Raw genomic sequence first — 71,406 nt, forward strand, 5'->3', positions numbered from 1 at the left:
GGGACCAGAGACCCACGGAAGGACAAAGGACAGAGACCCAAGCTGGGTCCAGGGATGAAGATGAGGGAGGGAGAGGAGCAGAGGCAGAGCTGCAATTGCCCCTCGGGGCTGGGGGCTGAGCCTGGGCACTCAGCAAAGGGTGGGGAGGAGAGGGCAGAGGGATGGGCTGTGGTAAAGCTTTTTTGCCCATGACCCGATCTCAGCACCTCCCACCCCCATTCTCCACAGGAGAACAGATGTCTTTCGAGGGTGCCAGGCTCAGCATGAGGAGCAGAAGGAACGGCACGCTGGACAGCACGCGGACCCTGTACTCCAGCATGTCCCGGAGCACGGACGTGTCCTACAGCGAGAGTGTGAGTCTGGGGGCGCCCAGCTGCCCTCCTGTCAGAAAGCATCACTTTGGCACTCAGGATTCTTTGGGGACCGATGCCTCTTCTTTAGAAAATGACATCTCAACATGTAGTATTTTGTCCTGTGGGTTATTTTTGCTGAATGGAGAAGCATTTTCTGTGTTGTTTCTCATGCACTCCTTTGTAACCTTAGTAAGCTGTTGAATAATGCGCTTCTTAACTGACTTTGATGAAAATGTACATGCTAACCTTGTAATAATCAGCTTAATATTCAGTGCTTGGTGTTCTTGCTTGCAGCCCTGTTGGTTCACCTCAGAAACGATTCTTGATTCTAAGTCCTTTTCTTTTACTCTAAGGCTGGGCCTCAGTTAGTTCTTGCCAAAGCTTCTCACCTGCTCCAGCCAGCGCCCACGCGGCCCTCGGGTTGCAGAGACACGCCTGTCATTGCTATTGGATGAGCCGGTGCGGGTCGGGGTGCCGGAAGAGGCTCTCTCCCACGTGCAGGGCGCGTGGCTGTGGTTCCGTGGACTGACCTTGGGTCACATCAGTGAGCTGTAGGGAAACAGAGGAGCAAGCGGGCGCTCCCTGCCCCTCCCCACACCAGGTGCCCTCTTAGATGTTGCTCCTGGTCTCACCTGGCCTGTGAGGAACACACAGGGGACAGGGACTTGGTGGCCTCCGCTGTGCTGTCCTCTCCACCTTTCTGGGTGGAAGCTGACTCAGGTGCGGGTGCACCGTGGACTTTGTTTCAGGAGAGGGACTGTCCCTGTCTCTCCCCCCGTCTCCCCCCCCACCCCCCCGCCCGCTTTTGTGGTGCACGTCTGGTGATGGCCTCCCTGGGGGTGAGGAGTCAGGGCTGGCGTTGGTGCCAGCAGCCTGACTTGGGAGGACTACCTTGTGTGACTGTCTGAGAACTCCAGCTGCCAGTGCCCGGCACCTAAGGGCAGTGGGTTTGGGTTGCCAGCCCCTCCTTCCCAGGGCAGGACAGCCCCTGAACCCCACAACCCACTGCCAGGCATTCTGAGCTTGCAGGTCATTCACGGGACAAGCCTCCCTCTCTCCCCACAAGGGACTCTTTCTAGGGATGCGGCCTTGTTGGCAGCACTGGACAGTGTTCCAGAGTGGTCCTACCACTTTGCTCACCCACCCGCAGAGGGCACGAGCCCTTCACCCACTTTCCGTGTGCCTCGTCTGTTCATGCTTCTGACCTGGTGGGTGTGCAATGGGATGTCACTGTGGTCTCCCTTCAGACTTGCCTCATTGCTGTGGGGTTGAGTTTCTTTTCACACATTTATGGGGTATTTGTGTGTCTTCTTTTGCTAGCTGCCTGCTCAAGTCTTTGCCCCTTTCCCATTCGGTTGTCTCTCTCACTCTCAGTAATCTATAGTTCTTCATATATGCTGTTTGCCAATCCCGTGATTAATACATGTTGCAAGTATCTCCTCCCGCTTTGAGGAGTGTAGGTATTTTTTGAAGTATTTTTCATCTGTTTCCAAAGTTTGCTTCTGACAATTAAAGGGAAGCTTGTGGCTTACAAAGTCTTTTGGTTGGTTGTCAGAATTAGGTCACAGATATCATACCACCTTGTTGCTGGGGGGATGGACAGAGGTTTTGGAATATATCTCCTTTTGTAAAGCAAGCATAAGAGGACTAGAATCTGCAATGCTGTATTATTTATGCTGAACTATCAACAAATGCTTAAATTCCCCTGGTAGCCTTAGAGATGGAAAAACATAATTTGTATGTATGTGTGTGTGTGTGTGTGTGTGTGTGTGTGTGTAATGACTTTCTTACAAGATAACTCCAAGTAATTTTTAGAAAAATTTGCATTTAGTTATAAAAGTTTAAACAAATGCCTCTTTTTACAAACACTGTGCACTCTAAAAGCATGAATGGATGAGGATGCTATGAATATGTAGTAAAAAGTCTTAGAACCTTTGAAGTAGGTGCAGGTCATTTCAGTATTCGTTAGTCACAGCAGGGGGAGGATAAATTGGTAATGTGCTGTCCAATGTTCTTTCTCCAAAGGAATTGGTGAATTTTATTGAAGCAAATTTTAAGAAAAGGGAGTGTGTCTTCTTTACCAAAGACTCTAAGGCCACGTAAGCAACTGTTTTCCCTCCGTTTTTGCTTCCATGTTCGAACGTAAATTATTAACTACCGTTTCAACAAACAAACTAATGATCACTAGTCCATTATTGAAGCTGTTTCCATCTTGCAGTTCTCAGAAATGGTGCATGAGCAGGAAGAATTTGGCAAGTAGCTTGAAGTTGGTCCCTGGAGCGAAATCATTTTGTTTTATATTTTTAGCTTTGGCAGTCATTGGTAAAGGCCCCAAGAGAGGCTGTGGCCCCGTTCAGCACCCCCACAAGCCCGGGACCCCCTCTCCCCATCAGAGGCCCGTGGCCATGCAGGTGCCATTTTGTAGTGGTTGGCAGGAGACATTGCGTATGTGCACGCGTGCAATCGGACTGGCTCTCTGTCAGGCCTTCCCTTCTAATCGGGTTTTCATCTACTGCGAGTCTCCCGTGTGCTGGAGCATCGAGGCTGGGTTACCAAAGCCTTGGGAGCAGCCCTCAGCAGCTCTGCCCGAGGGAGGTCCTCCATGGATGCTAGCCAATGAGCGAGTGAGCGAATGGATTGCCTGCTGATGTGTCCCACAGAAGATGCACATGGACCCCAGTGCACAATGTGGTCCCACCTCCCTCTCCTCTAGTTCCCCTCTGCCTTTTCTACCTGCTGAAGAAGAAAAGTCTAGCTGTTAACTGCTGCGAGAGTTGCTGCTGTAGTTTACAATTAAAGCACTGACTCTGCTGAGCGGAGGTAGGAACAGAGGAGGGTGCAAGGACAAGCGAGAGCAGGGGCATTAGAATCAGCCCAAGTCCAACCTTGGCCTGGCTGCCTGCTCCCTGCATGGCCTTGAGCCAATTTTCTGAACTGAAATCTCTTATCCTAAAATGCTAGCAAAGTATTCGTCATGGGTGTGGTAAGGATTCAATGGGGTAACACGTAAACACCTCGTATAGTGCCTCAGAGTACAAAAGGTTCTTAATAAATGAGTGTTCTTACTTTGTGTGAATTAGAAGATGAACATCAGAAAAACTAAGGGTCTCTCTTTGGTCATTGGTATGAGCTTACTCATCAATGTCATTCTGCTCAGGGAAAATGTGTGCAAGTGTGGCTATGCCCAGAGCCAGCACATCGAAGGCACTCAGATCAACCAGAATGAGAAATGGAATTACAAGAAACACACCAAGGAGTTTCCGACTGATGCCTTTGGGGATATTCAGTTTGAGACTCTGGGGAAGAAAGGGAAGGTAAGCAATGATTTTCTACCCTCACTAACAAATATAGCAATTATATAGGAACAAAACTCGGGCTACTTTGAGTTACCTTGAACTGTCCAATAGTATGGAGGTGGGAGATGGGTGGTCAGTCCAAAAACTATCACAGAAAAAGAGAAAACTTATCTATAATAATAAAAGCATAATATGCTCATTAGACCGGACATCCTTCCGGACGTCCTTCCGGACCAAGCCGGGGCTGCAAGGGAAGCCCCGGTCCCAAGTGCCTGCTGGTGGCCACAGGGAAGCACGGGTCCTGGGTGCCAGAGAGAAGCCAGTGCTGGAAGCCAGCGGAAGGAAGGCCTACTTTTGCACGAATTTCGTGCATCAGGCCTCTAGTAAAAGTATAAAAGCTATGGTTAGATTATGTGCAACTGGAAAGTTGGCCTTGCAAGAAAGGACTTTGGAACCTCAGATGATGACCGGCTCCGCACCCAGCGGCCTGTCTGCACACTGCAGGCACTCCTGTGACACCCATGCTGACTCTCACTGCTGCAAGAGGACTGATGAAAACTTTCATGAATTTCCTGTTTCGTTTGGCATATGTCATTCTTGAGTATTCATATGGCCCTGAATAAGGTCTACACACACCCACTACACACCCACTTTGCAGGCTCTTATATGGGGTTTTACAACAATGTTAAATGATCGTTAACAGTGTCTCCTCAAATCCTCCCATTTTCTCTATCTGAATGACAGAACCATTCACAGGTGGCTGAAAGCCTGGGCCTTGACTCCCTCCATCCCCCCTCTCCCGCTAAGCCCTGTCCTTGCAACCCTGGAAGGTGACCCAGCTCCCTGCACTGCCATCTCTTCCCTGGATCTCTGCCCTGGATGGGCCAGCACTGTGTCTAGCCTCCCACAGCTCCCCCTTCCTCAGCCTTGTTCCTCAATCTGTAGTCATCTCTACCCCTGGAGGAAGCCCTAAAACATAACTGAACCCCACCCGTGTCTGCTCTGCTGAAAACGCTGCCCAGGTGCCCTGCTGCCTTTAGGTTACAGTCCCAAGTCCTCCAGCTGGCTTGGAGGGCCCTTTGGTGGCACCCACATGCCCCCAGTCTGCTGCTCTCCTTCCACTTCCCCATGGGGACCCTCAGCTGGGTTCTGTAGGAGCAGGTAAGCCTGCTGATCCCTGGTGGTCAGGAGGACACGTGCCCACCGTGACGCTTTCCCTCTTCCCACAGTATATCCGATTGTCCTGCGACACTGACGCGGAAATCTTGTACGAGCTGCTGACCCAGCACTGGCACCTGAAAACGCCCAACCTTGTGATTTCTGTGACCGGAGGTGCCAAAAACTTTGCCCTGAAGCCACGCATGCGCAAGATCTTCAGCCGCCTGATCTACATCGCTCAGTCCAAAGGTGCGCTCCTCTTCGGGATGGAATTCTCATATGCAGTTCGTGCGCAGAATCCAGATGCTCTAGAATTAGATAATTTTTTTTTCCTTTTTTTTTTTTTTAAATCTTTATTGTTCAGATTATTACATTTGTTCCTCTTTTTTCCCCCCATAACTCCCCTCCTTCCAGCTCCCACCCCACCCTCCACCCTCACTCCCCACCCACTGAGTTCATCCATAGGTGCATGATTTTTGTCCAGTCACTTCCTGCATCTCCCACACCCCTTTTCCCCCAAGAATAGTCAGTCCATTCCCTTTCTATGTCCCTGATTCATTATAGTCACCAGTTCATTCTGTACATCAGGTTATTTATTCACTTGATTCTTAGATTCATTTGTTGATAGATGCATATTTGTTGTTCATAATTTGTATCTTTACCTTTTTCTTCTTCTTCCTCTTCTTAAAGGATACCTTTCAGCATTTCATATAATACTGGTTTGGCGGTGATGAACTCCTTTAGTTTTTCCTTATCTGTGAAGCTCTTTATCTGACCTTCAATTCTGAATGATAGCTTTGCTGGATAAAGTAATCTTGGTTGTAGGTTCTTGGTATTCAGCACTTTGAATATTTCTTGCCATTCCCTTCTGGCCTGCAAAGTTTCTGTTGAGAAATCAGCTGACAGTCGTATGGGTATTCCCTTGTAGGTAATTGAGCCTCTTTCTCTTGCTGCTTTTAAGATTTTCTCTTTGTCTTTTGCTCTTGGCATTTTAATGATGATGTGCCTTGGTGTGGTCCTCTTTGGATTCCTTTTGTTTGGGGTTCTCTGTGCTTCTTGGACCTGTAAGTCCATTTCTTTCTCCAGGTGGGGGAAGTTTTCTGCCATTATTTCTTGAAATAGGTTTTCAATATCTTGCTGTCTCCCATCTTCTGGCACTCCAATGACTCTGATATTAGTCCGCTTAAAGCTGTCCCAGAGGCTCCTTACACTATCTTCACACTTTCGGATTCTTTTTTCATTTTGCTTTTCCAATTGGGTGTTTTTTGTCGAATCTTTGTTTTGATTCTTGTGCTCCTCTGGTCTGCTATTGGGTATAATATTCTTTATTTCAGTCCGTGTATGCTTACTTTCTAATTTCTTTATCGTAGCATCGAGGGTCTCATTAGTTTTCGTGAGGCTCTGCACAAATTTATGGCAAGCCCTCAAAATTGCGATTCTTAGCTCCATATCCTCCATTTCTGTCATGTTTTTTTGTCTCCGCATCTTTTATGCTTTCTTGGTGCACCCCCTTGTGGTCTCTGTGCGCAGTCTTGTTCTAGCCAAGCCTTAATTGTTGTAGTTAACACTAGAGGGATTTGACCACCAGGCCGACTGGCTGTGGAAATCAGCTGTGGGAAAACTTCAGTCCTCAGGGGAGGCGCTAGTCCAGCCCTTGCCTGAGGCGATCGGCAAATGGCTGTGCGCAGGGCCTGGGCGGGGCGGGCTCAACAGGGCGGGGGGACGGAGCAGCTATGGCCGCTCTCAGTCCGTCCCCAGGGGCTCTGCCTCTCTGTCCCAGCAATCGCTGCAAACCTCGGAGGGGCCGTAGCCAGACAGTCCCGCTTCTCCCGTTTGAGTCTGGGTCCCTAGAGACTCGCCCGGATCTGTAGCCCAGAGTCTGAGACTCGCTCCTGATTGAAAACGACAATCGCGCCCTCAGCCGCCAGCCCGCTTTGCGCGCGCACCCTCACCACCGCACCGCGTACCTTTGAATTTTCCACACTGCGCCTCCGCTGAGCGTCGGAATGCTGTTGTTTTTGCTTCTAGTTGAAGAGACTCTCCTCATCCAGCCTTCCCGTGGTTCTGGTTGATGTCCGCTCCGACTTTTAGTTGTATTTTTGAAGTGGTTGTCCTCGGCGGCAGTCTCCGGTGTTTACCTATGCCGCCATCTTCGATTCGGATCTCCTTATTTTCTAGAATTAGATAATTAATCATTTTCTTGTAAAAAGCGAGGACCTTAAATGAGTGGACAGGGAGCTCTGGAGGTGTGGGGGTGCTGTGGTTCTCAAACTAACTTTACAATCAGTGTTAAGGTGCTTCGTTGTGGGTAATTTAATGTTTCCTTTAAACGTCTAAGCTTTAATTTTCTTATTTCTACATAAAAAATTTATCCAGAATATTCTGAAAAATCAAAATTTATTTATTTGCTCTTTATATCAAGGGTGGGCTGCTGGAAACAGCAGGCCATAACCACCAGTATTGATGGAGATCAAAACAAATAACTGGGGCTTTCTTACTTGAATATTAGCTTAGCACTTTTTATTTTTAAAAAATATTTTTATTGATTTTTAGAGAGAGGAAAGGAGAGGGAGAGAGAAAGAGAAACATCAATGGCCGCCCCTCCCCCCACATGCCTGCTATGGGGGATCGATCCTGCAACCTCAGCATGCACCCTGACCAGGAATCGAACCAGCAACCTTTTGGTGCACGGGATGATGCCCAACCAACTGAGCCACACTGGCCACGGCAGCATTGTTTTCTTTTTAACTTGTTATTATGAAAATTCCTTCAAAAGAATTATAAGAATACAAAGAATTATAAGGATTATAAGAATACAATGAATGTCTATAACTCTTCACTTAGACTCACCAATTGTTAACATTTTCCCATAATTCTCTTTCCATAAATATCTACATATTATGATATTTTTGGAATCGTCTGAGAGTAAGTCGTAGGCATCATGACAAAACCCCTGGCCTGGAACATCTACTGAGATGATGTGAGGGGCCAGAGCTGGGAAGTCGGTCATCTGCCTGCACTCTGCGTGGGCTACGTGGGGTGCTACTTCACTCCTCATGGCCTCATTGGAAAGGGGGGTGTGGCCAACTGTGAGCACAAGACAGGAACCTTACTCAGAGCCAGCTGAGCCTTTGCTTCTCCCTTATTGACAGGCGCTTGGATTCTCACCGGAGGCACCCATTATGGCCTGATGAAGTTCATCGGGGAGGTGGTGAGAGACAACACCATCAGCAGGAATTCAGAGGAGAACATTGTGGCCATTGGCATAGCGGCTTGGGGCATGGTCTCCAACAGGGACACCCTCATCAGGAATTGTGATGTTGAGGTATGGGCGGGATGGGAGGAGGTCTGTGAGGTCACATGGGAGAAAGATCAGGGTGTGGGGCTCTGGCCTGAACGTTTGGGCTCTGTGATGGCGTTAACTCATGGGAAAGTTGGCCTTGCAAGAAAGGCCTTTGGAACCTCAGGAATTAAAAACAAAGATGATATAATCAAAGAATTCCTGGGAAGGTGTTGCCAATGGATGTGTTCAGTTCATTAAAATCTGTTCCCACCAGCCCTGACGGGTGGCTCAGTTGGTTGGAACATTGTCCTGTATATCAAAAACTTGCAGGCTTGATTCCCAATCAGGGCACATATCTACGTTGTGTTTTAGATCCCCAGCCGGGCACATATGACAGGTAACCGATCGATGTTTCTCTCTCCCACCCATTCCTTCCATTCTCTCTCTCTAAAAAAAAAAAAAAAAAAAAAAAAGAAAAATCAATGAAAAAAAAAATCCTCAGGTGAGGATTAACAACAACAATAAATTCATTTTCTAATCCCTAGACCCTGGCACAGGTCTTCTCATATGATAGATCGCAAACAAATATGTATGTGTGTATACTAATGTCCACCTCTACCTGGATCTAGGCACATACATGTGTACGTGTATCTGTGTGTGAGTATATATGTGTGTGTCTGAATATGTGTATATACATATGTGTGTGTATATATATATGTACGTGTATGTGCTATCCTTTTCTGAATGCTATCAATTTCAATGAATTTATTCAAAAAAGCACAGGTGATGGCACAAGAACTGGATTGGGAAGCTGACCTTTGCACTATCACTGGTCACTTATGTGATAATAGGCAAGTGACCCAACCACTTTGAACCTTCATTTCTTTATACTAAAATGAAGGCCTGTTCTATAAGATCTCTAAGATGTTCTGAACTTAAGAATCTGGGAAGAGGTATCAAGGTAGCTGAACCCAAAAAGTTAGCCTTCAGAGGAACCTATAAAAATGTCATCACGCATCTTGGCCAACAAACAGAATCTCAAAGACAAGCTTCTGTGTGCTTTCCAGGGCTACTTTTCAGCTCAGTACATTATGGACGACTTCAAGAGGGACCCTCTGTACATCCTGGACAACAATCACACCCACCTGCTGCTGGTGGACAATGGCTGCCACGGGCATCCCACAGTGGAGGCGAAGCTCCGGAACCAGCTGGAGAAGTACATCTCTGAGCGCACCATTCAAGGTCAGGACTCAGGGAGCGGGACACTGGACAAACATACTAACAAGAGCAGCAGCAGTAGCACCAACAGCAGTAGCGACCAGTTATTGAGTGAAGCATGGCGAACCCACCCGATTAATCTCCTATTCCCAAAGAAGAGCTGTTATTTCTCTGCTTTCCTCAACAAATTAGGATGCTTTGCCAGGGTCACTGCGATAGGTACTCGTCAACAGGCTGGAGCAATGACAAATGCTGCCACTTGCCCCTCTAGTGTGTTAGGATAGAAAGCCGGCTGTCTCTTCTGCTAGACAACAGTTCAGAATAAATAAAATCCCTGATGGCAAATATGAGCTCACAAAACAGTGCAATTAGCTGGCATAGAAATGATAAAAACCAATCTGCTGGTTTAATAGCCGACAGGTTTACTTCTTTGCATCTTGGCTACTTCTATGTGAAAGAACCACCTAATCAGGGGAGAATGCAGAATTTGTTTGCCATGGAAAGTGAACCACTCACTCTTTCTTCCTGTGGTTGACAGGTGTGCTGTTGTGGAACCAGATTCGCTCGTGATGTAGTGATCTATTTCATAACAGGGAACTGCTGGAGATGTTCTCAGCTTTACACGTTCATCAATGGGACGTACAAGAAGGGAAGACATTTCTATATGCAGTGCTCCCCCTTGAGAGAATAAATAGTTACGCAAATTTTCCACCAGCTCAGAAAAGCATAGGGTTTTGCAAACGAGTGAGAGTTTTTATTGTGAGGATAAACTTGAATCTGGCCTAATATATGTTAGCAAAAGTAAATCATTTACAGACTTTAGCATTTTAAATACCAGTAACAAATTGCAGCATGACCTGCATCATGCTGTTAGCAGCTTGAGACACTAAGACACATCCAGCGTGACTAAGGGGTAAATAGTGAAGTCCGTGAAGTTTGTAGCTGTCACCCCACACTCAGGGCTCACAGAGAAGAAGCTCCTAGTCCTACTCTCCCTGGTTGTAGATGTCTTTAAAAAAAAAAAAAAGACTAGGTATTGTTTACTTGGTTAAAAATATTTTATGTGTATCATTATTTTCAAATATGGGATTCTGACCAAAATGTAGATGGTCATTAAGAATTTATCAAATTGATTATTGTACACTGAGTATTTCTAATGAGTCCCAAAATAAGTTTTATGTTCATGTTTTACAGATTCCAACTATGGTGGCAAGGTCCCCATTGTGTGCTTTGCCCAAGGAGGCGGAAGAGAGACTTTAAAAGTGAGTCTTGGTTTGGTTTTCTAGAAGATTGGTTAACAAGCTCACTCATCTAATTTGTATTTTCAGGGTTTGGGGGCTCACCTAATCTAACCTGACTATTTTCACTAGAGCAAGTCAGTAGCATCTTTCCCACCGCACAGTGTTTTCCTACCAGGCTTAGGTTGTCTCCTCAGCTAAGATTTAGGAAGAGAATTTGCAGCGACATGAACAGTCTGAATACTCATTGTTGGCTTTGGCCATCAGCCTGACAAAGAGAAGGGTTGGCATCAACTCATGAGACGTAAGGATCATAGCCAGCATGTATCTGCATGCCACCCCATCTGTGTGGAGATGAGGTGTGATCAGACACACAAAGACTGACACCAAAACCCTGTTCTAAGACCACCTTGAGCTTACCCACCACATGCTTCCTGGGCATGCAAAGTCCGAGCATCCCATGTGAAGGAATCTGAAACCCTAAGTGATCCTGAGATCATGGACAGCTTCTAGAATGATTCCGACCTGCATTGTTGAGCAGTGAGCAAGAATTCTGCTTCCCATTCCATCCTTGTAGACTTGACATTACTGATCTCGTCTTGCCTGCAGCCAGGCATCTGTTCCAACTTCTCAGAGAGCATTAGTGTGGCCACGTGTGGGTGAGTATTTGAAGGCATGAGCATCATTTTCATGATCGCACCTTTCCAGGAATAGGACAGCATAAGGAAGTAATTTTACCTCTCTCTTTTAGTTAATTTCCAGGTTGGCTTGCATATCCCCCCATTTCCCCTAACCTTTCTTAACTCTAAGACAGGGTTAGATTATAGGTATCAGAGGTCCTTGATCCTCTCTCCTCTTATTACCAGAGTACACCCCTACAGTTACAAGCAATTTCTGTCAAAGTTATTTGGAATTTTATAATCTAGCACTTCTCTTTGTTTATTCTTTTATATAACAACTAGAGATCCAGTGCACGGAATCGTGCACCGGTGGCGTTCCTTGGCCTGGCCTGTGCCCTCTCACAATCCGAGACCCCTCGGGGGATATCAGAGAGCTAGTTTCGGCCTGATCCCCGCAGGCCAGGCTGAGGGATCTCACCGGTGCACAAATCTGTGCACAGGGCCTCTAGTATGTATATAAGATCTTTGGTTAATCTCTTCCCACCCTCCCTCCTCCCCGTTTCCCTCTGAGATTCATCAGTCTGTTCATGTTTCCATGCCTGTACGTTGAGCGTCTGCCCCTTGGTGGTCAGTGCGCATCATAGCTACCGGTCAAACAGTTGAACGATCAAACCGTCACCTAGGCTTTTATATATATATATAGATGATCATTCATTCGTTCATTCATTCATTCATTCATCAACAGGTATTTGTTGATCATCTGCTATGAGATCTATTACTGAGACTATTGTTAAATAAAACTCTTCTGGGAAAGACTTTTCAGAGGAAAATTAAAATAGAGATTTTTTTCAATGTAAAATTATCAGTTTGAAGAAATAGCAGTCACATTAAAGAGGAAGAGAAATGGAGAGAAAGTAACTGAAAGATGATTACATTTATTATCTCTCTCTGAAATTTTTAATTTAGAATTCAGCTTTCCAGACAGCTGATGCAGGCCTAGGATGCTGCATTTCTGGAGCCTTTTCCAGGAATGTCTGCTCAGCCAACTCACAGCCCAAGGCACGGAGCACAGAAGAGAGGAGGGGAAGAGGGTGGACACCAGCTCTTTGTCCCCTCCTCTCTCAGCACCCTTTTCATCACCCCTACTCCCACCCAACACAGCCCTGACACCCATAGCTGGTGCAGTGTGAGGTGGAGAAACATCCCGGCTGGGCTGTGGATCAGCCCTCTGCTCACTCTGATGAAGAAACCACACACTGTATGGGCAACATCTGCTCTAAACAAAGGGTTTGGTCTTGGCTAAAGGAAAATGCTTCATAGCTTTCTACCCATATGATCTCACTGTCAAGGGATTAAAATTCTCATACCTGATTCTCTTATGCTGGCCTCCCTGGTCTTTATACAGGATGTGAAAGTGTGATAGGTGTATATCCAGGAAGCAAATTTTTTTCCTCTTTTAATTAAAGGGGCAAGGGAAATTAGTTGAGGAGGGAAATATGAATCAATATAACACAATGTGGCTGCTGCTTTGAAGGTGTTTTCATACTCTAAGAGTATGAATATTGCTAACCTTCATCCGAGAAGCTAGCAACGATAATGTCGAGTGCTGTCACTCAAATCGATGGTGTCAGTATTTGGAATGATCGATTTTGTACACAGGGATATTTTCAAGCATTTGTTGATGGAGAACTTCAATTGGTCACATATATCATTATTATGGATTTTGGCATTAGTACTTTCCTCATTCAATGCCAATAGCAAACATTTCGTTTGCTTCTGATCAAGAGTAAAACCCCAAAGGGAAAGTGCAGGGATGACATGTCAATGTGTTTGGTTAACCACCTTGACTTAGAGCCTTGGTCCTGAGCTAGGTTTCTGGTTGTTGTGTCTCTTCCATTTGACCGGCTCTGTCTCCCCTCTCCCAGGCCATCAACACCTCCATCAAGAGTAAGATTCCCTGTGTGGTGGTAGAGGGCTCGGGGCAGATTGCCGATGTGATTGCAAGCCTGGTGGAGCTGGAGGACACCCTGACCTCTTCCATTGTCAAGGAAAAGTTGGTGCGCTTCTTACCCCGCACCGTGTCCCGGCTGCATGAGGAGGAAACCGAGAGCTGGATCAAATGGGTGAGCTGTGGGGGAGACTTTAGAGGACTCAGAAAAGGGAAGCCAAGTTCATGGGAAGGGAAAACACCTTACATGCTGCCTCCACCAGCAGCTGCGGCTGTTTCACACTTTCTCAGTGACTTTGAAACTGTGCCATGGCCCAAACCAATTTCTTGGTGGAAGTGGAAGCTCACACAAGTTCAGTGATTTGCCGAGCCTCCGTACCTCGTAAGGGGTATCACGTGGGTTTACACTCAAGTCTGTCTGTTTGCAAAGTAGGCTAACCCTCTTTTTTTTAGAAATTTTTTTAACCCTCATCTGAGGATATGTTTTTATTAATTTTAGAGAGAGGAGAGAAGAAGGGAGAGAGAGAGAGAGAGAGAGAGAGAGAGAGAGAGAGAGAGAGAAATGTGAAAGAGAAACATGAATCGGTTGCCTCCCCTACACGCCCAACTTGCTTCCTCCTCTAGAAGTAGCGCTTCCTCCCCAAGCTCTCCAACGCCTGAAACCATGGAATTAGGGGGCTCTGCCTGTTCCCCAGAGCTTTGATTTTATAAAAATGTTTTACAATTAACTATTACAGAAAATTCCCAAAGGATGACATAGCAGATCCCTTCTCTATTCACCCAATCACTGAGTCCTCTTGGCTCTTGTTCACATTGAACCTTCCCTGCCTATAGTTTAAGCCCTTATGACCACATTTGGACAATTTCTGTTATTTTCTGTTGCCCTTTTCTCATTTATTCATTCACTCAACAACAGAACACCATGTGCCAGGCTTGGCCCCCACCCCCCCCCCCCGGCCCCACACACACACCTGTCAATGGGCCCCTAAGCTTTTTGTTACATGTGTCCTTATATAACCTGTATTCTCACTGTGGTCAAGGACTTCTTATTTCCAATTTAGAAATTAGACTCTATGGGCACAGGAACTTTAGGTGAGGGAAGGAGGTCTGCAACTGCCCTGTAGATGGTATTTTTTTTTAAAAAAAAAGTAGAATAAAAGATTTTTTACCAAAAGTGTGAACTTTATACTCCTAATGTCTAAAACCAGTTGGCTGACAACTCTGTTCTTTAAATGTTGCCAGCTCAAAGAAATTCTCGAAAGTTCTCACCTGTTAACAGTTATTAAAATGGAAGAGGCCGGAGATGAAATTGTGAGCAACGCTATTTCCTATGCTTTGTACAAAGGTGAGTAAAAATAGCCACTCTGGAAGTCTCAGCTTTGTGTTGCTTCCTGTGACTTGCATTTATGTTTTAAATGGCTTTATTGAAATAGAATGTTGTACTTAGTTTTGATTATGATAGATTAGAAGCTACAATAACTACTGTTGACCTGTTGAGTTAAATTTCCTTGGTTACATATTTTTAATAGAAGAAAACATTTTATGTCATTAAAATGCTGGTCAAATCCAATCACAGCACTCTTCAAAGACGTATCTCTAATAGTGGCTTGGAATTATTTTTTTGTGCCTCAGCCTCCTTTGAGAGTGTGATAAAGCCATAGGCATTTGTCCTAGGGGTCCACATATATGCACACACACTTCACACACATCAGTGATTCTGCATCAGATTCAGGGTTTACAAATCTCCTGTAGCGGAGGAGTGAAGTTCAGGTTAAAACTTCTCACCTATGATCTTGGCTAGATTTCCATGAAGGTGGATGTTACCTGAAGTAAATAGAACCTTGGCAAAGACCATCTAGAGTTGAGCTTCCTGATTATGGCTGTAAGGTATGCAGAGCAGAGCGAGCCACATAGGAAGTGGGATTTAAACATTTGCTATTTATTGAAATCATTCTTATTGTGCTCGCCAGAAATTTGGTTGTAAGAATATTTATTAAAATAGGATTATATCTGTAGAGAAACATAGATCAGAATATATTAGCTCTGGAAAAGACAAGTAGAACATTGTTGTAATATGGCATTATTTCATAGATTTAGATATAGTGTAAGTCAGATATGGTCCTTGAAATATCACATTTATGGAATCTGAGTCTATGGAAAAATATCAATATACCATTTACGTGGTTAGAATATGAAGTGGAAAGACATTATTGACACTTGAATTGATCCTTTTTTGGGACATTCAGAATATTGATAAGAATGAGTGAAAATAAAGCAAAAGAACAGTTGTGAGTGTCTGCTTCTTGAAGAACATGCTTGGAATCCTCTGGGGAAAATGGCTCTGATAATAGGTCATACGAATGGCTCTGGCCCTTTTATTTCTGGGCCTTTGGTGGTTGACTCTGCTGCCCTCTTGTAGCCTTTAGCACCAACAAGCAGGACAACTGGAACGGGCAGCTGAAGCTGCTGCTGGAGTGGAACCAGCTGGACCTGGCCAACGACGAGATTTTCACCAACGACTGCCGCTGGGAGGTACGTTAGCAGCTCTCCTGGCTATTCCAGCCTCAGGTCTGGTCCATTTCTGACAAAGTCTCTGGTATTGGCTCTTGTAAAGGGTTTTTTTCTGGTCCATCAATTTTGCCAGGCCTCCCTTTCCTCCTCTGTAGTATGGGGTAACAATATTGACTTAGTAGGTTTGTTGTGAAGAGATGATAATAAAAGCACTATGGGAGAACTCTCAATCCATGAATGCCATCCACACTTATAGCCCTCAGCCGTGATGTGAGAGCTGCTTCTCCATCCGCGTGCAGAGGTGCAGCTCCCCTGGCAGTGGGTGGGCGGGAGGATGGGGAAAATATGTCACATGATTGGAATGGGTATCAGCAGTAGCTTTACTAAAAATGAAGACAGCCGTACTCATTTTGCTCCCTGCCCCATCTACCTAGCCAGGTTCTGATAAGAGAATTGCCAGCAGTGAGATGCATCGGAGAAGGTAGCACAATTTGGTTGAAGACACACAGTGAATGTCTTAGAGCTAGAGGATCGGGGCTCCCCGCCAAATAAGCACCTCCAACATGCAAGTTTTATGTCCCCAAAACACTATTTTACCCCAATGTAGTGACTTTTCTCACTTGCAGTTTGATCAGAGTTATAGAACCACACTTTCCAGGGATGTCCTCTTCTGTACAACTGCAGTTAAATCAGCCACGGCAGCTCTGTTTTGTAGGAACAATCACAAGCCGTCACACTTGCACCTGCAAGGCTGTGGGTGAATCTGTTCTCAGCTCCTTCTGAATTAATCTGAGTAACTTGTGAGCAGCTGGGATTTATTTAATTTTATACATGTATGCATAGATTTGAAGGTGCATGCATTTCATAACTGGCATCCTTCGCAGCCAGGTTCAGAAACTACTTTTAGGCCTACTGTTGTATAATCAATGATGAAGATTTGATTTATATTAACAGGTGATAAATTTTAATAACAGAATGCAAATAAAGTAATGACTTATGGATTTTTAAATTATTCATTCCTGCAGCAAACATTATCTTGTGTTTGGTCTTTGCATTTAATGAACTGCATTACACATTGCAAAGCTTTAGTTAGTTGAGGGAAAGTATAAGTAGATGTAGTTAATTGATTCATAAATGGATCCCTGTGTGAGAAATGGTCTCTTTAAGTAAGGTCATATGATATAAATAAACATAAACTCGGGCACATATTGAGCGGTGCATTTAATTTTATTAACTCAGCCTAAGACAGTGAAGGAGGGAGGGCATAACGGCTAAGCGTATGGATGGGCTCTGGAGACAGCCCATCAGCCTGACTTAACCTCTGCAAGGCATTTAACCTCTCTGTGCCTCAGGTCCCTCAGATGTGGTGCGGTGGAGCCTGCTCATGCTGGCTTGCAAGAGCCGACTGCTAAGGCTTTAGAGATTTTATGAGTCAGTAATTAAATACCATCATCAAAATTCAACTATAGCCCAGCCAGGGTGACTCAGTGGATTGAGCATCCCCTCCATGTACCAAGAGGTCATCAGTTTGATTCCTAGTCAGTGCATATGCCCAGGTTTCGGGCCCAACCCCTGGGAGGCAGCTGATTGATGTTTCTTCTCATCAGTGTTTCTATCTCCTTCTCCCTTCCTTTCTCTCAAAAAAAAAAAAAAATCAATAAAACATATTTAAAAAAAATTCAGCCCTAGCCAGTTTGGCTCAGTGGATAGAGCATCGGCCTGTGAATTGGGAGGTCCCAGGTTCAATTCCGATCAAGGGCACATGCCCGGGTTGTGGGCTCGATCCCCAGTGGGGGACTTGCAGGAGGCAGCCGATCCATGATTCTCTTTCATCATGGATGTTTCTATCTCTCTCTCTTCCTTCCTCTGTGAAATCAATAAAAATATATTTTTAAAAAAATTCGACTACATAGACTTAGAACTAAATACATTTTATTAAAAAACAAAGGTAATACATAGTCAAAACTCATTGCTTTCTAATTATTTTACTACATTTATTATTATTTAGGCTCTGGGCATTATTTCTGTCTATTGCGTCTGCATGCTGGAAATAGGGCAAGTGTTGTGCTACTCCAGGTCTGTTTTCAATTCTGCATTCAACGATGGCACGTTGGCAACTGGAAGTTAGCCACAGTGGGAGCATTTACACAATAGGAATTGGCAAGACTACAAAGTGGGGTCTGTTATTTTCTTCCAGAGAGCTGGTTGTTAAACATTTCCCGGCACAGCACTGCTCATCTGAAAATGGAAATGATAATAGCAGTACCTTCCTCATTGGGTTGTTACAATGATTAAATTGGATAATGTTTCTGTAGTGCTTAGGAACATTGGCTCATATTAAATGATATGTAAGTATTTGTATAAAAATACATAAAAATCGTTGGAATAATGGTAATGTTGGTGTAACCTTTTACATCACACAAAGTAGTCTTGTTGTGTTAGTTCACTTGCCCCTCACACCGACCCATGGTGGGGACTTTCTCACTTTCCTGGGTAACAAACCAGGGATCCGTGAGTACCACAGGAGGGGGTTACTGACGTTTTATTTTATTTTTTTAAATATGTTTTTATTTATTTCATAAAGAGAAAGGGATAAGGAGAGAGGGATAGAAACATCACTGATGAAGGAGAATCATTGATGGGCTACCTCCTGCATGCCCCCTACTGGGGATTGAGCCCACAATCTAGGCATGTGCCCTGACCAGAAATTGAACTGTGACCTCCTGGTTTATAGGTCGATGATCAACCATGGAGCCACACTCATTTTTTTTGAGGGCCTGCTCTGACCTTGAATTTCTGAAAGCATCTTCACCTATGTTATCTCATTTCATCTCCACAAGCACTTACATATTTTCTAGAAGAGCAGACTGAGGCTCAGGGAAAATCTTGTCATACTGAGGCTCAGGTCACACATCTGGGTTTGTAAACAAAGATGTGTCAGTGGTTCTCGAAGTGCGGTCCTGCACCTGTGGCAGCTCAGGAACGACCTGGGAACCTGTTAGCAGCACAGATGACCAGACTCTGTCTCAGGCTTGTTAAAGGATGGGTTTGGAGGTTGACAACAGCACCCTGTGTTTAGTAAGCCTTCTGGGTGACTCTGGTTGATGTCTGAGGACCACCGTCCTATGGGTGAGCAGCGGAAAGGCAAACGTACTTAGAAGGAATTGTGAAACTGGGTACAAGGCGCACTTTCCCTGAGGACAGAGGAGAAAGGGCAGCTGCCTTCCTTAGGACAGCCACCTCTCCCCTCCCTGTCTCGCCTGGAGCCACAGTGTGGGCCCCGAGAGATCCTTGACTGTTTCCTCTGTAGGCAACGTGTGATTCCCAGGAATCCAGCACTAGACAGACACAGCAACCGCCAAGGCTGCCCTTAGCAGGAGACATTCATGACACCAGGGCCAGGGGAGTTTCAGGAGTGAAGTGGGCTGGGTGGATGGCAGTGAGCATTGGTGGGGTCCCTGGGGACTCGAGGACCAGGAGCAGCTGCCACTCAGCTCCATGATGGTACTCCATGTTGTCCAGGCTTCTGGATTTCAATGCTGGAAAAGTGGATTTGTATGAACTTTCTAATTTTTAATGTTGGCAACGGAATTGAATTGTAAGAAATACTATGGAAGACAAAGGGAATATGTCTGAGACCTGGTGTGACCCGTAGACCACCGGTTTCTCTCTGAACTAAACGGTGCTTGTCCTTTATTAAAATTCCCAATATGCTTCTCTGGAATAGGTTTTATCAGGAGCCCAGAAAGTAGAGATAAAGATAAATCATAACCAGGTACAATTGTCAAGGATTTCAGTGACGCTGTTATGAAACATAATCAGGTATGTTCTTGGTGGCATGTGGCTTGAAGGGCAGCAGAAGATCCCATGACCCAGAGCAAAGTGTTGGCTGTTGGTGACTCACAATCAGGGTCCACTGGAGACATCATGGAAATGGTGTGAGCTGTACATTCCCCACCCGCTAAGTGCTTCCCTTATGCCAGGCTCTGGGATAAATCCTTGACCAACATCATCCCTGCACGGGTGTAATGATCTCTACCTTATCTCAGCAGGAGGCCAAGTCACATCCAAGCCCACATCTGGCTGATGTAAAAAATCCTACTTCCCCTGTCTAGGTGTGTGAACTATAATCCAATGTCATATTTCAATGGAAAAGATGTATTTTATTCTCAAGATGGGAGCTCAAGAGAAGTTGAAGATTCTATTACTTTGTGGCTGGAAATATGATGTGGCCGAGAAAGGCCTTGTGCTTCCTTTCCTGGGCCCAGGGCGTGAGTACTCTCTCTGCTCTCTCTCCTCAGTCCGCTGACCTTCGGGAGGTCATGTTCATGGCTCTCATAAAGGACAGGCCCAAGTTTGTCCGCCTTTTCCTGGAGAACGGCCTGAACCTGCGGAAGTTTCTCACCAGCGACATCCTCACCGAGCTCTTCTCCAATCACTTCAGCACCCTCGTCTATCGGAACCTGCAGATCGCCAAGAATTCCTACAACGACACCCTCCTCACATTCGTCTGGAAACTGGTGGCCAACTTCCGGAGGAGCTCCAGGAAGGAAGACAGAAGCAGCAGGGACGAGACAGACGTAGAACTTCACGTATGTAATGGGAGACCTGTCTGCTTGAGTTCTCTGGTCTTGTGAGTCTTCCTTCAAAAAAGTTTCCCACTCCCTACCTCATCGCTGTCAGGTAGCAAACGTGTTGGCGTTCTTAATTTTTTCTACTGCCTTTACTGAAGATAACGAGTCTCCCTGGTGAGTTTTCTGATGTCTGCTCTATGCTCTGTGCTTTATTTCAAACTACTTGTTGCAGAGATTCTTAATTGCAAAGCTCAGGGAACAGGGGCACATGCACAGCTGCCTGTTCATGTCTTAGGCTTTTGGACATGACCTGCCTAAAATTGCTCTCCACTGCCCATGTAAAGGACTGAAGAACTGCCACATTTTCTTTTGTAGATAAAAGGGGCAGTGGTTATTTCCAAAGGGACGATCCAGGTACCCCTTGGAGAGGATGCTGTGACTAGCAATATGAACACCTGTATTCTCTAGGCCTTCCTATCTTAGGTACAGGCAGTTCCCAGCCGCCAGCATCTGCAGCTCTCTGCTCTGAGCCTGGTGCCCACAGTGGGTGTATGAAAATCCCAGCCCCTCCCTGTAAGGACAGGTAATTCTGAGGCGTGTATGCTGCACTGGTTCCAAGGGCTGCCTAATGGGACTGATCTCTAGCTAACCACCAAGACAATGAGCCTGTTGACAGTGCGCATCAATGGGTTCTTTCCTTTTGGATCTCATTTTCTCAGATGCCCGTTGGTTTTCCTGGGATTGCCTCTTAAGTAAACTACATGTCTCAGGATTGCTTCAGGGGAAGCTAAGTCATTGTCTTTAGTGACTCTAGGATTTTAATATGTGTGCCTATGTTGCAAAAATCTAAAGGGCTCGGTGTTTAGGAAGTGTTTAGGAAGCTTCTCGTTGACACTATTTATGTTCAAACCCTCTGCAGTATCCATAACCAGGCCTGCCAGTTTGGACTTCGGTAAAACCTGTATATAGGAAAATACACATCCTGTTGTTTTCTATCTGAAAAGGTTCCCCTGGAAGATATGGGGTGCTGAGTAAGAGCTGGGGTTTCAATTAATGTATTAGGAATCAAAACGCCAAAGAGATAAGCCACAGCTCTGTAGTGTGGTAATTGAACTTAACCAAACTATAGGAAAAGTTAGAATTTAGTCTGAATGCTTTTTCTAGATAAGAAATTGATTTATAGGATGGAATTGCTTGCTCTTCAGCTGTCAGAAGTCATTCAGTGTTCAGATTGTTCTCGGCGCCACTTTCACTCTTTATACCTCTCCATCTAGTTGTACATTGTCTTTTATGATCGATAAAAGATTTTGTGTCAAATTATACCACCTGGTGGCTTGCAGAGCTGAGAATTGTGTCCCTGTGCTGTTAGGATGAATTTGTCCACTGAGTACGGAGCCTCTAAACATGGGCTCTCTGCTTGGGCATCCCAACCCCCCATTTTCCTTCTGAGAGGAGTGCAACTAGGGTGACCCTCCTTTGCACTTGCTCTAACCCTCCAGGACGTGTCTCCTATTACTCGGCACCCCCTGCAAGCGCTCTTCATCTGGGCCATCCTGCAGAACAAGAAGGAGCTCTCCAAAGTCATCTGGGAGCAGGTGAGTGAGCAAGCCCAAGCCACGCGTCTGCCTTCCTGTGGCTGTCCGGACCTCCAGACTCTCTTGCCTAACCTAAAACATCCTCCATACAATGGAATGTCTGCTGTCAGGTGAGTACGCCTGTGCCTGCTTCACCGTCGGCGGAGGTGTGTCTGGGAGGAGAGGCCACTGGAAGGGAGCTGTGCTTGGTGGGCGATCCAGTAGGCACCTGCTTCTCAGGTGTGTGTGGGTGTGTGATTGTTTTCCAAGTGGATGAGGTTTTTAAGTTTTATTTTTAAAATCTATGTCTAGCTTTATTGCATAATAGACACATTCTGCTTTGGGAAACTTACTGAGATTTTTCTTTGTGATTCAGCACAGAATGATGTTTTAGAAATGATTTATGGACAGTTGAAAAGAAGTTAGAAGTTACATCCTCTATTTTTAGTGCATAAAATCGGATATTGAATATTGAGTTCATACACAGTCTTACTACATTATCGGGGTTTCCAAGGCCTTATCCACTTGCTATTTTCCTTTCATATGCTAATTTCATGTTCAAGACTATTTTATGCACATTGCGAATTTTGCTTTAAGTCATTACGAACAGTTTAGATTTTGCCATTTTGCCATGAGTTCGTCCTTGTTTGACATTAGGGTTGACTTGCCCACTTCAAGGGATTATGAATTAACCCTGACATTTTCCGCCCTTCTCAAAGACCAGGGGCTGCACCCTGGCGGCCCTGGGAGCCAGCAAGCTCCTGAAGACTCTGGCCAAGGTGAAGAACGACATCAATGCTGCTGGGGAGTCTGAGGAGCTGGCCAATGAGTATGAGACACGCGCAGTGGGTAAGTCTCCTGGCCAGGATGTCACGTGGGCACAGGCATGCCCCTGGCACTCATGTGCCAGATGGCAGAGCTCAGTGGCATGTCCATGCTCCTCGATTGGCCTGATTTGTGGGCTGCAGAACACGTGGCTAGGTGTTCATGTGTCTGGCAGAAGTCACAGGCCCCTTGATCCTGGTACTTATTGACTTTTCCTAGAATGAAAGTGGGAAATCTTGGGCTCTCTCATTTCCCAGGGCCAGGTCTAAGTAGCTCAGGTGGGTGTGTGGGGAGGTGGGGGGGGTGTTGTGTTTGGATGCTATTAAGAAACTGAAGGTCTGAGGTTTTACCTGACTTGCAAGTCATTACGTTAGCTTGCCAGTTTCATATATACATGCTGGTAGGACCCTAGGCCCCTGGTTCATTACTGGTATCATAGGCAGCAGTTGGAGAACCATCTTGGGTTGGCCCTCCGTGCCTCGATTCCCCTTCAGTGATGTGAACAAGGGCTGGTTCTGTCAGGGCTGCAGGTGACCTGCCCATGCTCCCCTCCAGGGCAAGATCACCCAGGATCTGCAATGGAAGGCGGGAGAGGCAGCCCTAAGCGTTATCTCCCAGAGTGCCTGTCCTGTTTGCTAGTCAATGTCCCTGAACACAGCTTATCAGGGCCCTTGGCTCGGAAGACCCAGACTGGGTGGGGGTGTGAGGAAACCAGCAGCAGTGGCCTCCCAACAGCAGCGTCTCAGACCTGCTTAGCTGTTTCTTTTTTTAGCGGGGAGTTTTGAGTTTGCAATGTGGTACGTCCTGAAACGCACGCGTGTTTGTCTGTTGTTGTAGCTGATGAAAAAATGCTCATGAGCTCAGCTTCTCTGGGTTGGAAAAAAATGTGTCCAATGATTTCTTTTAATATATTAAATTCTGTTAATTTATGACTGATCTCAACTAGGCAATGGCTTCTAATACAGGGTGTCCCCTAAAAAAATGTATGCACACTTTGAATGATTATAAAGTCAGTGTTTATTAACATACAGTTCATTTTCAAAGTTTAAAAAAATCTATGAATAATTTTGTCAATGCCTGTTTTCAAACTGATGATCATTTTGGTCCAGGCACTGCTGATAAGGCAAAGCAATGGAATTGCAAACATCAAGAATCATTTCGTTCGGTATTTGTGTGCCTTCAGTTCACTGACTGTTGCTTTGGTTTATACCATAAACTTTATCTTTTAAAAAATATATATTTTATTGATTTTTTACAGAGAGGAAGGGAGAGGGATAGAGAGTTAGAAACATCGATGAGAGAGAAACATCAATCAGCTGCCTCCTGCACACTCCCCACTGGGGATGTGCCCGCAACCAAGGTACATGCCCTTGACCGGAATCGAACCTGGGACCCTTGAGTCTGCAGGCCGATGCTCTATCCACTGAGCCAAACCGGTTAGGGCTAAACTTTATCTTTTATATATTCCCATAAAAAACTCTAGTGGCATTTTAGTATAAATTTTCTTTGTTCAAAGCTTAGTCTGGTTTCACCCATTATTTCAAATCAGTTAAACCTGAAAAGGAGTGAAATTGAGTGAGTTATCAGCTGTGAAAGTGTATATACATTTTTTGGGGACACCCTATATTTTACCAAATTTCCTCTGAAGATCTGCACTCTAGTCTCTTTGTCATTAGGTCTCCAGACATAAGCACTCCCTCAGTGCAATATGTCGGTGTTTCTTAGATCTTTTTGGCTTTTTTGCACCATGCTTTATCTGCAAAGAAACCTCACCAAGAAAGCACAGCATGTAAATGAAATGGGGGGCGGGTTGCCCTGGGAAAGACAAGCAGAGGGTGTGGGTCCCTCCCCAGTGGCTGAGCCTCACCAAAGAGGGGCTCCCGGTGCTCAGCGCAGCCAGTTCCCCGTGCATCTGTTGCCATGGGAGCTGTGCTGGGGACGCTGTGCGCAAGGGAAATCCCATGCTCAGAAAGAATCACTTTGTGCCAGCATTTTCTATGCTTTTTGCAAACCAGGGAGCTCGCTGGGGGACGGGGGAGGACAGCCCTGGGTGTTGGCCAGCCCTGCCCCAGCTCCCCTCTCTCTCTGGTGCTGATGTGACTGTAGAGCTCTTCACGGAGTGTTACAGCAGCGACGAAGACTTGGCTGAGCAGCTGCTGGTCTACTCATGTGAGGCCTGGGGGGGAAGCAACTGTTTGGAGCTGGCGGTGGAGGCAACGGACCAGCACTTCATCGCCCAGCCTGGGGTCCAGGTAAACAACGTACAGTCATGTCCAGAAACGTGCCTTTTACATCAGATGCTATTAGCAACCTTAAAAAATATGATATTAGTAATAAACTGCAATTCCAATGTGAAAGCCCTGGCGGGAGAAGGTGGGTGATGCTACGGGAGATGGCGGTGTCTAGGCATTGGCATGTCTTTGCTCCATGGGAGGGTGCAGGAGAGAGAACATCCTTTGAGTTTCCACAAAGCAGAGAGCAGAGCACCACAATTATGGGCGGGGTCTTCGGATCCAGTGCCTGCGTCCCTGCATCCCTAACCAGGAGTGTGATGATGGGCAGGTTATACAAGCTCTCAGGGCCTTGGTTCCTCACCTGGGAAATGGGCAGAATTTGTTTAACCATGAAATAATTCTCACCATACAGAACCAATGTAAGGACAGGATCGAAAATTAAACAGTTTCAAATTGTGGTCATAGCCCCTTAGGACCCAGGTAACTGATATAGATGGAGAAGAACCCTATTTACTTGGAGCTGTGCGATGGCCGGTAAGAAAGGTTGGGTACCATCCTGCATGTCATAGCATTAATAAGGACCCCTGTCCTTTGTCTTTGTTCCCCTGTAGAATTTCCTTTCCAAACAATGGTATGGGGAGATCTCCCGAGACACCAAGAACTGGAAGATTATCCTGTGTCTATTTATCATACCCTTGGTTGGCTGTGGCTTTGTATCATTTAGGTATGAAACCAAGACACGTATGTGTGTGTGTGCGTGTGCGTGTGCTCTCTCCCATGTAAAGAACTGTAAGGCCTGGAATTTAGGATGTTCACTTTGCCACCTACAATTAGGTCTGGGGTCATCTCTTCCTTTCCCTGGGTTTGATATTAAACAGGTAGAGGTAGGGCTATGTCTCCACTCTCGTAGGCAGAATTGAGATTTGTTAACCATGAAGTGCCAAGGGCTGACGCTTGGCCGGTCCATCTCAGAGCAGCCTGACCCCCCGCCCCCCGCCGCGGGTGTGTGTTCGCATGGTGTTTGCGAGGACAATGATGATGCTCTCACGCTGTCCAGGAAGAAGCCGGTGGACAGGCACCGGAAGCTCCTGTGGTACTATGTGGCCTTCTTCACCTCCCCCTTCGTGGTCTTCTCCTGGAACGTGATCTTCTACATCGCCTTCCTCCTGCTCTTCGCCTACGTGCTGCTCATGGATTTTCACTCGGTGCCACACTTGCCCGAGCTGGTCCTCTACGCGCTGGTCTTTGTCCTGTTCTGCGATGAAGTGAGACAGGTAGGACAGCCCCACGTGGGGCACCCCTCCCTCCCTCGGGGTGGGGGGGGGGCAGTATCTTCCTCATGCCCAAGAGGAGCAGAAGTTGCTTCTGAAGTTCCAAAGTCATTATTTTCCCCAAAATAATTTGCGGTAGCCCATGGACTTTTCAACCTCGCAGCACTCCAGTGAGGTCTCTGAGTGCCAATGCGCTCTTTGCTCTCTAACTGCTGTTCATGGATGATGAATTCCTCAGCGTCGAGAGTGGATCCAAAGAGCACATTGACCTTGGACTTAAACCATGCCCATAACCAGGAGCCGTCTGTGCTCTGGCTGTCGCCAGGGGATGCAGTGGGATGAGTGACAGGGGAGTGGGAGGGCTTTCCAGCTGGGGGCATCTTAATGCCCTGCGTGTCCAAGGGACATACTGGAAAGTCATAGAAGTCCCTGTGGACTGAAGTGACTTTGTGTGAATTATTCATGGTCATTTTCTGCAGTTTCCTGAGATCTGCATTCTTCACCACTGAATCCAAAACCTTAGCCCAAGACTGGCATGGAGTAGGCACTCAGCTCCTAATTATTGAATAAATAAATATCGATGGTGAAGGATGGTGCTGTCCCTAAACCATTATTAAAAGTGACCCCAGAAAATCTGGTCAGACTTAGCAGTTTACAGATTATGAGAACTGCTGGAGTAGTCCCTTTTCTTGTCCCTTCTGAGTCTAAACCTAACATCATATGCATTTGACACATATGGCCTAGGTGCCTACAGCTTATGAGACACTATGCCCCATGCTTAGAGAGATTTGGAAGGATGGAGAATGCTGTTCTCGACCTCACAGAGTCGCTGCCTAGTAAAGAAATCTTAAATTGGTTTCAACTAACATGTCAACTCTGATAGACATTTTTGTGTGACTTCTAGTTGTCCTGGAAAGACTCTGAGGCTCTGTTTGTTCTTAGTAGGCGGGGGTAGGTGGGTGAGGGGTGGGTGTCTTGATCAGTTAGTGATGTCTGCATGGGTTTGACAGATGGGAAGAGTCCTGCTTTCCCTTGCCCAGTAGGGTGAAGTGCAGGTGAGGGATGGAGACAAGGTGGAGGTGGAGAAAGAAGAAGGTAAATGACACAAGTCAGTGTTGAGCACGGCAAGATTATCAGGCTTTCTGTCTACCAGAACCCCCCCCCCCCCCCCCCCCCCCCCCCCCGCCAAGGACAGGGCCTGCTGACGTGCAGAAGATTTCTGTGATCTCAAATCAGCTTCATGGGTTGACTTAGGGGGTCACAGCTCAGTCCAGCTTTATCCGCTCAGGCCACCAGTCTGCTCAGGCCACCATGACATAGCACCACCAGCTGCGTGCTTAGAACAGAAGCTCACTGTCTTGTTTCTGGAAGCCTGGAGTTCAAGATCAAGTTGTCGGCAGGGCTAGTTCCTTGGGAGGGCGGCAAGGGAAATCTGGGTGTGCTGCAGTCTTTGTGATTCCTTGACTTGTAGAGGTGTCACCTGAACTGTGTCCTCAGGCTCACAGGGCATCCTCCCTTGTGCATGTCTGTGTCCAAATTTTCCCTTGTCACAGGGACACCCAAATCTGAGGCCCATTCCATTCCTGCCCCTCACTCATGCTCCCAACATTTCTCCACTAGTCTCATTCCTGACCCTGCCTCCCCCGTGACATTAAGACACTGAAGCCGCTGTGAAAGTCCGGACACTATTTGCTTCCTCCAGGCATTTGAAGAAGCCATGAGGTCTGGAGAGAGGACTGATTCCAGGTTGCTTTGTAGTACAGATCTTGGCCTGGATGGAAGATGCAGGGAGACCCATATCATTCATGCATTCTTTCAGCCAATATTTATCAAGCACCAGGCACTGTTCTAGAGACTTGGATACAGCAATGAAAGCAACAGACATCTCTGTCCTTCCGGAGCTTTCTACCAGTTAGAGATGATCGGCAGGGTCCTCTCGGGGAGGATCGGCAGGGTCAAGGGGAGGAGGGCAACCCTAAAAGAGAGAGTCTTACACTTATTGGGAGGTTGGCCCAAGGGACTGGTAACAGTAAAATGTGTCCTAAGTCACAAACATCTCCATACAAATTCAGAACATTTAACTGCTCAGTCACTTATCGGGTCATGCAGGAAGGAGACTCAGGATAGGTGTGTTTTTCTGGGAGAAGAGCCCTGGCAGGAGTTGTGTGAAGTACCCAAGAGAGGGACACTGGGTGGGAGCAGATGGTGGGCAGGTGGAGGAGCCTCGGGGAGGGAAGTGGGCTGTGGAGGTGCTGGGTAAGCATGCACTTCCCAGTCATTCCCGGGTCCTGCGGGGGGCGGGGGAGTGAGGCCCCCAGGGTCTGGCTGAGCTCCAGCTTTCCTGTCTACCTTCAGATTGGGTGATGTTTGATACGGAGGGTGATTAATGAGGAACTTTGTCCAAGTGTTTCTTCTCTTTCTTTTTATGAGCGGCATTTGAATGGGTCAGCGTCCATTCAGCAATATCGTGTATTAAGGCGATGGTGTGGGTCAGGGGCGTGGGTTCAAGGGCAGCCCTGCCCTTTGAGGACAGCTCTGGTTTAGTGGTGTGTGAGGGAGTCTGCAGAACACAGCCTGGAAGATGCTTGTCAAGAAAGGAATCCGCCACTGGGGGTCGCCGTTTCTCTTCTGTCTTCAGGCTCCTGCAGTGGGAATCCTCAATTTGATTGGAGCCCTCTAACAGGCAGTTCTGCCGGCCTGGTGCAGCCTTAATTAACCTCATTGGCACTTATTAGAAAAACCAAAACCAAGCAGGATGTTACTGTTTTAGATTGTGTCTGGGTGTCAGACGAAGTGCTCTTTAGTGTATCCCCATGTCCCCTCCCCCAGGGGCAGATGATGCTATGCTAAATTGGAATTTTTAACCAAGGCAGTCAATAAGCTCCAATACAGTCATTAAATAACTCTTGGGTCCACTAAACAGATTGTGGTACTTCATTTAAAGTAAGTCCCATCGTCTCTTTGTGGAGCACACTGTACAATCTTGAGGCCCTTTGAATCCCCAAATCATGAAAGATATGAAGAAATATGGCCCCAGTACTTTATGAATATAGCCCATATCTGGCATTCCATTCAGAAAAGAGGCCTCTGTTTATTTTTTAAAAAATATTTTCTCACTGGGGTGGTGCCTCCAAACCCCAAAACTGATCTACTTTGGGTTTCTTCCAGCTCGCAGGCCAGGCTTCTGGGACTCTCATGGGCAGGGGCTGAGCTGGGCTGGGGCAGCTGAGTCGCCCACCTGCCCCGGGACCAGGGTTTCCAAGCAGTGCTACAGGTGGGGCCTGTCCTAACCACTCTCTTCTTGCAAATGTTTCTGGGTGAGTGGAGGTCAGTGTCACTGCGACCACCCAAATGGGTGGTTAGAGGTCTGGATGTGATTTCTGAGCCTACAAGTTCAGTGAAACGAGGCCACACTGGAGCTGCTCAAACCTGGGAGATTTTTCTATCTCCTTGGTGCTAGATTTCACGATGCACTTACCTCCTCTGTACTGGAGCGTTGCTGTTTGCATTTATAAATGAATGCAAGGAAATGCTTCTTGAAAAACCAATGATGCTTTTTTAATCCCTCCAAGACTAGGGTTGCTGGATCCCTGTGTGACCTAAAGAAGCAGAGTGATGTCCAGAGAGGAATCTAAGATTCAGACTCCTGAGGCTGCCACTTGCTGGCCGTCTGCCCTTGGGCAAGTTCCTTAGCTCACCCCCACCCCCACCCCCCAGGCCTTGGTTTCAGCTGCAAAACAGGAAATATAATATCTGGATATCAGACAGACCTATCTTGGTGAGATCACTCAGTCAGACTGAAAAGTACCCTGTTCCATTGAGGACACTGCTTTCCTGCCTTCTGGCGGTTTCCTTATCTGAGTTCCCTTGGGGCTTTGGTCTTGCCTCCCCGCCAATCTTTATCAGGTTTCATTTTAAACATATTTAATCTGTCCTTCCCAACGGCCCGTGGCTTCCTTGAGACTCAGCACTGCACCTCATGTCCTGCCTCTGAGTCCCGGGAGCCCAGCACAAGTGTGTGGAGCCCCGTGGGCTCTCAAATCATGTTTTGAGTAGATGGTGGAATGAAGGGTCAAAGGACCACCCATGTCCTGAATTGCAGAGGGGCTGGCCAGATGCAGCCTCCTGAAGGACAATCCTGTCCCTCTCCATCCCCGGGTGGTCCTGGTGGGCTTTCTTCCAAGAAGCCAGGACCGGTCCATACCAGTCGTGCTGAAAGGATCAGGGAGGCACACACTGTTCCTGTCACTTATTTCTGTGGCCACAGCTGTCCTCAGAGATGCCACATAGAGCACATTTGTGCAATTTTTTAAAAAAAGGTTCCTTTGTATCAAGATGTTTTATTACTACATGTTAGAAAATTCTTACAATAAATACACGGATCTGTGATGCTGACAATATGGAGAACACCCTCTAGAGTTCTGCAGGGCACAGCCTACACCACGGTACTCGGTGGACGGGGATCCCACGTCTGCCCCCACGGGCTGTGCTCACTCTCTGCACATTCATTTTCAAGAACTGTGAGGATACAGGAGTCCCTTCTGGTGAGTTGATCAGCAGCACGTGTATAACAGAGCAGCAAGCGTGCAACTCACTTCCGGTCCCCCTGGATCAGCATGAGGCACATGCCAGGGCTCACCCAGCACATCACTGGCTGCAAAGGAGCTTGAAAAAATGTGTGGACGTGAGCTAATCTGGAAACAGTGATGTTTCCACACTGCTCACGTCCTCTCTCTGTCCCTTTCTGCACTACAGTGGTACATGAATGGGATGAATTATTTTACCGACCTGTGGAACGTTATGGACACACTTGGCCTTTTTTATTTCATCGCAGGAATTGCATTTCGGTAAGTAGTCCTCACTGCTTTTCCCAGTTTCAGGTGGGTTGGGCTTTTCTTGGAAGAAAGGGTAAAGGAAAGATCTTTGACATTCAAGCCCAAGATAAGCCAGTTCCCCACCCGTCAGAGGTGGTTCCAGAAGGCCACTGTCCCTGCTTCCCGGAGGCACAGCGTGCTAGCATAGAGCTGTCTCTCCCTTCCCGTCCTGGTGACCTGTAATTGAAAGGGACTCTTCCTGGTTTTTCACTGTGTGCTCACAGAACTTGGGGGGAGATAATTAGAAATTGAGGAGAGTAGAAAGTGATGAGGCTCTTAAATATCACACAGTGTTTTCATTTGAGGCCATACAATCTTCCAAAATGCCCTCAATTTCAATTTGCATGCTGGTTATGGAGCCTGCCCTCCTCACTACGAGTGTATTTCCAATCTAAAAGCAATCACACTAGAAAAACCAATCTAAAATTATGGTCAAAGGCAAAAAGCAATGTGCAGTCCAAGGGATAGAGAAAAAATTGGGGTCCCCCCAGCACCACGGCTCATGTTGCCTGTGCCCGCGTCCACCCATGCCTGCCCTCCCCACATAACTTCAGGGTGGACGCTGGGTTCTATTTGAGCAGCACACAATGTCCCTTTGCAGAGGAGCCTGATGATCCATATTTGTACCCCAGAATGAGGTGTTTACAGTGAATGCTCGATCTATCATTTGCAGGGAATAAAAACTCAATTTCCTCATCCAGGAAACTCCCTTTCTGCTTAGGTTAAGAGCCCCCAATTTTTTTTTTTTTTTTTACAATATACAAAATAAATCTATTACCAGATTGTAGATACAAAATAATTAGCCATTTACATGCAATAAACATTAGTATTTCAAGAAAAATATTTTAAATATAATAATATTACCAAAACTGTACTAACACAGTATAATATCACAAAAGTTGTAGGAAATATTAAAAATCTGCAAATAACAGGAATTCTTCTACTATATTCTAAAATATATTTTTTCCTCTGGCTCTATTTTTGTTCATCAGTTTATGCTATTCATTATATTCCACAAATGAGTGAGATCATGTGATATTTATCTTTCTCTGACTGGCTTATTTCGCTTAGCTTAATGTTCTCTAGGGCCATCCATGCTGTTGCAAATGGTAAGAGTTCCTCCTTTTTTACAGCAGAGTCATATTCCGTTGTGTAGATGTACCACAATTTTCTAATCCACTCATCTGCTGATGGGCCCTTAGGCTGTTTCCAAATTTTAGCTATTGTAAATTGTGCTGCTATGAACATAGGGGTGCATATATCCTTTCTGATTGGTGTTTCTGATTTATTGGGATATATTCCTAGAAGTGGGATTACTGGGTCAAATGGGAGTTCCATTTTTAATTTTTGAGGAACTCCATACTGTTTTTAACAGTGGCTGCACCAGTCTGCATTCCCACCAGCAGTGCAGTAGGGTTCCTTTTTCTCTGCATCCTCTCCAGCACTTGTCATTTGTTGATTTGTTGATGATAGCCATTCTGACAGGTGTGAGATGGTACCCCCATTGTCATTTTTATTTACATCTCTCAGATGATTAGTGACTTTGGGCATGTTTTCATATGTCTCTTGGCCTTCTGCAGGTCCTCTTTCAAAAAGCGTCTACTTAGGTCCTTTGCCCATTTTTTTGATTGGGTTATTTATCTTCCTTTTGTTAAGTTGTATAAGTTCCTTGTAAATTTTGGAGAGTAAACCCTTATCAGAGATAACATTGGCAAATATGTTCTCCCATGCAGTGGGCTTTTTTGTTGTTTTGTTGGTTTCCTTTGCTGTGCAAAAGCCTTTTATTTTGATGTAGTCCCATTTGTTTATTTTCTCCTTAGTTTCCATTGTCCTAGGTGCTGTATCAGTAAAGATATTGCTACGACATATATCTGATATTTTGCTACCTATGGATTCTAGTAAGATTTTTATGGTTTCCCATCTTAGTTTAAGTCCTTTATCCATTTTGAGTTTATTTTTATGTATGGTGTAAGTTGGTGGTCTAGTTTCATTTTTTTTAATGTATCTGTCCAATTTTCTCAACACCATTTATTGAAGAGACTATCTTGACTCCATTGTATGCTCTTGCCTCCTTTGTCAAATATTAATTGAGCATAATGGCTTGGGTAGATTTCTGGGTTCTCTGTTCAGTTCCATTGATCTATATGTCTGTTCTTGTGCCAGTACCAGGCAGTTTTGAGAACAGTAGGGCCCAACATTTGAAGTACAATTGGTTGGACGTGATTTCTAGGGCATTCCAGCTAGAAAGTGCGTATGGCTTTCAATTCACCCATGAGTGGGCAAGTAGCGAATCCAGTGGTCGAGTGAGTTTCATTAGGGGGAAACCTGGCAGAATCAGGTCCCAGGTAGTTCAGCTGGGGCGGGGATTGGGATCCTTGAGCCAGGAAGGTAGCAATGCTGCGATTGGGCTCCAGCAATAGTATCTGAGGATGAAGGACTGGAATGGCTGGGATCTCTAAATGTTCTGTTCTATGTGACGTCTTTGCCTCTGCTGGAGCCCCTGAGGGCACAAGACCATGGCCTTTGTCTTCAGTGACTGGCAGGTGGGTGGTCTCCATGGTCTGTCTCTCCTCACTCTCAGTACCCCCAACTCTCGGCTGCTTCTTCATGTTTGGTTATTTTTAAAAACAAAGCTTTGAAATGTCTCGTCAGTATCTCACAAATGCTGTTCCCCTTCTGCCCACAGGCTCCACTCTTCCAACAAAGCCTCTCTGTACTCCGGACGAGTCATTTTTTGCCTGGATTATATTATATTCACTCTAAGGTTGATCCACATTTTTACTGTCAGCAGAAATTTAGGACCCAAGATTATAATGCTGCAGAGGATGGTAAGCATGGAGGATATCTGTGGTTGCCAGTGTTCTTGCTGGAGTTCCTTTCATTGTTGATAGGAAGATTTTGTCCAAGAGTGACTATTGCATCTCACAGTCAGGAAAGTTTGCTTTCTTTGATGTGTTTGCATCAGGGACCTCTTCTGGGTTGCAATTGAACAAAAGATGATTGTTAGGAGCGAACAGTACAATTCAGTGAGTTGCTAATGAAGATATCAATTTAGGTGTACACTCCACCAAGCACTTTCATTTGAGTCTTCATAATTCACTAAGAGCACAGGCAGGATCGGGACTGTTTTATCCATCCCATAGATGCGGACAGCGGTCTAGGAGGTTATTTTGTTTGTCTGGAGACATGCAGGGAGCGAGAAGCGCAGTGAGGGTTGAAACGTCTATCTGATAGCCATGTAGTGTAGGTGGAGCGCAAGCACCAGCGAGCCCTTTCATAATGCTGCAGAGAGGGAGCCACGCGAGGCGACGTGGCTTTCCGAAGCCGGTTTTCCAGATGACCCAGACCTCTCCTGCTTCTGTCTGCAAATCAGATGGGCGTTGGGATGAGCTCATCCGGAGGTTCCTTTCCAACAAAGAGGTTCTTTGAATCTGTGGTTTTGATTCAAAGCATATCTAAGACATCAAGTCACCATGAAGTCATAATATGGGTGCAAAAATTTCAAAAAAATCAAAGTGTGCACTCTTGTTTAATAAGGATAGCCTTGGTTTTCCACAAAAAACAAACCCAAAAAACGAAGGTGATAATGTAAGGGTTTAATGAGCGTGGGAATCATGAGAGATAGAGAAGGGCTTCAAAGTTGGGTTTCTCCTTTGCTCACAAGCTGGTCCCTCACTCAGAAAGCTTCTGCTGCTGAGTTGGTTTGGAGACCTACCAACAAAAATTTAATTCTGGAAAATAGATGTCCCTAGACCCAAAGGATATGATGGCCATTTTAAAATATATATATATTTTATTGATTTCAGAGAGAGGAAGGGAGAGGGAGAGAAATAGAAACATCAATGATGAGAGAGAGTCATTGATCGGCTACCTCCTGCACACCCCACACTGGGAATTGAGCCCACAACCCAGTCATGTACCCTGCCTGAGAATTGAACCATGACTTCCTGGTTCATAGGTCAATGCTCAACCACTGAGCCATGCCAGCCGGGTGATGATGGCCATTTTTAAAATCAGTGAGCAAACACTGGGTGAGTTGATTCCTCAGGTCCTTAAACCTCTGCTCTCTCCATGGTCAACTGAGCAGACCCACCACCCGGGCACCATCCTGACTCGGTTCTGATGTCTTCCCCTGACAGCTGATCGACGTGTTCTTCTTCCTGTTCCTCTTTGCTGTGTGGATGATGGCCTTCGGCGTGGCCAGACAAGGGATCCTCCGGCAAAATGAGCATCGCTGGAGGTGGATCTTCCGCTCGGTCATCTATGAGCCCTACCTGGCCATGTTTGGCCAGGTGCCCAGTGATGTGGATGGTGAGTCTGACTTGGCCTGGGTGGGCCCAGCTGAGAGGAGGCTGTTGCTTCCAGAGCCAGGGCTCCCCATTCTGACCCTTGGGGCTGTTTTGGAAGCACATGGCCTGAGTTGGGCCAACACCAGGGAGTGAACACCGCCCTCAGAAGCTTTGCTTTGCTCCTGGAACAGAATTGTATGTCCACCTTAGTGCCCAACACTAAGAGATCATCATCTTGGGTCCCCTGGGCTGGCCCCTCCAGGGGTCCTCACGTTACCTTTTGGTTTCCACATCCTCAGGAACCACGTATGACTTTTCCCATTGCACGTTCACTGGGAACGAGTCCAAGCCTCTGTGCGTGGAGCTGGATGAGCACAACCTACCGCGGTTCCCTGAGTGGATCACCATCCCGCTTGTGTGCATCTACATGCTGTCCACCAACATCCTGCTGGTCAACCTGCTGGTCGCCATGTTCGGGTGCGTGTCACTCAGGCGGTCGCTGGTGTCTGTGCCACGAGGGCCCGTGCTGGGGGGAGGGGCTGGAGGAACTGGGAGCAGAGCAGAGAAGGTCATCCTTGGGGAGCTTGTGGAAGAGCCATAGGGGACAGGCTATCTAAGGGAGTGGGGCCTCAAAGAGACTGTATTAAAAATACAGGGTGTCCCTATTAGCTGTGCTGGAAGTTAATTTGACACCAAAGACCAGCCCCTGTAACGGCCTCCAGGACATCCAGACTCCACAGTTAGCATCCGGTTCGTCATCTCCCTGAGCGCCCGGTGTTGGCACGATGGGGACTGAACGCAGTTCAGCTCATCTCCAGGGTTCTTGTTCTCCATGGAACTTGGCCGCATGGATTCTAGGGCTGTAACAACTCAGCCTTTATTTAGTTACTGCTTTAAGAATTTCCTTTTCAATACAAATAAAAGGAGTCAGGAGAGTAGCTCTCCTTTGCGGCTTATGTCTAACGAGGCTGAGGGAGAATGTGATGGTGACTGCAAAATATTTTCATTGCGTTTGGCAATTCTTCTTTATACATTTAGAAACTCATGGTTTTCATTTGCCCTTCCTCTTTCGTAGGAGAGTTTCAGAGTCCCATGTGGTAGTTTCAGAGGGAGTCCCTTGGTTTTATGTTGTGGCTTTAAGGGAGGCAGTCATTTTGAGTACCTGGCACAGACAGGCAGTTTAGCAACAGAATGCAAATTTAAAATTATTTGTTAAGCTTTGAGGTGGAAGAGAAACCCTTGGTGGGGGCTGAGTGGGGACACGTGCCTCTGGGGACATGGCTGGGCAGTGAGGGGTTACCTGGCTTTTCTGTGGGCAGGGAAGTCCTCCGCCAGCACAGTGTCCACACTGATGCTTCTGAAAGGTCAATGCTCTGCTTGAACTTGTGAAAGGGTTTCAGTATTTCCCCATAGAGTTCAGGGTAAATTTCGGGCTCTTCAGCTCCCCTTGCTCAGGCCGTCTGTGACCCGGCCTTCAAACACACCTTTAGGTTCAACCCCTACCATCTGTCCTGGGCAGGCACCCATGTGTCTGTCCTGAGCAGGGTGCTCTGCCATGCCTGATGCTTTTGTACATGCTGGCCTCTCTGCCGGGGTGACCTATCCCGTCGTCACCTCCTCCTGCCCCGCTCCTGCTGGCCCTTTAAGGAGCCAAGTGTCATCCTTTCCCCGAGCGGTCCCAGTGCCCTCCCCACTCTGCGTAGAGACTCCCTGGGCCCCTTGCACAGTGACAGCCCTCTCTTCTTCCTGACAGTAGCTCTGCAGGAGGAGCGCGTGCCTGGCTCAGCACCCGGCACTTTGTGGGTTTGTTCGCTGAATGAAAGGAGCAGGTTCTTTTCAATGTTTGGTTCATTAACTGGTTATTGTTGGGAGCTGAGCTGCCGGGGCTGTTGTTTAGTGAGTGCTTGACAGGCCAGCAAGGGACTCACCGCATAGATGTGTGATATCTGTTCTGCGCCTGGTGCCGGGGCCACGAATGTCTTGTGGCCATTGGTCCCATGTGAACTTAAAGAGGGCATCTGCAACCCCCTCTCTGTCCCAAACTGCCGGCCAAGGAAAGATGAGGAAGGCAGATGCCTGTGTGGCTCACAGGAAGTTAGTCAATGATGCTAGGCAGGGGGTCCCCACATCTGCGCCTGCAGAGACTGGTGGGAGGTGATGGGTGATTCTGTGTCCACGTGTGGGCGGGAAGGGGAGCACCAGTTCCTAAACTTGAAGCAAGAGAGAGGGGAAGTGGGCTGCTTAGGGTCCTGTTTTAGTGATAACATCCTGTCAACTGTAACATCCAACCCCAGACAGTCCCTGTAAAGCCCACCACTAATACCATCTCCACAGACACGAAACAAGCAGATGGCGGCTCCCAATGCCGAGGTCTCTGCGATCCACGATTCAGCGAGTCTCAGTGAGGCACAGAGCAGATGATGACTCGGCTGTCCCAAGTCTGTGTGTTGTGACCTGCTCACAAAAGCCACTCTCGAGGCCCCTGGCACATTTGTGACCCATTATCTGTATTAGAATCATGAAATGGTAGCATTTGGAGCCCAGCCTGTCATTTTCCGGTCGAGGACATGCTCAGCGACTGTGACCTGGGCCACAGGGCTGTCTGGCTTGCCTTTGTCCATTCGAGGCTCAACCGCAGGTCCCCTGCCCATGAGCCCAGGCTGTTGGGCTGTACCCCACTGTCGCCCCATTCACTGTTCACTGCTTAAGTGTGACAACTTGGGGACATGTCTTCCTTGGGGGGGCCTCCCAGACCAGTCCCAGGTTAAACCAGCACCTTTCCTCTGCTAATTCTTGTCTGGGAACTTGAGAGGCACCAGAGCAGTCCCCTTGCCATCCTTGGGCTAAAAGGTCGGAACACAGGGTCTAACAGCTGTGATAGGTGTTCTGGGCTTAGTCTGCCTGCCAATGCCCTGCGCTGTGACCCCTGTCTGGCACCACATCAAATATTTATGTACAGACTTAATCATACACAATGGCCACCTTAGGAACTATAACGTAAAGGCACGGTTGAGAATTTAACACAGTGTCAGAGTGCTCTCTAGATGGTGTTCCACGGAGAAAGGAAATGGGGCAAACATCTGTAATAATTCTACATTAAAATGATCGATCACAGGCCCTGTGTGGCTTATCAGAGACACGAAGTGACGTTAAGGTCAGTAAATGACTCAGCCCAGAGACATGGCGCTTATGGGCGCCGTGTTCTGGAGATAAATCCACCCCAGGCATTTCTTCTGAGAAAGACTCGGCAAACATGCTCTGATCTAGGATAATATCTCAAGATAAAAAATATTTTTAATCTTAGGAATAATACATGTTCATTATGAAGATGCAGAAAAGTAGAAAGAAAAGAAAATAATCACCCGGTATAGCAATCTAAGGGAGGGTATTGAAATGGGGTAAAAAAAGAAAAAAGAAGATCAGATCCTTACAATAGGAGCAGTAGCTAATATTTATTGACCCATTCTCATGTTAGGCACACCCAGATGCTCACATGTGCAACCTCATTGAATTATTAACCATTTTAGTGTAGGTGTGGCTCTGTTATCATTTATGAATGAGGACCTAGAGACAGAGAGAGATTTGTTCTGCTGGTAAGGGAGGAGATGAGCCTGGGCTAGTAATATAATATAATATAATATAATATAATATAATATAATATAATATAAATGCAGCATGAAAAGGCTATTACACAGCACTGTGGTGTACGGAGGACAGAGTGATTGACTGTGACTGACATTGGGGGTGGGGCTAGGAGCAGCAGCAGCAGCAGACGTGACATTTGCCCAGAGGACCCCAGGAGCCCAGAGCCTGGCCGGGGAGGGAGAAATGGGGAGACTAAGATTGTCTGTGGAGAATGGACAACCTCAACGGTGGGCAGGGAGGCAGGTACTAGGTTATAGAGTGTCTTTTATGCCAGGTTACAGGGTTGGGACATTTTCCTGTAGGTGAAGGGAGATTTGATGGGTCTTGACACAGGCCTATGGCAACGTCTTAGCTGTGTTATCTGGTAGCAATCTACCAAATTGAGTTAGCACTTCAAAAGTCAGTGCAACAAAATCTCTGGTTGTCTCTTACTGCTGATTTTGAACCTGAGATGTGGGGAGCATTGTAACACATGCCCCTGGGGTATTGTGAGGGTCCAAGAAGCTAGGGTCACCAGGGTCATGGGCAGTGCTGGCTGGAGATTGCTGGCGTGTGGGCGAGGAATCACAAACAGAAATCGTATGGAATCTGAGAAAAGCCTCAGGAGGGTTTACCTGATGGAAGTCCATCAGGCAAGTTTCTTGTATTTCAATTTCTTCTAAAATTCGGCCATTGTTTTAGCATCTACTTTTTTCTTTGTAATTTTTTTGCAGACGTTTCATTCTGGTCTGTTGATCAAGCTTTCTATTTTGGTTTTTACTACCAAATGGCTTTAATTACTGCTTTAAAAATCGTTTTAGCATCTGTTGTACAAGTCCCTTCATTATTCTTATTCAAACTTTCCTGGCTTTTCTTGTATATTTAATCATATGGAGGCGCCTAAGTCTCATCTTCTGAAATCCTTTTTTCCTTAAAAAAAAAAAATATTGTGAATTTTATTGTCATGATGTTAACTTTGTTGAATCATTTAGGAGAAGGAAGCTGGCATTTTTTAAAAATACGGTGTCTCCATTTATTCACTTATGTGCAGTTTCTCCATGAAGTTTTATTCACATGGATCTGGCAGATTTTTGTTACATTTTTTTCTAGCCATTTGTCGTGAGCAAGATATGTTTTTCTAATACACATATATTTTAATTACCACTTTTTGAAGACTATTTAAGTTGTGCTTATTTATTTCAGAACAAGTCTCCTTACTGAATCCTTTTTATTCTCTTTTCTTTTTACCCTGCCATGGAAGTTTCCTCCTCTTTCTTATTTATTAAGCTTTTTTCCTAATCAGGAGTGGGTGTTGAATGTTGCCAGAAGACTCTGGCAACGATTGAAATAATATTTTTCCTTTTGATCTGTGACGGGTTATGAAAATGATGAATCATATGCATGTTCTCAGTATTTAGTCACCCTCTGTTCCTTGGTCACTCAGCGTGCTGCTGGGTTTCATTTATGCACAGGCTATCCGAATCCCAAACATTTGTTATCTCTCAGTAATGTTTTCAGTGTCAGCTTCTGAAAGCTGTCTCTCTGTGGGCCCCTGCGTCCTCCTCCTCTCCTGCTCAAGGAGGGTGCTCATGTGGTCGTAGGAGATGGAGCGTGGTTACCACCAAAAACCTCCTGCCAGCCCAGCCTAGGAGCTGAGGCCACAATGTCACTGGAGATGGAGAGTCAGAGGGAGTGTAGCAGGATTTCTCTCAGGGAAGGGACTTAGACGGGTACTGGTTGGCAGGGAGACTGGGCAGCATGTGGTTGGGGTGGGTGACAGCCTGGATGGGAGAGAGGACCCGAGCTGCTCCGAACGAGGGCCTTGCTGTGGGGATGTGTGTGTGTGTGTGTGTGTGGTTTGTGATTATATAGTGAGATTACATTGTAAGTACAAGTTTGAGCCTAATTGTTATATAAGTGTTTTCCTAAAGTATAAAAATTAGTCACAAGCATAATTTTTAATGGTGCCTAATGTAATCATGTTGATTAACCATAGCGTGTGAGGCATATTTTTAGTGTTGAACATTTCGGTGGTTTCATTCTGTTGGAGCGGGAGTGGGGACAGCCATTACTCTGGTGCTGTGGCAAACGGCCATGTGTGTGTATCCACTCACACACTGTCTGTCCTCAGTACCTCCTTAGTCTTGGGTGAAATTTCCCTAAATAAAGTGACTGGTTCAGAGCGGTGAACGTGTTCAAGGCCCTTCATGCATGTGAGGGCACATTATTTCCGAAAGACTCGACACCTTGGGTCTCTTTGTATCTAACATCATAATAGACTGATGACAAAAAAGAGACTCCTTGCAAGGTCTTGAAATAAAAATAATTTCAGAGTTTATTCAACTTTTGTGTGTGTGTGATTGAAAAGAAAAAAAAAACAAAACCAGAACCAAAAGCCAGACACCATTCTGGCCCATCTTGAATTGGAGAGTGCCTGGTGCTGAGCTGTTCTGGCCCCGATGCCAGCGTGGACTTTCTGTCCTGTCTGGACTTGAACGATCAGGGTCATGGACAACAGTCAATAACGCCGTGTTCGGCAGCGAATGCCAGTGTTTGACAGTGAATGACAGGCACGCGGAAGCTGAGCTTGACCTTGTCTCCCCCGCCAGCTACACCGTGGGCACCGTCCAGGAGAACAACGACCAGGTCTGGAAGTTCCAGCGGTATTTCCTGGTGCAGGAGTACTGCAACCGCCTCAACATCCCCTTCCCCTTCGTCGTCTTCGCCTACTTCTACATGGTGGTGAAGAAGTGCTTCAAGTGCTGCTGTAAGGAGAAGCCCATGGAGCCTTTGTCCTGCTGTGAGTGCTGCACCATGTGTGCTGGGATGAAAGGCAGCGGTTAATTTCAGGGGGGTGTGCCTGGTCCCTAGCTGAGCTATTAGGGCTAATTCAGCCGCCTCCCCACTCATGTCTGTCTGTCCATAAAGCTTGGGCATCGGGCCAGCCTAGTAATTAATTGAGACCCTGTTGTCCATCTGCCAGGGCAGTCCTATTTGGGGAAATAACTTTGGGATGGACATGATAATCATTTAAATAGTATGTTGAACAAGCATGATTTACGGGATGTTGCTGCCCTTGGCTGCTGTGAAATTTATTCTCTGGGAAGCGTTAGCCTTGACCCCGCAGGGCTCATGACTTTTCTGGCTGCTCTTAAGGAATTAGAAAGCTCCCAATGACTTCACTTGATAAAATAGTTTCAACTTAGAAATTAGAACGTACAGTCCACTCTAGTAACCAGCCCATTAGTCGCCATTCGGAGGAGAGACTCCCCCTGTATGCTCACCTCCTTTCAGCTGGTAGAGTTGTCAGGAAGGGGCCCATTGGCTTGTCCCTGTCTTTCTGGCTCCCCTTCTCCCCCGCCAGCTGCCATTGCTGACCTTCAGCATGGGGTGTTGGGGGTGGGGGTGGTTGGCCGGTGGGGGAAGGAGCAGGAGGTCCTGTCTAGAAACAGTGGTCTTGGTCACAACTGGTTCCATGCTCTCTGGCCCAGCATATGTTTGAAACTGACCCTTTACTGTGGGGGCACTTGGTGGGTTCCTTGGCTGTGGCCTGGCTGCCCTCTCACCACAGTTCCGGATGTGGCAGTGCTTTCCTAGGGCCTGCCCCCCCCTGCCCCGGGCCTCTGGTGTCCAGGGTCCACTGGGCATGCTCTCCCTGTGGGGGCCCACTTCCTTCTGGAAGGCAGGAGTCATCGTGTCTACAGGGGAATCTGTTCTCTCTCTCAGGTGCTCACCCATTTCCTTGGCCCTGACAAACTCTGGGTGGCAGGCGGGTCTCTCCTAGGCGCCTCTCCTTCCCCTGCTCTGGGAGCCAGGACCTCTCACTGTCGGATTCCTGGTCACACCTGTCACCGTGCAGGCAGCAGGCACCCAGCTCTGCCGCATCAGGCTAGTCTCCATGCTGAGCGGCGTTTCCTTTGCCACTCTCCTCCAATGGACGCATCCCAGGAGTAATTTGAATATCTGCTGTGTTTTCCTTCCTTGAAGAGAACCTTTCCCGAGCCCTTCCCCTCTGAGCAGGATCTATGACAGGTGTGGATGTTAGTGAGATGCACAAACTTGGTTCCAGAAGTGACTTTTTAGCCATTTGGGAAAGAAATAAGTGCCTCAATGTTCATGAATGTTTCAGTTAATCTCATCACAGATTCTAGACAGCCACCAAGGACCAATGAAAAAGTTCTCATGCAATGTCTAAACAGGTGCTCAGTAAGATAGAGGCTATCCTTGCCCTCCAGTGGGGGCCAGGATCGCAGGGAGCAGAACAAAAATGAAAAGGCTTTCAGTGAGAAATGTGGGGAGCACTAATTTTCCAGAATGTGCAGGGCTCCATGAGTTACACTATGGACACCTAAACCCCAGACTGGGGTGAGTCAGGGAAGACTTCTTGGAAGAAGGTGATATTTAAGTTGAGACCCAGAGGATGAACTAGAATTAGCCAGGCAAAGAGGCAGAGGCTGGGAGGGAGCCCCGGTGTGAGGCGTGGTCAGGAAGAAGAGGAAGTTAGGTCAGATGAGACCAGAGAGCCAAGGGCTGCAGAAGGACTAATGCAAGACCCTGGGTCATGTTCCACAGCCAGGTTCTAGCTCCACACAGTCCCCAGCCCACCATGTCACAGTGTCATCCTAAATCCCAGGGGAAATGTAGACAGAAGATATATGGTACTGCAAGAAGTGGTGACATAAATCACAATACCTCTCTGCCGACTGCATTCGTTTCCCTCAAGGTGGGAGTGAACAGAGAATCCCAGATCACCATGCGAAGTGATGCCCCTCAGACGCTGATGCTCATTCTCATGACTCAGGGAGGAGCAGTCAATTTGGCGTTTGGGGGCCAGGGGAGGGTCTTGAAATGTGTCCCCTCCAACGGAAGCACTAATGGCAAAAAAAAAAAAAAAATCTCTGTTAAAGGGAAAAGTCTCTGTTAATGGTAAAAAAAAAAAAAAAAAGTCTCTGTAAAAGCAATCGAGGAAGGGAGTGATCTAAGGTAGAATCCGGCACAAATAATTAGCGGGATACAGTCAGGTTGTTCTTGTCTCATATTGGTTTTGCCAGGATGAGATAGAGGCTTTCTGCCTTGTTCGTGCCTTGTGCCCACTGTCCTGGGTGCTGTGCGGCCTGTGGCTGCTGGGGGCGTGTTTGTGTTTCCCTCGGGTCTTTTCTCTGTTGTGCCCAATGAAAGGGCCCCCAATGCCACCAGCCATTCAGGTTTCCTATCGAGGGGATCATTCCTGTCACTTCAGTGGAACCCAAATATTTAGACGATTCAGAAAGTAAAAATAGAAACTTTACCAACGTACCCATGATCATTGGGGGCAATTAAGAAAAATATAACTTGCCAAGAACCATCAATTTTTTTTTCTTTTTTCATGGGGTTCCTTAATGACACGGAAATGGAAGCAAGCATGAATGTGACCCTCACTATTGGTCATAATATACTTCTTTCTGTGCTATCCCTGAAGCTGTGACCCCTAACGTCTGGCTTTCGGGATGTAAATGTGCCAGTGACTCCCAACTCGTGTCACAGGTTAAAGAATCCTCTTAGTCATCTCTTTTAATAGCATTTTCAAGACATTAAATGTCACTTTTGGGTCATCATTAGCTATCACACCTGTGTAATCGCCTTTCTTGATGAAGAAACGTGTTTTGACAATTCGGATAAGCTGCTGATTGTCTCCCCATCATTTTGCCTTGGGAGACAGAGTGAGTCATTTTGGACTAAAAGAATGGAAAGTCTTCCTATCGGAGATGGAAGCTGGGCTCTGGAATTTTACTGTACCAGGCCCGAGGTCAGAGGCACTTGGTGACTTGACTCAGAGCTGTCTCTGGCTGCCTGACTCCGAGTCATGGATGAGTGTCTCCAGGGCCCCGGGAAGGCTGTGGGGATAGCCTATGCCTTCAGATTGGAAGGCAAATGAATTGCCAACTAGAGACTCTGGCCACAGGTTCTATATATTTTTCCTGAATGGTTCCAGAGAAAAAACAAGCAGTGGTTGAAAGGTGCAGGAAGGAAGATCTGGACTCCGTGTGAATCAAATACAACATCTAACAATTAGTGCTATCTGGAAAAAACTGAATAGCTGAGTGAGCTAGTGAATGCCTTGTCACTAGTGGTGTTCTGCTTGGGGAGGGGCTACAAGGGGTGAAGGTCCGCTCTCCTAAGATGCACTGTGCTCACTCCAGGTTCAGTAGAACCGGGAAACTGAGAAGCCAGCAAATGGATAGGAGCTTCAGCTTGAGGAAGCAAACAGGTTAGAAATGACCCGGTTAGCCTGCACCTGTCTCCCCCTGTGGGCCCTGGGAAAGTGATGATTTTACAAGTGTGAGCCATAGACACTCTTGCTCTTCAAACAGTTCTTACTCTCAGGAAGGAATAAAGAAGGGGGATGGGAGACCCCAAAGGACGGGATCCTTTCTGCACACTGAAGTGGTGCAGTGATGACTGGAGGGAGGGAGCCCGGCCCTGTACTCACCGCCGGCTCATTTGTTCCTCATTAGAAATCTCTAATTCCAGAAACGGCGGTGCTCTGTGGGTGCCACAGCCTCTCATGGTAATTTGTTTCCTACATTTACTTTGCATTTGCCTCCAATGTTGGGAAAGTCATGGAATTTAAGCTTGAAATTGCTCTTCTTTGGAGAAAAATGCAAGGTTTTTCAAGTAACTTTCAGAAAAGGTGGGATCCAAATTTAAATTTTTGGTGACATATTTAAGTAATAAAAAAAATTATGCTACCCAGTAATTATATTTTTATGAAAGTTATTGTTTTTCATGATTAAAAAGTAATCAATATTCATTAATAGGACATTAGAAGAATATAGAAAAGCACAAATAAGAAAGAGCAAGGGCACATGTAACTCACCACCCAGAGTTAAATATTGTTAACATACTGATATTTATTCTATTATTCTGTCTGGGAGTATGATAATTTGATCTGTGCACATATATTCATACTTTAATTTGTTCATTTAACTAATAATACATCATGACCATTTTTTCAAACTCAAAAATAAAAATCTGCATGACAACTTTTAACTGGAATATTCCAATGTATCAGTGTACCATAATTAATTTTACCAGTCTCTTCTTAAACATGTAGATTTTTCGTCTTCTTTGTTATCATATACTATTATGATAACAGTTCTCTGCATTCATTTTTTTTTAGCACATCAGTGGTTTTTTCCCTTGGAATTATTTCTATAAGAGAAATTTCTAGACGTTTAAGTCTTCGGATATTGTCTGGGCCCCCACTCGTCCCCACCCCCTGCGGACGTAACCATGTACAGATTTCCCAGCCTCTGGGAAGCCTGTTTATCTCACTCTTTGCCAGCACAGGATATGGTCATTATTGAAGACCCGGCTACTTCTCTGGGTTGGTTGGTGAAAATGCTATGTCATAATTTCCACCAGCATTTCCTGATAAAGTTGGGCCATTTTTTCTGGGTCCTTTGTCATTCCCGCTCTGGCCACCTGCATCCAGGACTGCCTTCTCCTTTCTGTGCTGATTTTTTTTTAAAAAAATATTTTTATTGATTTCAGAGAGGAAGGGAGAGGGGGAGAGAGATAGAGACATCAATGATGAGAAAGACTCATTGATTGCCTGCCTCCTGCACACCCCTATTGGGGATTGAGCCTGCAACCCAGGTATGTGCCCTGACTGGGAATCGAACCCAGTACCTCTTGGTCCACGGGACGACGCTCAATCCACTGAGCCACCACAGCTGGGCTGTGCTGATTTTTAAAGCCCTCCTCTTAGGCTCCTCCATACATTTCAGTTGGAGGAAAAGACATTGGAAATGATGCTGTTAGGAAAAATACAATAGAAAGAGATTAAGTTAGGAGTTATTTTCTAAAGTGAATAACCACCATTTAAAAATAAATCTTGGGGGGGCGGATGAGAAAAATAAAGAAGAGAAATAAATGTGTATTTGCTGTGTAGGGTTTGCTTCAAATCTGCCACCTGCATTTTGGCTGTCTTTGACTCCCAATGAATTATTTTTAAATTCAGGAAGATTATACAATTCTCTCTAAGCTCTCACATGTCGAGCAACAGATTTACAGGTAAAAACTAAGTGCACTTGTTCCAAGCGGACACCTGTGTGAACATGCGAGGGTGGCTGTCCATGGCACTGGTACCTGAAACACAGGGGACATGCTGGACATGCTCTCCGTTCTCTTGCTTGCCTGCCATCTGAAAGGTGAGGCACCGCAGGAAGCTGAGCTAAGACTGCAGGAACATGCCCCAGGCCCACGGAGCAGCACACCCGGGCTGCCCTCGGAGGAAAAGATGAGACCTGAGATTTTCCTGGAGGTCTGTGCCCAGACCTCACAGCTCAATGGGGTGGCAATGTCAGACCTTATTTGCCTCTCCATCAAAATTCCTATTCCTGTCTTAAGTTGAGGGCAGGCATATATATATATATGCCTAAGCAACCGTTTGACCCTTTGATCAGTAGCTATGATGTGCACTGACCACTGGGGGGCAGACGCTCAATGCACAGGCATGGACACATGGAACAGACTGATGAATCTCAGAGGAAAGGGGGAGGTGGGAGAGGGGGAAGAGATTAACCAAAGATCTTACATGCATACTGGCCTGTGGGGATCGGGCTGAAACTGGCAGTCTGACATTCCCCGAGGGGTCCCGGAGTGAGAGGGTGCAGGCCAGGCTGAGGGACCTCACCGGTGCATGAATCCATGCATTGGGCCTCTAGTTTAACAGAATGATCCAGGTAGCATTTTTATGTCATCAAAATGGAAGAGGAGCACAATGAAATGAGAACTAAAATTCACTAGTGAAATGATTATGCTGTCACAAACCACCGAGACAGGCTTTGGGTCGCTCTCTGTTTAGAATGGAGATTGCATTCCTATTTCATGCCGGCAGAGAAATTCATCAATATTCCATCTCTCTGCAGCTGTCACTAGTAAGTAACATTAGTCAGATCAGCCTGCCCAGGATGAATCGGCTTCTCCTGGCACCAGCATCGCCAAAACACCCAGAGGGTGTTGATTCAGGAGCAAGGGGCAAATGAAACAATTTGAATGTTTTTCTTTGTCTCGTTATTAAAGGTTTCAAAAATGAAGACAATGAGACTCTGGCATGGGAGGGCGTCATGAAAGAAAATTACCTTGTCAAGACCAACACGAAAGCCAACGACGCCTCAGAGGAGTATGTCCATCCTTGGTTTCTGCTCTGCAAGACGCCCTGTGTACCCAGCTGGCAGAATGTAGGCAGCTGATCTGAGCGGCTCTGTAGAGAGAAATTACAGCCGAGAGCAATCGCACCCAAAGATATTACCCAGGCAGTTGCGGATGACAAACAGTAAACGTGGGGTCAGCTTTGCAGGGAGGGGCAAACTACCAGCCTGCCATTCTGATGGCCCTTCTAGGCCCTGGGGAAGGAGTATTTGGAGCCTGCAGAGCAGGGCCCTAGAACCTGGTGACAAGAATGTAGGCCCCTCTGCCATGCCTGCAGAGGTGGGTTTCAGGAAGACCCTCAGGTAATGGGCAATGGGCATCACCAGGCAGGTGCCACACAGGTATTTCTCGGATGGAGAAGAGACATTAGAAGATGGAAAAACAATTTGGTTGATGTGTTGTAGACTATCCCTGAGAGTCCTGGACATCCTTTACGGATCACATGCAGCAGTTATAAACATCCCATAGAACCAGCTAAGCCACTAAGCCCATCATAGATCAGTGGTTCTCAACCTTCTGGCCCTTTAATACAGTTCCTCATGTTGTGACCCAACCATAAAATTATTTTCGTTGCTACTTCATAACCGTAATGTTGCTACTGTTATGAATCGTAATGTAAATATCTGATGTGCAGGATGGTCTTAGGCGACCCCTGTGAAAGGGTCGTTCAACTGCCAAAGGGGTCACGACCCACAGGTTGAGAACCGCTGCCATAGATGGTCCACATGTCATGTGCTATGCAGGGCTGCTAGGAGCGTGCCTTTCTTATCATGTGAGCCAAATGGTTTGTGGTCACGTCACAAATACTGAGCATTCCAAACTCACCTCAAAATTCACTCTAACAAAAATGAGTAAATATAAGCAGCACGTGAATCCCATGCGTGAGCCTCAGCACAACCATTGAGGAGCATGGGACATGTGCTCTTCCTCTCTGAGTAACAAAGCAGATGCCCCAAGCTTTCTCTATTCCCAGAGTCTGAGACCCTGGCTTCAGAAGGGAGGGATGGACCTTATGGGTCACCTTCCACCACTCCATCCCCACGGGTAGCGTCTATTTGCTGCACTTCTAGCTGTGGTGAGAGTGGAATTCTGCTTCGTTTGGGTATTAGGGAGAAGGTAACTACAGCTGACATTGATTTCGTTGGAAATGAAAATGATCTGTATTTTTCTCTTTAAAAGACTGGAAAATGGAGCCTAATAGCCCTTTCTCAATCTTTCTCTCTCTCTGCCCCTTGAAGAATGAGGCATCGGTTTAGACAGCTGGATGCAAAGGTATCGTTTTGTTTATAGTTTGAGAATTATTATTTTCATCTCTGTTATCTTTGAGCTTTCAGTGAGAGGCCAGTGGTTATGGTCCAAAATTAGAAGTTATTTTTAAAAAGCAGATGTGACTCTTCATATTCAGCTTCCCTGTGTAACATTCCCTGGGTGCTGGAGTGGACCTGCTTCTCAGATGCACGAATACACATGTGAGCATTAGGCACAGGGAGAGCAGGCCTGGACCTGGCATGATGTCCCTTCCACCAGAGTATTGGTCAAAGCAGCCCAGGCCAGCCTGGCTTTAGGCCGGGGAGGAGCAGACCGCCGCTTGCTGAGGGGGGGTACGTGTGCTCAGGGAGAAAGGACCTTTGGAGATATGCTGTTACAGAGTACTGCATCTTATTATGGCTACTCTCGTTCTCATGTTGTATTGTTGCTACTTTTTAATTGAGGGGCCGGGAAGACTCCTGAGTTATTAGAGTTGAGTACTGTACACAGACGATCATTCTAGGATGTATATCATGTTTATACCCTCAGAGATCAGAAAATATTTATAGAATATCTATTTCCATTAGACAGATGCAATATGTACTATATAGAAAACCTTATATGATATATTCACCTTTCCATATTTATATTTAAACATATTGTCTGCTGCTTCTGTGCCTAGACCACATAGCAAATCCAATTTACTGAGCACCTGTCATGTGCTGGCATGGGGCTCAGGGCCATCAAAGCAGACCTGCCCCTGGATCCGTGCCCAGACCCTTTGTTCAGTGGTCTGGGTGTGGGAGCATTTGCAGGCTGACTTGTGCAGTGTGGGATTGCAGGAACAATTTCCTATGTGGTATTCTCATGCATTCCAGATTGCCTGGTTTGGGGAATACAGGAGCTAGGGACTTGTCTAGGTGTTGCGTTTGTGGAGAAAACAGGCTGTTTTTGTTGTTGTGTTGTGCTGTTTTACTTGTGGGTTCACTTGGGTGGCTTTGGCAGGAGCTGATGGAAAATAGGGGTTGGGCTGAAGCTTCAAAAGCCACTCCTCAGTGCTGACCCTGTTCTGGGGCAGAGAATGGCCAGGACGAGGCAACCATGGGCGGGGCAGAGCCTCGGACCTCCTGGACACCTGCTGGGTCTGGGCAAAGGTCATCCCGGGCACTGGACAAGCTGACCTGACTCCCGGGGACCAGGGAGACCTTCGCACCAGTGAGGGTCAGAGCAGGGACACCGTCAGAGGGGACAATGGACCTGAGCAGTGGAGGTTGTGGGAGGTGGGGGCTCAGGGAGTCGTATATCATGAAATCCTATTGAAGGCTGTTTACCACATGTGCCAGCCAGGAGTCTCCGGGGACCTCAGAGAAGTGCTTGTAGATTCTGTCTCCTTAGCATGCTCCTGGCTATGGAGATCACCCTCTTTTCTGGTTCTGCAAGAAGCCCACCTAGGCTATGCATTCTGTAGGTTTGGGACGGAATGGACAGTTTCCCAGGGAAGACTCAAACTTCACAGCACACAGTATGGGCTGTCGTCACCCATGGGGTTTAATATCTCTCCCTGCTTCTTGTCCTGCTTCCCTGGCCCCCTCTCCTGTTTATTCCCTCCTCTATGTTCTATGCCTCCTCTTCTGAGTCTCCATTTCATCCAGATAAAATTTAGAGATCATCAGTTGTTTCTTTAGCAAGGTCTTGGAACCTTACACCCTACTTTAAACAGCTTATTAAAGCCATTCTACCATCAGTAAACACAGAGTTCTCCTCAAAGCCCCTCTGGTGAATAAAGAATCTCTCCACCTCATTGTTATACCAGAAAACAACAGCATTCACAGATGCCTGTAAGTCTGTAAGTAGGGATCTTACTTCGTTTTCCTTTTTCAGGGAGCCACTAACCCTTACAGTTTCTTTTTGTTCTTTAAAATAGAAAGTTAAATGAAGAGATTATTACTGAAAATAAGCCCAAGTTAAACACAGGTTTTCTTATATGCATGCATACAAGTCCTTCAGTTGATCTCTTACTCCCCCCAACCCTCCCCGGACACTGGGGGGTAGGGGAGGCCAGGGGAAGAAAAAAAAAAGGAGACATATGTAATACTCTTTGTGATACTTTAAGCAATAAAACAAAATTAAAAATAAGTTAAAAATAAACAAAAACAAAGCAAAAACACACACACAGGTTTTCCCTGAGTGAGTGATATAGCAAAGTAAAGGCCAACTGTACACAAAAGGCATTATGTCTGTAACTTTTACCAGGTGCACAATGATGGCGTGTAATTTCAAGTGAGATTCGTGCATCTTGTGAAATAAACTTATGAAATATGCATGTATCAAAGATAATTTTATTATGCCTTTACAGAAATTGTTTTACCACTTATCCTGTTGTTTTGTTTGTTTGTTTTTTGTGAGGAGGGACACTTTGCAAAAACTTGATTTATTCGTATTGCATATTATTTTTATTAGCATTATTCACATATCAAAGCACAATTTTGTTGGTATCTTATAACTATTCATATTTGTTACATATAACATTATTTCTAAATATTATTTCTCTGTGTTGTTAAAATCTATTATTTCTATGTAGGAATCACTAGTGATTTGCATTTGAGTTAAACTGATGCTAACTGATGCGAATGGTCATCTGCTAGTGATGTGAATTCAGAAAGTAAGCGGTGGACAGGGTCTGAAACATCACCTCCCTTGCTGTCCCGTTCCAGGCACGCACCACACTCACTCATACACACATCCGTTTCACGGAAAAGCTATAGAGTGGTAATTTAAAATTCAAAGTTGGAAAATCGATCTTAACACCAGTTCTTTTTCTTTTCCCCCAAGCTTAATGATCTCAAGGGTCTTCTGAAAGAGATTGCTAATAAAATCAAATAAAACTCATGGACCGTAATGGAGAAAATTCTAATAACAAGGTAAGTCATTTTAATGCCTCTTTTTTGCTCTGAAAATGAACATATATTAAGACTAATTGAAAATTTCGATCTTTTTCTCAGTTATTTTATTTTCACATATTGTCAGGTTTGAAAATAATGTGTTGTGTAAAGAACGTAAACAATATTGGGTTATAGGACGGAACAAGAGGAAGCCCCTGGTCACACTTCCTGCACTGACTTCGCTCTCAGGCCAGAGGTTGCCACAGCCAGCAGCGGGCTCATGTACTCTTCCTGATGTTTTAAAAGCACTGGCAACCCGGACAGCTTGGTATTCACTGAATCAAGGTCACACTGTTCTGAGACTTGGCATTTTTTTCTTTCTTATCTCTGTATCACGGATGTCTTTACAGATCAGTGCCTGAAAATGCACCTCCTTGTCACGACCCATCATTTATGTTTGCTGCTGTGGGACATGCAGATGTCTGTGTCTTGTTTGTTTTGCTATCAACAAACATATATTGATCACCTTTTACTACCAAGCATGTTCTAGTAAGGCACTCAAGATTTTAGCAACTGCTCATTTGCACAATAAACATGAAATTTGATTAACTGGCCAAGTTGAACCCAAGGCTTTGCTGTCTGGTCTTCCCATTGGCTTTCATTATGTTTTCTCATTACCTGTCCAGATTCTGAAACCAATGCTTAAAATGGTGTTGGGGACAGAAAGACCTAGGAAAAAAGCAACGGGAATTCCATTTGAGTAGATTTTGTTTGTGAGAAAGTGAATTGTAAAGAATGGAAATCCATAGGCTAACTTCCCTCCCTCCCTCCCTCTCTCCCTCCCTCCCTCCCTCCCTCTCTCCCTCTCTTTACCCCTCCCTCCCTCTCTCTTCTTGTGTCTTATGTCATCCCCTGGGACACCCACACCAGACGGTGGAGGGCTGGCCCCCAGGAGTGCTGTCCACAGTGCCATCTCTCTTCCTTCCTCTATCCCTCCCTTTCTTCCTTCCCTTAATATTTACGAAGTGCCTACTGAGTGCTGAGAGAACTGTGCCAGGACCTGTGCTGAGGCGCAGACACTGAGTCCTGCCTACACATTAAGTCCATTGTAGAATTTCTATCCACCGAGTGACTGTTACAGGGTAATTGTGACAATCAGGTCTCTTTCAATATATCTTGACACTCAATACTTTCCCTTGGGTTCTGACAACTGTAGATCATGTTAACAAGCCCTCTATTAGGGGGGACTTTGTTGGAATAAGATTAATGTATATTTTATATCATCGAGAGGGCAGGTATAGCCTCCCAAGTTGCTCAAGAAAAGAAACTTTGCATGTTTAGGAAGAACGTATTTCAAGTCTTTCATAGTGGTGTTAAATGAAAACAATATTTTACCTTTTAATAAATTATAATTTGAGTTTTGGGACATTTGCCATTTTGTTTAAGTTATGATCTGATATATTTTTTAAAATCAGGAAGAGATAAAACAATTATAATGATTTTTTTTTTAAACCATAGAGGTGAATTAATCAGAAAAAAATTCAAAATGAGATGTGTATATCCATGTCTTACAACCTTGATCTCCACATCTCTCATTCTTTTCCAAACGTGTTGACTGTGAGTAAAATGGAGAAAACAGACTGGCTTCTTATGAACTTGCCCTTGTTACTTAATGAATGACAGTGACTTGGGAGAAGGACTTCCCTTCATTTCTATGTGACCCTCCGTGAAGGAAGGAGGATGAGAAGAGCATACGAGGAAACAGGGGCTGTTCATTCTTGACCACTGTGGCTTTTGAAACAATGAATTGGGCGTGTCCAGTTTCTTAGACTTTTTTCTTCTGGATATAAGATCCATTTTCTTTTTGGGTTGTTATCCGTCTGGCATATCCTTAAGGCGTTCACTGAAAATGCAGCTTTCTAGGCAACCAGCTACATGCTGTAAGAGTGATTTTTCCTGTGCCTCTTTGGTACCTCTCTCTCCTGAGGGTGACGGTAACTCTTGAACAGGGACAGGGAAGAGAACGCCAACCCAGGTGGGAGTGATCTGACAGTGGAGGTAGGACAGGAGCGGACACTTGGGGGCAGGTCTTTACCCATCGGCCCATCTGGGCTCTTCCTTCCTGAACTAGCCTTTGATCCAGTGACTTGGGATGAAATAGCAGAAGGTTGTATATATATATTTCTTTCTCCTGCTCTGAGGTTGAAAGGAAGTAAGACCCAGGGTGAGAGGAAAGCCATTTGTTTTCTCATAGCTTTGTACTTAAGACCTGAGGATCACGGGGAGGGACGGTCACTGGAAATTGATTAATCCCCACACAATAATCCACTGGTTCTTGCATTTGCTGCACTGAAATTCTAGTTCAGTGAAAGAACTTGACGTTCCTTTGGGAGTCATCATAAAACATCATTTTGATAATTACTGCAGTTCTTAACTTTACTGCCAACTCATCCTTTCATTTATGCAGAAACTGCCTAGCAAGTACAGTACTTGGGGACTTCCTGGGTCTTCACCCAGACAGAGGGAGCCTGGCCATTTGGCCCTGGTCATGCTGCTCCCATAGGCAAACTGGCAAAAATTGTATCCACGACCAACATATTACCCATATATTTGGAAGCAAATTGTATCCTGAGAATGTAAGTGGGGAATCCATTCTCCACACAGTGTTTTCCCTTTGTTTTCCACAGACCTCTGAGTGGAAAAGACACAAGGAGGCTGACGAACCTCTGTTACTGAATGAGAACTGCTCAGCTGGGGGTCTTGAGCACCCGTGTGCTTGAACCTGAAGATGAGACGTGTGACGGACTTCACCAGAGAAGGTGGAGATGAAGGAAGACCACCCTTATAGTGCTCCCCTGAAGGCTGCCCGTTACCTCGGGGCCTCGGTGACCAGCACTTGCTGTTGATGGTTTCAAAGTCTGCTCCCTCCTTCTGCCTATACTCCCACTTTGGCCATGCCTGTCCTAGGAGAACATGCCTCCTCAGAATACGAGCCTGGCCATGCTTTCCCTCTATGTCTATCTGTGTGGCTACTTCGTTGATCTCCAATCAATTCTCTGTTATTTTCCTTTTTGTATCATGTGACTGATTCGTCGGCATATTGTGAAAAGTCTCCCAAATCAGGTCACATTTTAAAACATGCTGTTGAGGGAGAGCCCACTCTTCCCAGGAGAAACTATTTCCTCGCCTCATTCAGCTTTTTATCTCAAAGGAGGCGGCAAAGCTGCACCCTTCCCTCTCACTCACCTGAAGCTCCAGCCAAAGGAAGCACCCCGTTCCTGACAATGTGCAAATCACCCCAACATGGAGCTTTGAGAGGCACCTCTGCTTTTCATTGGGTGCTCCTCTCTCTCCTCTTATTTATTACTTTCCCATTAAAAATAATTCGTGGGTATTATAGAAAATTTAGACTACATGAAAAAGTAGGAAAAATATAAATAATCCCACTACCTAAAGATAATCACTGCTACCATTTCAGGAGGCTTCTCCAAGTCTGTTCCTATGCATGTTTTAGCTCTGTTTTAAAATTTTACACAATGTCATTATGCCATATAGACAATTTCATATAAGCTTTTATCAAAGATGTTTTCTTATAGCTGTGGCCTTCTTAAACACTACATTAATAACTGCATAATATTCAGCCTCTAATGAGTTCCACAGTGTTGGTCACCGAAGGCTGGTTCCAGTCGGTCAGTGGGATGAGCATCTCTGTGCGTGAATCTTTCTGCCACTGTGGAAATTTCCCACGGCTAGATTCCCACAAATATGTATTGATGATCAAACCACTTACAAGGCTTTTTCATAAATGCACAGCCAATAGGGACTATTAACTTGAGTATAAGATAGGAGATATATGAACCTAGAGCTCTTAACATGAAATATTATATTTAACCTTTAGTTTAGGAAGAAGCCAACGTGCTTATTTAAATATTACGCATGGTGAAGGCATTCATAGAGAATTGGCGAGAATATCTTATTGAACAGGCCTGGTCCCAGCTTTCTCTGGAACAGGTGGTATCTTCACCCCAAAGAGATGGGCTGCAGTACATAAGGCATTCCAAATGCCCATAGTTAGTTTCCTCAGCTTTGAATAGACTATAAACTCATTGGCCAAAGAAGAAAATCTTAGAAGGAAACTATTAAAAGATAATCTAATTAGAAAAACTACAAAAGCATGAACCAAATGAAAAAAAAAACCAAAAACTGTTTTCCTTTTGTCTGGGCAGCATACTTAAAATGACTCCTCACAGCATTCATGCTGCTTGCAGGAAGGAGCACACATAACAGCAGTCTTTGTACTTCAATCCCATTAATGGCCTAAAAGGGAATCTTTGTCAATAGGGTCGATCAATTCATGGTTTTGGACACTGAAAATAGATGGGGTCAAATTTACATGACAAACATTGTCAGTGAATGGCATTTGGGAGATGTCTCTGTGAGAGAATGCCACTTTCATTTCACCATGGCAACTAGAACCTCTGCCTTTTCTGAAGCCACAGAGAGGAGGCTTATGTCATCTCCACACTAACCGGAACAATAAAGCACACAGCACTGCATATGCTCGTGTAGAGAGAACCCACAGTCCCAGGCCCATACCCTCAATTCAAGTAGGAACTTTGAATAAAATCAGTACATTAAATTGAAAACCTCCCATAAGACAAAACTTAGCACAACTCTTGGCTGAACCCCTTAAATGAAGCATTTGTCCATATTTTCAGATTTCCACTGGCTGTGTTTTTGTTAGTTTAACACAGGCCTATCCCCATCAGCAGCTAAAGAAGGTCTCTGTTGACACTGATATCAGAGCTTGCTCAATGCTCAGAATTCACTCATGTTGGAGAGAGAGGGGTGTTTGTTGCAGCTCGCCTTGGCCAGTAGGTGTTTTTTGCAGGGCTACTCTGTTTTTTTGCATAAGAAATCATTCTTTTAGGTGTCGCTCATGAAAATAGCACAGGTGTTGAAGCACCTCTAATCCGAGGTGCTGTCTGTGTGTGGTCCTGAGAGCGCCCTGTGTACCTGTCCACGGCCACTGGTAGTCCAACTTGGTTTCAGTGTGTGGGGTAATGAATTAAATAATGGAGGAATTGGCATGTGTTGTTCTTGTCATTCTTTAAGAGAGAGAAAAAGAGAATTCCTTAGTTTGGTCAGATTTATTTCTGTAGAGACTTGGTTCTGGTGACTGGAGCTGACTTCTCTAAGCAGAGGGCTGAGTGAATGTAAGCAGAGAAGGTCCCATGGCTCTGGTTCCTGCCAGCATGACCAGGTTTGCCCATGGCCCACCTTTTGTCACCCCAGCTAGGCCCCCACCTGTAGCCCAAGGTCTCCAGCTTCACTGACCCAGAGCCACCCTCCTGCCCCCACTCCTCAGGCGTGCCTGGCTATTGAGGTAACAGGGGTCTCCTAAAGGCACACAGCAGGTGATGTCCATTGTTCCCAACCCCAGACGATGATGAAGCGGGGCCCATCATCACTGAAGCAGGGTCCCCCTGCTCCTAGGCCACATTTGCTCCAGGGAGGGTTGGGGACCTGTGTGTGTCATTCCCCCCCCCCCCCCCCCCCCCCCCACCCTGCTTCTTCTCTGTCCTCATGGGACTGAACTTTGTGGTCATCATGGATACACTCCCTGCCCACAGCCTCTGTCTCAAAAACAAAAAGCTCAGAAGTGGGGCTCTCAACCGCGCTGGATATGGGAGGTGAGCATCCATGCCCTCTGACCCCAGTCCAGGCACGAGTAGATAGGCCCTTATTCTCCGAAGATGGAAATTGTTGGGAAAAACAGCCTTAGGTGGCGTCTCCGGGCGCTGCTCAGACCTGAGCAGACATTTCTGAAGCACAGTTGGTTTAGGATCAAGCTGGGGCTATGGGGGCTGCACGAACACATAGCATCATTTTAAAATAAATGTCCCCCTACCAAGCTCTTGTTTGACAAGGAGGAATTTCCTCGTCTAGTAGGTGCAGAGCTGGGATTCAGAACTGTGGGACCCTCAGTGGGTTTTCTAACAGGTTGCAGGGCCGGGACTCAGAACTGTGGAGCACAGTGGCTGACTGAGAATCCCAGCTTTGCTGTTTGCTTTACTAGTTTTTGTCTTGCTGAATTTTGAGGTGGGGGAATGGTGTTTGCAATGATTTTGTGTGGATGAAAGGGAAATTCCCAGTGCTCATTTGTCTTCTTGCTTTCAAATAAGTACGAAGGAGCTAAGGATGCTGCTCCAAGCCCTGACTCCCCAGGCCTGTGGTCACTCTGGCCCCCAGGAGGCTAGAAGCCAGAAGTCTCTGTCCCTGCCTCCTCCATCCTCTTTTCCCCAAATGGCTCTGATGTCTGGTCATTTTTTCTTGGAGATGAGTGAGGAATAAAAGAGAAACTGGCCTCTGGGTTGATGGAGAGAGCTCTTGCCTCCAATTTCTCTGCTGGTGTCCTCCGGACAAGCCTCCTGATGGAAGTAATACCACTGCAAAGTGGAAATCGCCCCCGGCTCCCTCTGCTTTGTGGGAATCTGCCGCACTCGGGGGTTATTCCAGAAACAGGCTTCCTTTCAAGCCACGCTGTCGGCTTCATTTAGGCAGATCGGGCAATTTATGGAGCTGAGCCACATGCCTTCAGTGACCCAGAACTGAAGACACTGGGGAGTTCCCAGCTCTGGGTCAGGGAGAGGGGGAGTCAAAGGGGAAGGGGGACAGGGGGCAGGGCTTCTGCACCCCCTTGGGTTTCCCTGACAGCCCACCTCCCCAGGGAGGCCCAGGCACCACACATCAACCTCCTCTGCTCCCTGATGGACACCCCCCACCCCCAATCAGCCCCACAGCCCACTGTCCTTGGAGCGTCAGGAAGCAGGAGAATCTCATTCCACAGGAGAGTTGTTTCCAGGCCGGGAGGAGGATTTTCCTTCCACTCCTGGGAGCTGGGAGCTCTCTGCCTTCCTGCCCCAGAATCCCAGACACGGTCCCTTCTTTATAAGGTTTTCTGTTCGGATCCTCCTGTCACTGACAGTTTCTCCCCCCAGTAAACAGAGAGGAGGCGTTCCTGTTCCGACCAGGAGAGCATTTGACTTGGATGCAGCACTTCGCGCTCAGAGAAGGAAGGCGCATTCTCTCTCACCGAGCACCCGCCTCTGCATCCACGGTGCCCGGATTAATTCTTGGTCTTCATGTTCTCAGTGGACACCCGCAGGTGAGAAGCGTCCCTACATCGCCCTCGTTAGAGGAAGGACAAGTGGAACTAACCCACTGCCCAGGCTGTGCCCTCTGAGTTGCTCGGATTTTGCCATCCCAGAATAAGGAAGGTCGAGCTCACCTGTGCGCAGAACACCCCCGGGCCTTCTCTTCCTGGCCATTTGGGTCACGGTGTATTTCTGTGAATGTGACGGGGACTCAGGGACAGACATGAAATGATGGTGGTAGCGATTTTCCTCCCCCCGCCGGCTGCCCAGGGAAGATTCTGTCTTGGTTCACAGGCCACTACTTCTGGTGGGCATGGTCCCGGTGATGGGATTATGAGGGAACTTATTTTTTGCCAAATAGAAAGAAGCAGCAATGTTGTGTGTCACCTTTGGACATTATCCTTAAAGAGAAGAGGCTCCTCCTTCTTTGTTCTTTCCTCCAGCAAGCTGCATGAAGCAAATTGTGATGGCTGGAGCTCTAGCAGCCATTTTGGGCCATAATGATAGGGATATCTTGGAGGAATCTAGGTTCCTGATAGCTGGGGAGTCATCAAATAACACCGGGATGCTTATCATTACAGTTTTTTTTTTTAAATGTGAGAAATAAACTTTTATTTTATTTAACCCAATATTGGATTTTTGGTCACATGAAGAGGAAGCTGATTCAAACTGATCCTTCCTTTTGCTTTGCTAATTCCCTCGTTTTGGTGGAGGACATCCTTTTATCAGTCATGGATGATCAGGAAATAAAAACCACTATATGTGTTCCAGACATAAAGGGTTTCTACAGGAAAGAAATGACCAAATCATTACTTCACAACTTTAATCAAAATTAATTCCAAGTGCATTAACTGAATAAAATGTAAAAAGGGAAATTATAACATATAGGTAAATATTTATGTGATTTTAAACTGGAGGAAGATTTTCTAGAGATGACACTAGAAGAAACAAAAAAATTCAGTGAATTTAAAACAAAAAACAATTTTAATAGGATATGCAACACCAAACACAAAATTAAAAAATAAATTAAAATAAATAGGAAGCCATAGTTTAAACTTGGGCTGCTGATCAAAAGTTCTTGCCTTGCCGAAACCGGTTTGGCTCAGTGGATAGAGTGCCGGCCTGCGGACTGAAGGGTCCCGGGTTCGATTCCGGTCAGGGGCATGTACCTGGGTTGCGGGCACATCCCCAGTGGGGGATGTGCAGGAGGCAGCTGATCGATGTTTCTCTCTCATCGATGTTTCTGGCTCTCTATCTCTCTCCCTTCCTCTCTGTAAAAGATCAATAAAATATGTTAAAAAAAAAAAAAAGTTCTTGCCTTTCACCAGGGTTTCTCAACCTTAGTACTGTTGAATTTTTGGCAGGATAATTCTTGGTTATAGGGCTCTGCCCTGTGCACTGTAGGATGTTCAGCAGCATCTTTGGCCTCTACCCACTAGATACTCAGTAGTACCCTCTCTTCTAGTTGTTGACGAGCCAAAATGTCTCCAGAGGTTGACACATGTCCTGAAGGCAAACTCACCCCTGGTTGAGAATCACTGCTCTACACCTGTGGTTCTCACACTTGAGTCCGCATCAGAACCACTTGGAGGACTTGGCAAACCCAGATGGCTGAGTCTTCTCCCTAGGGTTTCTGATGTAGCAGGTCAGGGTGGGTTTGAGACTTTCAGGTATTGCTGAAGTTGCAGGCCTGGGGACCACACTTGGAGCAGCTCTGGTACTACTTTGCTTGCAAATACACGTCATCCCCTAAAAAAATAAAAGTAATAATAATAATATTAACATTTCCAGTACATGGAAAGGTTGAGACTACAGGCAATCAAGGTATATTTTGACAGTGGAGTTCATCAGTTTAGAAACCATGTTATCACACAAAATTGGAAGATAGCTGTAAAATTTGTGGTTTACAATCAGATAAAGACTTAGTTTACATTTGCTCTAAACTTAGTGAGTTTTCTTCAATAATATTACTATAGAGATGAGCAAAATGAAAAGAAACAATCAAGAGAAATGATATCGATGATAGCAAAGAATCTTATTTAGTCTATTAGAGGCCCGGTGCACGGATTCCTGCACCGGTGGGGTCCCTCGGCCTGGCCTGCACCCTCTCGCAATCTGGGACCCCTTGGGGGATGTTGGAGAGCCAGTTTCGGCCCAATCCCCGCAGGCCAGGCCAAGGGACCCCACTGGTGCATGGATCTGTGCACTGGGCCTCTAGTATGCATATAAAATCTTTGGTTAATCTCTTCTCACCCTCACTCCTTCCTCCTTCCCTCTGAGATTCATCAGTCTGTTTCTGTTTCCATGCCCGTGGTTTCTGCTCCTGCATTGAGCATCTGCCCCCTGGTGGTCAGTGCACATCATAGCTACTGGCCGGTTGGCAGGTCGCTTAGGCATATATATATTATATATATATATATATATATATATATATATATAATATATATATTAGGAAGATCATTTAATTATAATTTCTTAATTATTTTATAATATAGATGATATGGATGCCCACCCATCTTTAGTCAACCTTTTGCTAATTGCTTGTTAAGCTTCCTATTATAAATTTTATATACATTTCCAGGGACTATGTAAGTAAAAACTATACAAACCCTCTTCACTTAGTGCCACATAATTTTAATACCTTAACTAAATAATTTTTGTTGAAACAACAGAAAACTGCTGGAATGAATGCCATACAGTTTTTGCAGATAGAAACAAGAATAATGAAAGAAATCATTATGGCCTGAATTTTAATGGATGGCTTACATTTAATCTTCTAGGTTTAGCAGACGTGACGGAACTCTGCAGAGGCATTTTCAGATCATCACTTTTTAGCACTGAGAAATGAAATGACCCATCAATGCACCAGTGAGCTACAAGCAAAATCAATAGTCTTGTGCTAGCAACATTGTTTTATTGTTGTCTCCTTAATCTCCTCTAGTCTTCTGCAATTGCTTTTATTATTACTGCTCATTTAATGAGACCCTGGAGTTTGGAGCCAGGTGGTGTCGATAGTTAAATCTGGAACACTCTAATGGAATTGAGTTCAAGCCAGGTTAAGAGTAATAGAATTACAAATCTTTAGTGGTCATCATCTCATAGCACACCCTTTGTGTACCTTCTGTATACCAGAAATTACTGCAGGCTCCAAACAGAAAGACTTGGATTAAGGTTCAGAGAGACTAGGTGTGCTCATTAATTAATTAATTCAACAAGTATCTAATTAAGTTCCTATCTGGGTGTTGCAGAATTGTATACACAGGACAGGCATGGTGTCTGCCTCATGGAGCTTATAGTCTACTTGAAGAGAAAGATAATATCAAACAAAAAAGCAAGGTCACAACAGTGATAAGTACTAGGGAGGAAGAAGTAGGAGCTGAAAGGCAGGAAAGATGATGTTAGGTGGGTGGTCAGAGAGGCTCTCTTAAGCAGAGACCCAAAGGCTGGGAAGGAACAGAGTCGGGGAAAACAAGAAAAAAAGCCACTATGACTTGTTGGAAGAAATAATGTGTAAAAGGCTATGGCATGGAAGTCATTCGGTGTCCCGAAGAACTTCAAGGACACCTGTATGGCTGGAACCTAGTGGGGGAAAGAGGAAGGTCTGAGATGAAGCCAGAAACTGCTGGAGAGCTGCATGGCGTAAAGGGCATTTAGACACTGAGGTTATCCAGGTGAGGTGTTAATACACCTTTAACACACCTCTTTCATGTGCTGATGAGTGAGACTTACAGAAAGAACACTTTTGGGTTCAGAGCAGTAAATATGTGTGGTCCAGAGAATATGTGAAGTCAGAAGCATGATTTTGAACTTGTGCAGAGGGCAGGCAAAACAGGCAATATTTTAATTAATAAAGTTGCTTTAAGTAGCAGCAATAATATAAAATTTGCATCATGGCACTTTCGATAAGACACATCTGTCATGTTCAGTCTAGCCAGAATCATCTCTTCCCCCTCCTCCTCCTCCTCGTTGGTAGCAATGCCTGGCCGGCCTCTGGTGAACGTCACTGCGCTATACCTTGTGCCCTCCCCAGTGGTTTCCTTTTTGTTCTTTCTTCTTGGCCGGAATCTCCACCTCTCCTGTTGGACGCCTCTGCATTCGTCAAGGCCTAGTTCAAGAGACACGTGACCACCTGGGAACTGCGGTCAGGAGAACTGAGTGAATGGCCAATGTCCCCATCATCTCCAGCCTTATAGCAATTTATGCTTCCAGTGCTGGCACTTACATTTGCGTGTTTAAGCAGGTAAGCTAGATGATTAGTTCATTTAGACATCCTCTGCAGTAATTATTGTTGCCTTAAACCTAGCAGATACTAAGAATACTTATTGAATTGAATTCTTACTAGCAGTTACCATTTATTGAGCAATTAATTTGCCAAGCACTCTTTCAAGGGTTTGTGATTTAATCTTTATGTGATGCTTGATTTTATGTGTCAACTTGCCATGGTGCCCAGATATTTGGTCAGACTTTATTCTGAATGTTTCTCTGAAGATATTTTTCAGATGAGATTAACATTTAGATCAATAGACTTTGAGTAAGTAGATTAGTCTCTATAATATGAGTAGGCCTCATCCAGTAAGTGGAAGGCCTTACTATACAAAGACTGACCTCCCCTGAGCAGGAAGGAATTCTGCCAGTAGATGGCCTTTGGACTTGAGCTGCTACTCTTCCCTGGGTCTCCAGCCTGCTAGCCCACTCTGCAGATTTTGGACTAGCTAGCCTCTGCCATTGTGTGAGCCGAGTCCTTAAAATGTATGTGTATAGCCTATAAACATAAACATTCATACATAAATATAAGCATATATAAACATAATATATATATGCTATGACACACACACACACACACACACACACACACACACACACACCCCATTGGCCCAGTTTCTCTGGAAAACCCTACCCTGACTAATCATATACCTTACATCTAACCATTTCTATCCATTTTATAGATAAGGAAGTTGAGGCTCAGATGTGTTGGGTCCCATGACCAAGGGTCCATTCCTGACAAGTGTAGAGCCAAGAAAGTCCAGGTCTCCCGAAGCCCCAGCACAATACAGCTTCTCTGCATGAATTCTAAGAATGAGAACACGAGGACCTGCACGTCACACAAACTATATTTGCTCTAAGTGTCTCTTCTTTGTCATGGTGCACGAGCGACCTTGGGGTTTTTCAGTGCACAAGAACCATCACTATGCAAACACCATCCTGCCCAGGAGAAGCACAAAAATGCCCATTGGCAGAAAAGGCTGGTCCTTGCTTGGCATATTTAAGTCCTGTAGATTAAATTATCTTCTTTGCAGCTATAAGCCCCAGAAATGCCTTGAAATAACCACACACCTTTTATAAACAGTCAACTGCAGGATTTTTAGGAACATGAGAGGGGACTAAACCGACAACAATCGGAAATGAAGATTGATAGAAAATAAAATATACCCCCTCCCTCCAAAAATGGAATGAAAACAAAGAGAAATAAGCTGTGCATGTGGATGAAATTAAAATAGAGAAAAACAAACAGCACACACGAGTCCCTGAGCCTCTTGCTGTCTTTGCTGTGGGCTAAAGTCCCAGGTTGAGGTCGTAACTTCAAAGTGGCCTCGAACTGGCACCTTTCCACAGGAAAAAGCAGCAGTAAATATTCACCCGGGATCAATTGTTTCTGGTTAAGCTCCAGACTGCCCCAGTCAGAGGGAGCAAACTGGGTCACACCCAATAAAGAAAGGGCTGCTCTCGGGAGGACGCGCTGTCCTCTGACGCATAGGGACACTCTCCGGGGCTCTGAATGAAAATTATTCTTCCCAGCACAGAGAAGATGGTGCTGAAGATGTTATTGGTCATGACTGTTCTTGGAATGAGCAACTGGTCCTGTGCAGGTAGGGAACTTAGCTCCACTCAGTCTGAGGGGGGGGGCGGGGGGGGATTCTGGCCCGTGCATCTGGTCTCACGGTGTCCCGCGTGCTTGCGTGCCCAGGTTTCCCGGTGTATGACTACGACCTGGCCTCCCTGCGGCAGGCCCTGGGCGCCTCGGTGGCAGAAGTGAACGCTCGGTCCCTGAGCCCGTATCTGTTCCGGGCGTTCAGAAGCTCCATAAAAAGAGTAAGTGCACAGTGCCTCTCCTCCACGCATCTTGCTACTGCTTTCTGCCTTTGTTCTTTGGTCAGTGCTTTGGGTACACCTTTTTTATATCTTTTCAGGTTAAAATGATAATAGCTAGTCATCCCTTTCAGACATTTTTTTGGCAGAGAAAGGATTTAATTATGATTCTGCCGTAGACTCCCGAGTCTCACTGGCCCCCTTGCCGGGCTCCAGACGGTCCCCGCCGAGCATCCTGCCTTTGTGGTCTGTGTCCCCATGGCTCCTCTGGAAATCCTTTATTAAGAACTTCTCATTTATTAGAAAGGAGGCCTTTTCAAGTTCAGCAGTTCTGCTTCTAATATTTATTGGGAATAAATCCTGGCTTTTGAGATAAAGAAACGCCCTTCCTTTGTCAGTTTAGTAGTAGTCTGTTTCCTGTTAGCTTTGGAAGTAGGGAAAGATGAATTTTCTTGGGCTTTCCATGCCTAAGTCGGTGACAGGCAAAGAAAGAGAAGCAGATATATCCTTCAAAGGAAATGAGAGTGTGGGCAGCAAGTCGCCTCCCCGTCCCTGTTCCCAGGGAATTTGATCGCCTAAAGCAGCGGTTCTCAACCTATGGGTCTCGAATGACCCTTTCACAGGGGTTGCCTAAATACATCCTGCATATCAGATATTTACATTACGATTCATAACAGTAGCAAATTACAGTTATGAAGTAGCAATGAAAATAATTTTATGGTTGGGGGTCACCACAACATGAGGAACTGTATTAAAGGGTCGAGGCATTAGGAAGGTTGAGAACCACAGGCCTAAAGGGTTCCTGTGCAGAGAAGGGCAGAAATGCCCTCAAGTTGGTTTCGGTGAAGGTGGGGGGTGGGACAGGTTCGATGAATTACAGGCCACGTGGGAGGGAATGGAGGTGCTCTCTCCATCTGCCTGCTCGCATCGCCCATCCTGGCTGGGTGATGCCTTCGCTCACGCTTAGCTTGTTCACTCTTGTGGCTCATGGTTTCTTAGCCCCAGTCTCCAAATACACCATGGTCATCTTGACCCTTCTTCTTCAGAAAAGGGCTCTGTGTCCCATTTCCAGCGTCCCAGGAAATAAATCGAATTGTCCCAGTTGTCTTTACTAATTGGGCCATAGGTCATGAAGACGATGGGCTATGCTTTAGTTAGGTGTGCAGCCCGGAACCAGCTATCGTGGCCTGGATGTTGTGGTGTGGGGTCAGTGTGAGACGTATGCCATAGGCTGACACACCAAAGGGTGAATTCTCTCTGAAGAGACCTGGGCCAGAATAAAGAACCTCATTCCTTGCCCACCAGCTCTGTTGGCTGCGGTGTGGGGATATCCATGTCCTCTTGCCAACCTGCAGATGAACAGTTTAAATTTGCTTGTAATTTAGCTGTGCTCATGACAGAAGAAAGCAAGGACTTAATTAAATGAATAAGAGCATGATAGGTCCTGAGAGAGCCAATTACGGACACATTGGAAGTCTGGCCCGGGGAGATGAGCTGGTGTGAGGCAGAACCACCCAGTGCACATTCCATCATGTGACCATCTTGGTATAGAGTAGACCCAAGCCCAGCACACATGCACCTGCAAATCAGCACACTTAACGTACGCATGTGTGATCCTTGATGAGTTCATAGTTAGGTGATGTCCCACCGCATCCTGTATGCTGCTGTTCTACCTGGAAGTTGCCTATTCTTGCCTCTCTCTGGCCTTTTCTGATTATTCAAATGCATCGGTCAGGCGACAGTCATCACGCCCCTTCCACGAAAACGTCACATGCCCGTGAATGACTCCAAAGGACCCTGAGTGTCAAAATTTGGAGCTACAAATAAATTTTAGTGAGTGGGCAAATTTGCAAGTATGGAACCTGTGAATAAGGAGGATCAATTATACACGTAAGTCATTAGAAACAATGCTTCCCTTGGAGTTAGGACCCTGAAGGCTGGTTCCTTCTTCTACCTGAAGTACCGTGTGCCTTTGGTAAAGCACCTTTCCTCTGGGCCTGAGCATGAGGGCATGAGACCAGGTGTGGCTGAGATGACTGGTAGCTGTTTTTACTGGTGGAAGATTCTACCCCTGCGTCATCCCCTGTGCAGGGAGAGACCGTGCTAACCATGTGAATTTCAGAAACTCATCAGTGGCAAACTGATGCCTTGTTTTTGTGAAGGTCAATATTCTGGGTGAGAACAGCTCGAGCTTGGATATAGAATTCAGCGTGCGGGAGACCACATGCAGGAGGGATTCTGGTGCAGACCCCGCCACCTGTGACTTCCAAAGTGGCTACTACGTGGTAAGTGTGGTAGGAAGGGCCACCCTCCTCCCGCCCGCCCCCCAATCTCACAAACCAACACGAGGAAGTGCCTCGTCTTCTTCCATGATGTCACAGTAAGAGCTTGGCTGTTGCCTGTTGGCCGGTCACACTGGGAGGCACCAAGTGTGCCCATGCTGTATTCCCCGGGTGGGGGCAGTGTTGCCCAGTGGTTGAGGACTTGAGCTCTGGGTTACATGGTCTTGAATGATCCTGGCAAATTATTTAGCCCCTGTTGCCTCAGTTTCCTGCTCTTTAAAATGGGGATAGTGATGATTCCAAGCAAAGGGAATACAACAAGGCCAACACCAAACAAGAATCCCAGAGACATTTCAAATTCTACTTAAAATAATTTTAAAACACTACATGTGAGAGCCACATTATTTTGCGGTTGACTGTTGTGTAATATCTGTCTCCCCCACTAGCTTGGGCTCCATTGGGACTAAATGTCAGGAATAAATCTAGGACCATGCATGTTTGGTTTCTATCCCCAGTGACTGGAATATGGTCCACACTTGGTTCGCACCCATGGGCTGCACCATCAAACCAATGTTTGCTTTCCAAGACGTTTGCGATGCGACGTACGTGTTCTTGGGCTTTTGTTACACTATCAGTTTATGTCGGGGTTGCTTTATAATGATGTAAATTCTGAAAAGAAATCCTTTGTTTTGAGACTTTTCACCGGGACTATTTTACAAAGGACCCCAAACCCCAAGTGTCAGAGCAAATGAAATCTGGAGCCAAAGGAGAACCTTGGGGTTCTTTCCACTTCTTTTTGTTCAAGTGGGAAAGGCTTCAGGGCAGCCCCTCAGTGCTCATGCGGGAACGTCTGCTTTCCTGGGACTCATAATGTATCAAATGCCTAAGAGATATTTAAATATTTCATTTTTCTCCTTAGGTATTGAGAAACTTTCATTTTGGAAAAATGAAATGCCTCTGTGAATTTTTCCTTTCTGTCTGCGTCATTTAGTCCAGCCCTACAGTACTCCTGATTTCTGGGACAGGTCTACCCCTCTGTGAGCTGCTGGGGGTACAGCTCATTGCTTTGTGTTTTCCAGCCAGCAGCCTCTTGCAGAAGCACCGTGCAGATGTCAGCTGAGCAGGTGCAGGACGTGTGGGTTCTTTGCCACTGGTCCTCCAGCTCCGAGTCCGACAGCAGCGAAGAGGTATGACCGGGCCTTTATCAGGACAGCTCCTCGTAGGGTCTGTGTGAGTCTGTGACAGATTGCTGTAATAGTGTAGTCAGAGCATCACCCAGGTATGGGCAAGCAGAGCTCTGCTTGCTCAGCTGGATTCTTTCTTTTATACCTACAACCTCATTTTCAAATCTTCTTACTTCCTCCAGCCTATCTTCTGTCTGTCTGCATCTATCTGTCTATCTATCATCTATCTATCTATCTATCTATCTATCTATCTATCTATCTATCATCTACTTATCCATTTATATCTATGTCTATCTCTTTGTTTCCCCAAGATTTGTGAAATTAGCAAATCTTCAAAGTTTTAGACTTAAGTATGCACTCACTGGCCCCGTGGTTTAGTGGAACAAAGAGGGATATTTTTGCTGGACCAGAGGTCAAAATTACTTGCCAGCTCTACAATCTAGGTCAGGATACCTAACCTTCATGATCTGTAGCTTCTTCATCTTAGTAGAGGAATAAATGCCAGGAATAAAGACCACCTGATAGGTTGTTGACCGAACCAGGGAAGGATGGGCAAGGAAGATCAGGTCTTGCATCTGGTACATGACAGGTGTGTAGTGAATGGCAGGACACACGCTTTCCTTCAATCACATTGAAATTGATTTGCATGTTGTTGATTTGCATGTTGTTGAAGTACTTGTTGAATGAATTTTTTAAAACTGAGGAAGAAATGGTCAGGAATATGATATGACTTTAGGGATAAAAACATAACTGTTATATTATCTGTTTATTCATAATGGGATAATATTCTTGACAGGTATTTTAAAAACATTTCTACCAGTGTACAGCTGGTATTTTTATTTATCTACTCATATTTTATTCAATTTTTCAAGATTTAAATTTGTAGTGAAAATTATATTAAAAGACTATATAATTTCACCTTCAAAAATTATACATAAAAAGTAATATTCCCATATTATTAACATACCCATGCTTTAAATATTTTGTTTGGAAGTCCATTTTATTTATATATTTATATTTAGTTTTTAAAATTTGTTTTTCAATTACAGTTGACATATACTGTATTAGTTCCAGGTGTACAACATAGTGACTAAACATTTATATCACTTACAAAGTGATCACTGGATAAGTCTAGTATTATGGAAGTCCATTTTAGGATTAGGAAATAATGAAAGCGGTGATGCGAACTCCTGGTATAGGGGGTGGTGTTACTGGCGCAGGTAGAACTTTGCCCAGGTTATTAGGACCTTTTCCACACAGTGTTTAGTTGAGCATAACCTTGTGGCTTGATCTTATTCACACTGGCTACTTTTAAGGATCAATACCCAGGTGATTTCTGGGGCAATTGCTCCAGGGTCCTATTCCCTTGGTGCTATGACAATACCAAGGGTCTCCTTTTCTAGACTTCATTAAAGTATCTAGAAAGTCAGATATGTTTCACAGTTCACACACTCACACACTCACTGGTCAGCTAGCCCAGAAGTGACAGGGGCCACGAATATCATTTCACCAGCATTTTGTTGGAATTGATTTTGTGGTTTCTATGGAGAAAGTTAGGGAGATAGTGAGGAGCAAGACAAGCATAGTTCTGGCCCTTGTGGAGTGTATAGATGAGTCCGGGTGATGTCTGTTAAGCAGGGGCGACCAGGCAAGTATTTGGGAGCACGTAAGAGAGGACAGATTAGTGTGTCCCAGGCAGAAAGAGCTTCCCTGGGATCTGATATTCAACTTAAGAACTAGAGGGTTGACATCAGGACAGAAGGGACAGGAGGTGGAGGGGAGGGAGAAAAGAAATTCCAAGTGAAAGGAGATCATGATGGAGTTCCCTAAAATAGGAGAGAAGCTGGTGGATTAAAATGGAAAGAAATTCATGACTGGAATGAGCAAAATGCAGAGAGAGAGGTGTGGGAGTAGGACTGGACAAGACCACAGCCAGTTCAAGATAAGCCTCATCTGTCATGTTGAGCATCCCTGGCTGATCAGAATGGCAATGAGGCCAATGAGGGGTTGTAAGTAGGGCAGTGACAGAATAGATGAAGAGTAAATTGGAACTAGCTAAGAGTAGATGGGGGCTAGGCAGGACAGGTGAACGAGAACGCTGACTGGGGTTGGGAGTTAGTAGTGAATGTTGAGAGAAATGGATTCTAGTTCATTCTATGATCTTTGACACAATTGAAATTAATTTAATAAATGGTCCTCTAAATTAACCCCTTCCTCTTCCGTGTCTGACTTGGGAAGTTGATTATGATTGTTTGGGCAACCCACAAATCTTCTTTTTTTTAAAAAAAAAATTTTTTTAAATTGATTTCAGAGAGAGTTAGGGAAAGGGAGAAAGAGATAGAAACATCAATGATGAGAATCATTGATTGGTGGCCTCCTGCACTCCCCCTACCGGGGATCAAGCCCACAACCCAGGCATATGCCCTGACCGGAAATTGAACCATGACCTTCTGGTTCATAGGTCGATGCTCAACCACTGAA

The 71,406-nt window shown here is 45.8% G+C and overlaps 2 protein-coding genes across 2 annotated transcripts in view; both read left to right on the top strand.

The window, feature by feature from the left end:
• The first annotated feature begins 236 nt into the window (after window positions 1-236).
• Window positions 237-57,287, top strand: TRPM8 (transient receptor potential cation channel subfamily M member 8). The gene is made up of 25 exons (XM_070423362.1): window positions 237-353; window positions 2,379-2,452; window positions 3,511-3,667; window positions 4,879-5,056; window positions 7,960-8,132; window positions 9,158-9,332; window positions 10,503-10,570; window positions 13,092-13,289; window positions 14,357-14,459; window positions 15,534-15,646; window positions 19,927-20,217; window positions 21,699-21,794; window positions 22,493-22,622; window positions 24,705-24,850; window positions 25,444-25,556; window positions 25,890-26,106; window positions 30,859-30,950; window positions 33,664-33,805; window positions 35,117-35,288; window positions 35,566-35,743; window positions 41,500-41,690; window positions 47,957-48,056; window positions 49,324-49,357; window positions 52,166-52,254; window positions 54,903-57,287. The coding sequence occupies exons 1-24, from the start codon at window positions 237-239 to the stop codon at window positions 52,214-52,216; spliced, it is 3,309 nt and encodes a 1,102-aa protein (XP_070279463.1). The 3' UTR covers window positions 52,217-52,254; window positions 54,903-57,287.
• A 7,756-nt stretch (window positions 57,288-65,043) lies between these two features.
• SPP2 (secreted phosphoprotein 2) overlaps window positions 65,044-71,406 on the top strand; it is a 17,599-nt gene continuing 11,236 nt past the window's right edge. Inside the window, exons 1-4 of the mRNA XM_070423363.1 lie at window positions 65,044-65,239; window positions 65,338-65,462; window positions 67,622-67,744; window positions 68,821-68,928. Of these exons, the coding sequence (XP_070279464.1) occupies window positions 65,149-65,239; window positions 65,338-65,462; window positions 67,622-67,744; window positions 68,821-68,928 (447 nt within the window). The 5' untranslated portion in view covers window positions 65,044-65,148. The remainder of the gene's footprint in view (window positions 65,240-65,337; window positions 65,463-67,621; window positions 67,745-68,820; window positions 68,929-71,406) is intronic.

Source organism: Myotis yumanensis, unplaced genomic scaffold, assembly GCF_028538775.1.
Source record: "Myotis yumanensis isolate MYYU_CA2020_CCGP unplaced genomic scaffold, mMyoYum1.0.hap1 SCAF_8, whole genome shotgun sequence".
NCBI lineage: Eukaryota > Metazoa > Chordata > Mammalia > Chiroptera > Vespertilionidae > Myotis > Myotis yumanensis.

What these genes read in the sequence shown, in the direction of transcription:
- TRPM8 (XM_070423362.1), top strand. Translation starts at nt 237, where the DNA reads ATGTCTTTCGAGGGTGCCAGGCTCAGCATGAGGAGCAGAAGGAACGGC. An exon ending in CCAAAGTCATCTGGGAGCAG is followed by an intron (nt 21,795 to 22,492) that starts GTGAGTGAGCAA and finishes CCCTTCTCAAAG; the next exon opens with ACCAGGGGCTGCACCCTGGC. An exon ending in CTGCTGGTCGCCATGTTCGG is followed by an intron (nt 35,744 to 41,499) that starts GTGCGTGTCACT and finishes CTCCCCCGCCAG; the next exon opens with CTACACCGTGGGCACCGTCC.